The 72,089-nt window shown below is 36.5% G+C and overlaps 2 protein-coding genes across 2 annotated transcripts; both read left to right on the top strand.

The window, feature by feature from the left end:
* The first annotated feature begins 41,637 nt into the window (after positions 1–41,637).
* LOC149243904 (putative pectinesterase 53) lies at positions 41,638–44,720 on the top strand. Its single transcript, XM_089371338.1, has 5 exons — positions 41,638–41,963; positions 42,948–43,119; positions 43,199–43,402; positions 44,070–44,308; positions 44,573–44,720. Exons 1-5 carry the CDS (start codon positions 41,638–41,640, stop codon positions 44,718–44,720), a joined length of 1,089 nt encoding a protein of 362 aa, XP_089227464.1.
* Positions 44,721–46,507: 1,787 nt separating this feature from the next.
* On the top strand, positions 46,508–51,447 carry LOC149243903 (putative pectinesterase 11). The gene is made up of 5 exons (XM_089371337.1): positions 46,508–46,833; positions 47,725–47,896; positions 47,963–48,166; positions 50,427–50,665; positions 51,303–51,447. Exons 1-5 carry the CDS (start codon positions 46,508–46,510, stop codon positions 51,445–51,447), a joined length of 1,086 nt encoding a protein of 361 aa, XP_089227463.1.
* The last annotated feature ends 20,642 nt before the right edge of the window (positions 51,448–72,089 follow it).

The following is a 72,089-nucleotide window of genomic DNA, read 5'->3' as shown; positions in this document are numbered from 1 at the left end:
TCATGCTTAAAGAAGGTTATAGCTGACAAGCTCCCAGTTCAAACAATATTGTTGAAACTTGATGAGGAAGGAAAAATCATATTGGAACTTGAAGCAGTCATGGAAAAAAAACCCGACAACTATGAAATCGATCAATTTCAAGGTATCTCATCAAGTGGAAGAACTTACCCGCTGAAGATTCCACATGGGAGGATGAAAATTTTATACAGAAACATCTAGAACTGCTAAAGCATTGAGGACAACACTTTTTGAAGGAGAGGGGTATGTTAGGTCCCTATACTACTAGTGTAACCCCTTATTGTTATTAGCGCAACCCCTTATTGTATTATTGTGCCATAGAAACCCCATTTTGTTATTATTATGCCCCATAGAAGCCCACTATTGTTAATGTTGTGCCCCTACAATATTATTGTTATGTAGGCTTTGATTGTATTGGGACCCCTTAGACTCCTATATATAGAAAGGAGGTATTGTCATTTGTATCATCCAAGAATTGTTCATTTGTGTAATGTAAAGGAGGTTTCCCCCTCGAAGAGGTTGATTTTGAAGTTGTTGATCTATCTTTTCCATCTTTTTGTGAGACGGTTTCATAACATAGGAATAATATGCACATGTTTAGTCTGAAGCTAATAAAGTCACTAGGTTTATTGAGTGCATTCAACACATCCATCAGTAGGTACATGATATCTTGGATAAGTCTAATGCCAAGTACAAACAATGACATGATCAACATCAGGTGCCACATAAGTTTCAAGTGGTCAACAAAATTTGGATACATCTACAGAAAGAAAGCATTGTCGGCACCCATTGGAAGCTTCAACCACTCCAATACGGGCCTTACACCATCACCAAGGTTGTGGGAGACAATGATTTCGATCTTAGTATCCCCCCATTCCTTGGCTTGCACCCTGTATTCAATGTTGACCTTCTTCGGCCTTACTTTCCATCATTGCTAGACACATGAGACATTGTTGAGAAGTTGACACCAATAGAGGTCAATCGAGACTACATTAAATAGGACACAACTGATCAGATCATGGTCACACAAATAACACTCACAAATAGAGGATCCAATTGTATCAAGTTGTCAAATTGGCTAGCTCTTGAACTATGGGAACTAACTCACTGCAGACGAAGTTCAACAAAAGTTTCCCCATCTCATGGAGGCACTCAACGCAATGGGACCATTAATTCCTAAGGGAGAAGTACTGATCCAGGTAGATATTGGTGGCCACCCACCTATACCACTTGGACCCCCAACCCTATTTCCTTTTAGTTCCCTTAATTCTAGCACAACTTTCCATTTTTGGCATTTGTTTGGGTCCTAAAATTTTAGAGTCGTTTTAAGGTCCTAAATGACATTTTTTGGGAAAATGGAGGGACGGAAAAGTGCCAAAAGTTATATCACATATGTTTTTTACCTCCTCATGGATATCTTTTAAACGATGTTTTATGATAGGCAAACAAAGATCCTATGGCAAGGTTATGACCCCGAGAAGTTGGCGGTCCAACTTACCCCAATGGGGCCCAAAACCATTGGTGCTTCATCTCCTAGGTTTAAGGTTTCACACTTCTTATTTATGATAAAAAGGCCTTCGAGCCTCATTGTAACACAATTAAGAAGGAATGTAGCTACCTGATCTCTTCTCAAAGATAACTACCAGTTCCTAAGCTAGTTTATTTCCATTTTGCATGTAAATAGTTTTCAGTGTTTTGTTATTAATGAATTAAAGTTTTGTTTCAACGTAGCTCTGTGCTTCTATTTAAATTTTTATTTCATTTCGTTCCTGCATAAATTTTGATCACACATCCAAAGAGGGAAATGAAATTTGGGATGTAATTAAGCACAAATGTCTCGTAGGAAGTCTTAACTACCTCATTACCACCATACCAAGCCTTTCATTTATTCCTGGAATCCTTTCAAGGTTTATGAAAAAATATTGTGAGGGTCATTGGTCTACTGCAAAAAGAGTTCTAAGGTTCTTGAAGGGAACTTAAGACTTTAGGCTCAAGTATATACAAATGGATGACTTCAGCTTGATTGGATACTCATATTCAAACTTTGATGGAGATAAAGAAAATGAAGTAATTATTTTAGGTTATGTTTTGAGCTTTGGATCAGGAGCTTTCTATTAGAGGTCATGCAAATAACCAGTTCCAATAGATTCCAAAACAGAGGAAGAATATGTGGAAGTTGCAGAAGAAACTAAGGAGATTATGTCTCTTAGGAAAATTCTTGAAGGTTTGTAGGAGAAAAAATCACATTCTACTTTTCTATTGATTGACAATACTTCTTCAATAAAATTGGCTAAGAATCCAAAGTTCCATTATCGAACCAAGCATATCAATACAAAGTATCATTTGATTTGACATCATGTTGAGGCCAAGACTATTAACCTACACCATTGTTCCACAAATGAGAAGATTACATACATATTCACCCAAGCACTTGGAAGAGAAAATTTTGAAAGATTCAGAATGATGCTAAAACTCACCAACATCCCTTCAAAAAAAGGGAGGGGGGGGATATGTTTGACACCTAAATTACCTTAGGGGTTTGGAAAATATTGTAAATATTGTAAATATGAAAATAAGAAGGTGAAGATACATTGGAATATGAATTCCAAGGGTCTCCCTCTCCTTGTCTATAATAATGACTCTTCTTAATGGAAAAGTATCAATTTGTGGAGTTACCAATACATGTCTTGACAATTCAACAGTTAAGTTATATCTTGTTTGTTTCATGAGAAAGTAGAAAATTGATAATTTTATATTTCATTTCATCTCATCATCGCTATAATTACAACTCTGTTGCAATATATATGATTACTTTATTACTTTAGCAAGTCTCCTTCTAGTTTATGTGTGATTTATTTTTTTCAAAGAGTGAATATACTTTTTCACAATTTAGATTAGAAGTGTGACTTTTACATTTGTTCAAAGCGTGGGTTGGATTTTGATTAGTGTGAAATTAGTTGTTGACTTGATGATGCATGATAAATATTGAACTGTGACAAATATATAGATTACTAAAACTGAATTTACACAAATAGAATTGTACGAAGCATATATGGTGCATGACAATTCATAAGTTATGTAAAAATTTTGGATTGACAATCGAGTCCACAACTAAAAGGTCACCCCACCAGCCATTTTCCATAGGTGTATGTGAGATATAAGAAGTATCCAAAATCATGTTTAATTTCCAGAAAACTCATTTTCACCATTGGACCATGCCCTAGAATCTAGACCCTAATTGAATATAGAGATAGTGAAATTTTAATGCTTTAAATGTTAACGATACAATTCAGTAGTGTCGCATGGACTCACCTTTAGTACTATAACTTTGACCATTTTTCCTCGTGGTGTCGATCCCACGATTCTTAAGTGTTCTTCAATCCTTTCAAAAAATTATCTTCGAGTTGTCATGTGAGTGCCTCCTCCCTTGCCTTTGATCTTCCTTCTCCCTTGTCTTTCTTTCTCCTCTTTTTTTCCTCCTCCTTCTTTCTCCCTCCGTTTTCTTTTCTACTACTCAAATTCTCATCTTGGTTAGTTAGGGACTGACCTCTCTAGACCAACCAAAGATGTCCCCTTATCCCTCTTGGGCCTATCACAGTTGCTAATAAATTTCATAAGCAAATCGATTATTTTCCATTTGGCCCCCCCTTCCCTCCTTGGATTCTATCTTCCATCATTACATGGTTTGTTCTAGAATCAACAAGGCGTGCAGAAAAATCCTTCTCCATCATGTGCTAAAATTTCTTCAAATATATGTGAGTTCTCCATCCTCAATTCTCTTTTGATTGTTTGTGTGTAGTCCTTGGAAACATAATCATAAGATAACACATCGATCTGATTGTAATGTAATCCATGTAATAAAATGTAATGTTAATGAAATCCACCGCTTGAATGATTAGGAAATTGTCAACAAAAGTCTATACTTTCTATAAGGCCTTCACTAGCATCCACCCCTAACCATATGAAAGGAACTACCTTATATTTTCTAGTTTTAAAAGGTGGGTCTATATCTATGTTTAATCCGATTTCACAAGGCTATCCACAAGCCATGTAAACAAACTTTAAAACACATCATTATTTTTTATTCACATATCTTTAGCCACATATCCATAATGAGAATGATACTTATATATATGTAAAATGACTAGGGTCTTTACATCAAGCACAAAAGAACTAGAATTCCAAAGAGTCGCAAGGTATATGAAAAACCTAAAATACTTAATTGAAGATGAAATGAGTACGAATTATTTTTGTACTGTTGGTGAAACCCATCGCATTTCCCTGAAGGTAGTCAAAAAGTTGAATATGAAAATGCAATAGAAATGCATAGGAAGAGCTTTTAGAGGTATAAGGAAGGCATGTACTACTAGAGGCAGTGAGAAAGAATAAGAATCCACTAGTGGTCAAGGTGTTAGAGATGGAAACAATGCTAGAATATGTATAGGAAGTCTCAAAAGAGGAAAGGGAAAGTACATAATTGCTTGCTATCATTGTGGAGTTGCAGGACACAAGAAATTTGAGTGCCTAAAAGGACAAAATTCAAGGAGAAGAGGTGAATCAAGAACACAAGTTATACAAGTCGATGAAGCATTTGTTGCTAGAGAAAATGTGATTGTGCTTCAGTAAGAAAAAGGACAAAACATGGTGTTTCATAGAGTGTTTCTCAATCCTAAGAAAAGGATATTGGAAGAAATGGAACAAAGAAGGAAGTTTTTCAAAACTAATTGTAAGTTCTGATGAAAGTTTTGTAACTTGGTCATTGATGGTGGAAGAGTAGAAATTCCCACCTGTAGATCACCTGATAATGAAATATACTAAAGAAAAATACTTGATCTACTTCTACAATTAATTCAGTAGAAGCTTAATCAATTTAAGCAACATCAATAAGAACACATATAACTAATATGGAGAAATAAATCACACATAACACATAAGAAATATCCAGGGGAAAGCACAACCTAAACCCCCAACTCTGTATTATCGTACAAGTGGAAATAAGTTCAGTATTACAAAAAGAATCAACTCTCAAGCTATCCTTCTCTCTCTGCAATACATCTGCTACTCATAGACAGTCAAAGGCCTTATCAAACCTTATCCTCTGCCCTCCAAGCCTCCTATTTCTTTACACAATTTTGATTAGGGTCCAGTGCAGCCACTTGTGTGAATTGGCCTCTTCACACAATCACTAACCTCTGATCCAACTGCGCAATCCTGAAGGAGATAAATCCTTCTCATGGACAAGCTTCCTTTATAGGAAAAATATTCATCCAACTAATAGTACATTGTCCCTTCTCTGATCTCAACTGGGTCTCTATCTGAAATGACATGCATGAGTTATTCATGAGAGAATCTTCAGTTATCTGAAGTACAACAATTATATGCTATCATGCATTAACTAACTGAACTTACTTAATTTAGAAAAACAGTTTAAATCAAATATAACTGTACTTGACTCAATTAACTGAGCCAACTAATTACTACTCAAATTACAACTCATCCTTATCTCTTTAACTGATGGATAAATTCCTCAATCAATGGAGAAATTGTTGCATGTCCTCACATAGACTTCATGTTTGATTTTTCACAACTAATTAACTCATGGAGAATTAATTAATTTATTTTCAAACTGTTGCCATTATGACGTATGTGTTGTGCTTGATGGCAACCCACTTATAGAAAAACAGCTCACTTGGATATGGTAACTTGATGAATCTACAGAAGATATATCAGATATGATAGAATGCATGACAATAGTGTTTACAGATGTGATGAAATGCAGGGCAAATTCAAGGAATCAGATCAGAAGGCGACTCACTCAGATGAAAGATCATAGTATAGCAACAAAGAATGATAGATTAGTCTTCACAGAATGAAGAAAGAGAGGTATATGTAGGTTCACCATTGACCAAGTTGCGTATACACGCAGGTTCACTGTATACAAGTCGTGTATACGTACACATGAACTTTCACAAAAGGAAAAGTGCGTATACCTTGAAAACTAAGTGTTTGGTCCATGGTATTGGTCCAAGGTATCGAGTCTGAGGTATTGACCCCAGGTATTTGATCCAAGGTATTGGTCTTAAGTGGTTTTGGTCCATGGTATTGAGAAAGGCCTAAAACTATAAAAGGAGGAGAAGATCATTAGGCCAGGTGTGCAAGTATCGAATATCTAATAAAGTGTGAGATCTAATACGCAGGCTATGGGCTTATGCCACTGTGCTTGATCTGAACCAAGGATGAAACTTAGCGCTTCATGAAGGATAAGATCTAATGATGTATCATGATCTTAAGGCTTGAAGTGAATTATCTTTATGTGGTTTGATCATTTATTTGAATAACTGGCACATGTTGTAGTCTGTAAATGTGATGATTTGGGTATGACTGAAGTCTAGAATTGTTGTAATATTTAAATCATCATTTACAGATCTGTACGCAAGTTCACTTTAGAAAAGGCACGTATACACGCTGGATGTGCATATCAAAACAACGTATACATCATTTGCAGATCTGTACGCAGGTTCACCTTGAGGAAAGCGCGTATCCATACAAGTTCGACACATGGAAGTAGCGTATACCTTATAAAATATGTTTTAGTTGCTTCTGTTTGTTGTTCTAGTGTTCTGGGTTATTGCTTGGGTTTTGGTTACTGTATTCTGGTGACAGCATTCTGAATGATCATATTGATGGAATGATCGATTGATTCGGTTGTAGTTGGTTCAAAAGGAGATTGGTTTATGCAGATATATTTGATGGTTGAATGATGTTGTTAATGGATCCAGTCTGAAAATTTATGAAATGTGGTCCCTGGAAGAAAATAGAAGGTTGTAGCCTTCTATAGGCAGGCACCTACGTACTAGTAAACATATCAACTAGTACAAGAGCTAGGGGGTTGTAGCTCCCTTCCAGTAGAAGCTGGAGAACAAGAGAAGGTTGTAGCCTTTTGCAAGTAGAAGCCTGCGTACTAGTATAAGACTGCACCAGTACAAAAATTGTAAACATAATTTTCTTATTAAAAGAAGACAGAGATGATTACAACAAGTGGTTTTCACCCACATTGAGTTTCCACCTTATATCTTGGTGTTCATGTGTGTTGCTTATGTGTGATGCTTTAATCTGTTTTTACTGCATTGTATAATGAGTTCCTGATATACTGTTTAAAGGTCAATACATGATAATTTGGGTAAATCAAAATATCTATGCATATATGATGGTTGCATTAAGTACAGTCGCGTATAGACACTAGTTCACTGAGCTGAAGTAGCGTATACAAATCAGTTTTGAAAATTAAATTATTGATCCGATAATATTGATTCACCCCCCCTCTCAGTATTATTTCCAACACAAACAGTTGTTAAGCTCAAATTCGAATTTTACTTCCTATTTTTAGTCCCGGGACTGACTAAAATAGGAATCCCTCTTGAACTGCTAAAAATAGAATGCTATTTTTAGCACTTCCATTTCTCATTCCCTGTTGCTCAATCCAGCACTGGTACCCAAACTGCTATTTTTAGCATTTCTATTTTTAGCACTTCTATTTTTAGCATTTCTTGTTGCATTTTTTCAACACTCCCTCTCAACAAGAAAGGCTTCAACTCGAACCTGATCTTGCACCTCTAGAGTGCTATACATGCAACACTTCTACCAAGTGTGGTTTCTCCAGCAACTCTAGAAACAAAAAAAATTCCCAACTAACCTCTCTATTGGGCTAGAAACATACTTTGATGCTGAAGCTCTACCTGCTGTTGACAAGTGCTCCCTCTCTGACCTCTGAGCTACTGTAACACTCCATGCATCTCGCACCGTTGCACACCTCTCTGTGCCATCCTACACTGGTGCAACACTCCTGTGCCTCTTGCATTGCTGCAACCTGCTAGCTCTACACAGTCCTGGGACTCTGGCACTCTAGCTCTCTCTACCACTCCATCTGCATCTATCTCTACCCAGTCAGCCAGTCCCACTACTCCTCATCGGGGCTCCTGTAGCAAAGTTGAATCAAGTAGGTTAGGTACCTCAAGGATCCCGCCCCCATATCAGCCTCTGTGGGACTATCACTCCACATCGCCCCACCTCCTACCTGGAGGTATGGCTGCATGTGATCCCTCTGCCCACCTGGCTTGAAGTTTCCCCCTATTAGAGGTCTCTACATGATTAGATGTCTCTACTTGATCTCCTCTTGGCTTCCCTTGTTGTGGCTACTCCACAACTTCCTGAAGCTGCTGCACCAATTGTGACTCCTCCACAATCATCTGAGACATCTTTTGGCACTGCATGTTGAGAGGTAATGTACTCTCCCTCTCAACCACCAAGTCTCCATCAGTTGCATTGCTGCTCAAGGCTTTGCATGCATCTTGAACCTCAAGAGCATATAGGTTCTCGACCCATGAACCGATCTGCTTCACTTATCTAGTGATGATGTGTCTAAGGAAAACCTTTCCCTTACTAAAGACTACATCATAGCCTCTATCTTCCAGCATTGTGATCGACACCAAGTTTCTCTTCAATCCTGGCACATACTTGACATCAGTCAAGGTAATTCGAGCTCCATGCTCCCTCTGAAAAATAATCGTGCCCACACTTGAGACACTATACTTTTCATCATTAACTATCGGTATGAGTATCTGGATATCTTTCTCCTCCAAAGTATTGAACAAACTCTTGTCGCTGGTCATGTGGAAAGAAGCTCCACTGTCAAGAAACAAACCAATTCCCACCATGGATGAAACCATGCATGCGAACAGTGTGAAATCCAACTTGAATTGTGAGGCCAATGCCTCACCTTCATATCCTTCCACAAATCCCTTCTTGGATTTTCTCAGTGGACAATTTGTAGCAAAATGGCCCACCTCATGACAACGAAAGCATCGCACTTTCAATTTGTCAAACTTCTTCCCACCATGGGAAGAACTTGAACTGGAAAGAGAATGCTTCTCCTTCCGCTTCTTTGCCTTACACGCTAAGGCACAATTTTCTTCATCCTCCATGGATGAAGAACCATCTCTAGTGTTTCTTCTTATCTCCTCTTGCATCAAATCCGACCAAAGTCGTTCCCAATCTGGTAGTTTCTCTCTTCCATTAACCGAGTCCTGGTAGCTATGCCAGCTCTTAGGAAGACCAAGGAGTGCAAGACTCGCCATGTCATCATCAGCTGTCATGATCCCTACACTTCCGAGCTCATCCCTGCATGAGGTGAGCTTGTTCAGATACATAGACATCGTGTCGCCCGTTTCACACTTGATCTTCCGAAGCTTGTCCTTCAGTGCCAACTTCCTCTAATCAATGCTATTCTGATATAGATCTTTCAATGCTTTCCACATTGAAAATGGTGTCTCCTTCCCATGGATACTCGAGACGATGTGATCTTGAACTCCCTCCAAAAGGATTCTCCTTGCTCTACCCACACATTTCTTCCATTCAACCAATTCAGCAGCACCAATCGACTTGGGCACTTCTTGATCAATGAATTCCTTTAGACCGTTATCCTCTAGTACTGCTTCCATGCGATCCTTCCAGGCTATATAATTTAAACTGCCATCAAGGGCATATTCGAGTCTCAAACCATTGAATGCCATAGGTGAAATAGAGATGTGATAAGAACTCAATTTCTATATTTAGGAATCACAAACTTCAACTTCTCCCTTCATGTATACTGTTCTTCCTTGATCACATGTGCTCTGCTACCATGTAGAAATTCCCACATGTAGATCACCTGATAATGCAATATACTAAAGCAAAATACTTGATCTACTTCTACAATCAATTCAGCGGAAGCTTAGTCAATTTGAGCAACATCAATAAGAACAAATATAACTAATATGGAGAAATCAATCACACATAACATAGAAGAAATATCTAGGGGAAAGCACCAGCCGAAAACCCCAACTATGTATTATCATACAAGTGGAAATAAGTTTAGTATTACAAAAAGAATCAACTCTCAAGCTATCCTGCTCTCTCTACAATACATCTACTACTCATAAATAGTCAAAGGCCTCTATCAAACCTTATCCTCTGCCCTCCAAGCCTCCTATTTCTTTGCACAATTTTGATTGGGGTCCAGTGTATCCACCTATGTGAATTGGCCTCTTCACACACTTACTAACCTCTAATCCAACTGCGCAGTCTTGAAGGAGATAAATCCTTCTCATGGATGAGCTTCCTTTATAGGAAAAATATTCATCCAACTGATAGTACATTGTCCCTTCTCTGATCTCAACTGGGTCTCTGTCTGAACTGACATGCATGAGTTATTCATGAGAGAATCTTCAGTTATCTGAAGTACAACAGTTATATGCTAGCATGCATTAACTAACTAAACTTACTTAGTTTAAACAAACTGTTTAAATAAAATATAACTGGAATTGACTCAGTTAACTGACCAACTAATTACTACTCAAATTAGAACTCATCCTTATCTCTTTAACTGATGGATAAATTCCTCAATCAATGGAGAAACTGTTGCATGTCCTCACATAGACTTCATGTTTGATTTTTCACAACTAATTAACTCATGGAGAATTAATTAATTTATTTTCAAATAATTGTTAAGTTCAAATTCGAATTTTATTTCCTATTTTTAGTCTAGGAACCGACTAAAATAGGAATCCATCCTGAATTGCTAAAAATAGAATGCTATTTTTAGCACTTCCATTTTTCATTCCCTGTTGCTCAATCCAACACTAGTACCCAAACTTCTATTTTTAGCAGTGATATTTTTAGCATTTATTGTTGCCATTTTTCAACAGGAAGTACAAATAATTTAGTGTAAATTGAAGTCATGGACAATCTTAAACTCAAAAGTTTAGTCCATCCAAATTCTTATAAAGTCTCATGGTTACAAAAATGGAAACATGTGGTTGTCACAGAGCAATTCTTATTAACTTTTTAAATTGACAACCTTCAGGAGAAATTATTGTGTGACTTGGTTGAAATGGACGCATGTCGCATACTTCTTCGAAGGCCATGGTTGTTTGACAAGTAATTTCACCATGGTGGTTGAGAAAATACATACAAGTTCAAGAAGGATAAACAACGATACAAACTCACCCCAATCCTGGAAAATTTAGTAGTAACAATAGAAATATGTGTAAGTACCATCACGAGTAACAAGAATATTATGTTTTGTTCATCCAAGGAGTTTGTAGATGAAGAAAGAAGGGAAAAAATCTACTTAGCATTCATTCCAAAGGTTGTGTGAGAGGAAGTGAAATTATAAATCATACTGATAAAAAATAAATCCTTATTAGATGAATTCGAGGAGATTATTGTTGATGAATTTACAAAAGGACTACCTCTCGTGAGAATTATTTCTTATCATATTAACTTGATTCTTGGATTGAGCTTACCAAACAAGGCACCTTATAGGATAACTCCAACAAATAACGAGGAAGTAAATAAGCAGGTATATCAATTTCTTGATAGAGGATTGATAAAGAAAGTTTTGAGCCCATATGTTGTACCAACAATATTGACTCCAAAGAAGACAGGTGAATGGAGAATGTGCATGAATTCTAGAGCCATTAATAGGATAACCATCAAGTACCAATTTCACTTACCAAGGATGGAATATATTATGGACTATTTAAGGTTTGTTACATATTTCACTAAGATAGACTTGAAGAGTGGTTATCATCAAATCCAGATCATGGAAGATTATGAGTGGAAGACCTTTTCTAAGACAAAGGATGGATTGTTTGAACGGTTGGTTATTCCATTTGGGCTAACCAATGCCCATAGAAAATACACAAGGCTCATGAATGAGGCCTTGAAAACATTATTGGGGAAATTTGTTGTAGTATACTTAGATGACATATTTATTTTCAGTAAAAACAAGGAAGAGTAGTTAGAACATGCGAGGCAAGTGTTGCAATAGTTGAAGGAAGAGAAGTTGTTGATCAACTCGAAGAAATTTACATTTATGCAAGATGAGTTAATGTACTTAGGGTTTGTGATTTCCATGGAAGGTTTGAAGATAGATTATAAAAATGTGAAGGTTATCTTCGACAAGCCAACACCTCATTATACTTTTGAGGTCAAGTGTTTCCATGGATTAGCAAACTTCTACCAAAAATTAATTAGGAATTTTAGCTAGATTTGTAAACCTCTTATTAAGTGCATGAAAAGGTGGAATTTTATGTGGATGGTATCAACAAGGAAGGCATTTGCAGGTTTAAAAGGGGAGTTGACAAAGAAATCTGTTTTGACACTCCCAAGCTTTCATAAAGTAATTTAAGTTGATTGTGATGCAAGTGGAACAATATTTGGGGCAATTTTGAGTCAAGAAGGAAGACCAATAACATTCCTCAATGAGAAGTTGAACAATGTTAAGAATTAGTATTATGTATATGATCAATAATTTATGCTATTGTACAAGCTTTGAAGAAGTGGAGACACTACTTGTTACCCAAGGAATTTGTCTTGTTTACTGATCACAAGGCATTACAATATATTAACAGTCGATGTAATTTTAATCAATGGGAATTCTAAATGGGTTGAATTCTTACAAAGTTATACATTTGTCCTTAAGCATAGATTTGGAAATTCAAAAAAGGTTGCAGATGCGTTGAGTAGGAGAGTGTTGCTACTCAACACTTTTTCAGTAGAAATAGTGAGTTTGGAAAGTATGAAGGAGTTTTATGTAGAAGATGTTGAATTTACAGAAGCTTAGAAAACTTGTAAAGCACCTTAGAGTGTAGATAGAACCATTTTCTTGGATTACCATATCCAAGAAGCCTTTTTATTTAAAAATCAACAATTATGCATTCCTCAAGGTTCAATGAGGTTGAATCTTATTGAGTTACACGATGGATGCTTAGGTGGACATTTTGGCATGGATAAGACATAAAATTGGTAAAGGATAGGTATTTTTGGCTTAGCATCAACAAGGAGGTCATAAATTTTGTTGAGTGTTGTAGAATTTTCCAACTAGCAAAGGGTAGAAGTCAAAATACGGGGTTGTATACTTCGTTGTCGGTGCTAAAGAGGCCTTGGGAAGGTGTGAGCATGGAATTTTTATTGGGGCTCCCATGGGAAAAAATGAAGCATGATTCAATGATGGTTTTTGTAGATCATTTTTCGAAGATGACACATTTCATAGAATGAAAAAGGACAAGTGATGCTACAAAAGTGACTATTTTTTTCTTGAAGGAAGTAGTGAGACTTCATCATTTTCCAAGATCCATTACTTCAGATAGAGATACAATAATTTATGGGTCACTTTCGGAGGATGTTATGGAAGAAAATGGTATCTAAAATGTTATACTATTCAACTTATCATCCATAGAAACATGGGCATAATGAAGTAGTGAAAAAGAGTCTTGGAAATTTCCTGAGAAGCTTGAGTGACGAAAATTCCAACTAGTGGGATATGGTTTTGGCATAGGCAGAGTTTGCATATAATGATTTGGTGAACAGATCAATTGTTAAAACTATATTTCAAATTGTTTACGGGAAGTCATCGAACGCTGTTTTGGACTTGATATAGTTACCAGATTTGGAGGAAAGAAAGAGTGTTGAAGTGAGTGCTTTTGTAGACAACATGCAACTGATACATGAACAAGTGAAGAAAACATTGCAGCAAAGTAATGATAGTATAAGAAGAAGGTGGATTTGAAAATAAGAGAAATTTTTTTTGTAGAGGGAAAATTGGTAATGGCACATCTGTGGAAAGAAATATTTCCTAGGACTACCTACAACAAGTTGAAATATAAGAAAATAGGCCCATGCAAAATTATTTGGAAAATTTCTGAAAATGCCTATAAGTTAGAGTTGCCGAAGGGCTTGGATATCTCTTTGATATTCAATGTGGCTTATCTATATGAGTTCCATGAAGGTAAAAGTAGTGAAGATCTAGGTACACCCACTAAATGGAAGGAATAGTTACTAGTCAAACCTGTTGAAGAAGCAAATCAAGAAATTATGGCAATAAGATTTGGAAATAAAACTTATTGAAAGTAATATCTGGAGTATTTGGTCAAATGGAAAAACAATATATTTGAAGATGCATCATGAATGACTGAACAAGAGCTAACATGCCTACTAGGGGCTTCAATATTTGAAGGAAATACCACATGAGATGGTAGCTCATATTTCCTTACCAAGGGTGTCTGATGGAGGAGCATCCTTGGCCTCGAGCAATCCTCATCAACCGAAAACAAGTTTTTATTTGAGTTCGTAATAAGTGATGTTACTCCCATGTATTTTGAGTTGTTGATACTCATATTATGTTAGTTGTTGATACACCCAACTAATATTTGTTTCTACTCCTATAGATATGTTTTATCGAAGTGATGGCAACATTTGAGTTGCTGACACTCCCAGGATCGTGTGCGAAATTTTTTCTTGCATGGAATTGTTGACACACTCAAACTGAAAATTATTTAATAGAACTACTACAATATAATTGCTACTAGACACGCTATGAAAATGGGACGTCAGTTAGAAATTTCAGTTTACCCGCATATTGAAAGGAATTGGCATCAAAATCCCACACATATTACTTCAATTGATGAAGTATTTATACAATTTCCTCACAAAATATCTTGATAAAAATATCAAGAGCTATTACAAATATCTGAAAATTGTATTACAAAAATAGAAGACAAATAAAGGTAACTAAAACTATTTGAAGAGTTCTGGTACTATCCTTGAGGAATTTTGTTGATAAAGAAGAGCAATTCGAATTTGATTGCAACTCATATTTGATGAGGTGGCCTCCAAGTCACTAACTCTCTTTGAGTTTTTTTCCTCCCGAAATTCTGAAAAATAGGGTCCCGTAATACCTTTGTTTCTCCCAAACCATAATATCAGTTAGAAAAATGAGAGCTTTTTTTTGAAATGATGATGTTGGCAACAAAAACCTCTTTTATTTTTTGAAAATTCATTTCCACCTGCTCGAAAACTACATTTTAAGACACTGGCTAAAAATGGGAAAATTCGATAAAACATGTCTACAAAGATTCATTCAAATATCCCAAACCATAACCTTTGTTACAAAATGGAGAGAGGTTTTTGTAGACTGGAATCTGAGGAACAAAAACCTCCTCCATTTTAACACAATTCATTTCTTATTATCCACCATATGCTCTTCAAAAAGGTGACTGAAACATGAAATTTCTGAAAAATATGCCTTTAAAGAATCATTAGTATCTCCAAAATCTTAACAGTTGTTACAAAACTGAGAGAGATTTTGTACAAGACGATGTTAGCAACAAAACCCTTTTTCGGTTTCTGAAAATACTTTCTCATTTGTTTTGTAAGTAATGTTTGAAATTACTATGTTGTATAGGGAGAAAACATAGTTTTAACTAACCATGAGACATGCATATGACGTGGAGGTAGGAGATGATGTGGAGGCACTTGCTTGTCATGAATAGTTGACATGTGGACATGGAAGGAAGGCATGGGATGGAGGACCGTTGGTGGAGGAAAACCATAAATGGATGGCAGGGCGGGGGGGGTAGGGAACGGTTTGTGGTTTTGAGCGGGGCGGGGGGTGCAGAGTAATGGGTTGGTGACACGTAGGGTTGGGGTTTCTACCATTGAAACCAATTTGCAGGCTCCCCCCCTCTCTTGTGTTAACATCTTTCGGTGGAGGGGGGTGTTAGATGTCCTCCCCATCGTTGATTTGGGCAGGGAAGATCTTAACCATGCAAAAGCGCCTGAACTTTTGTGAAAGCGACAAGATGTCTTGTCAATCCTCGATTGTAGGTAAAAAAATCCAATTTAGACTTTATTACATCATTTAATCATGTTTAAATTCATGATTAACTAAATCAAAACTTAAATTTACATTTTTGAGGGTTCATTTACTTTTGCAGACCCATTTATTATTTTTAAACTACTAAAATGTATTATATCAGCTAATTTTGATGAAATTTTACTGATGATTTAATTTATTCCCTAATCTAAATACATAAATTTTAAAATTGTTTGATCATAGAGTTTGATCAAAACTAATCATGTTACAACACTCTCTTCTATTCTCTCTCTCTCTCTCTCTCTCTCTCTCTCTCTCTCTCTCTCTCTCTCTCTCTCTCTCATACTCTTGGACACTTCAATATTTCTTAGAGCACTTGGCATTGGGTCAATAAAGAAAAAGAAGGCAAGAGGAAGGAAGGAAAAAGAAAGGATGAGCGTGATCAAGTAGCTATGGTAGGATTATTTGCATGTATCGATTTGAATATATGTTTTTCTTGCTATATTTTGCATGCATGGTATTGCAAGTGGTTCTTTTACTATTATGGCATAGGTTTTTCCAGGTGTAATAGTGTTATTAGCCTAGCCTTGCCATTTCTGGATAGCCATGGTGTGATGGGGTTCTCATGTTTTGATAGAATTGGATTTTCGGATGGATTCGAATATGAGTGAGTTGGATCTCCAAATGATAGAAGACATGGCCCAATAATCATTGAATAAGACCATGGGTTGTAGTAAAGCTGAATTTTGTGTTTCCTCAATGGGCCTAGGATTCCTTGAGCAATGAATGGAAGGATATACGGTAAAGACTAGTGGTGGGTGCTCTCCGTCGATCCTAGTAATCCCGAGTTGGGATATGCGGTGAATCCTAGAGAGTGGATCCTGGTTTAGGGTCTATTGATCCAATGTGGATCTTAAGCCTAAGATACTAGGAGACAGGAAAACTCCTCACAGTGTAGGTGGAGAAAATTGGCGGAATACATGCTCATTTGGCCTAGTGATCTAGTGAAGATCGTGGTAAATATGGTCATTACATGTTTATTGTTTTGTCTAGTGATCCGAGATGGATAATGGTAAAGTCTGGTTTCTATCGATGAGGGTGAGGTGGTTTAGCCTCGAGATGCCCTGGTTGGTTCTTTTGGTTTGAGTCCCACATTCATGCTTGGAATATGGCACGGGGGTGATTGGCTGAAGAGATAATTGACTCAGCCATTCTATGGTCAGGTGGAACGTTGTAGTCCCATACTGGGTTGGATTGTGCATTCATTAATAATAGGTTCTTTCCTTGGTATCTTATGTGAAAATGTATTGGTTTATATGTGGATTATATGGCTTATGTATCCTTGGTATTTTTGTTTTTATTATGTTGGTTATAAGCATGTATTATGATAGTGATGATGTATGGATCTTCTCATGTTTTGATTTGTAAATGAATGAACAATGTATCTATGACCGAATAAATGTTAATTAAACTAATGATATAAGGGAACAATGATTCTTTGTGATTCTCAGATAAGTATGATACCCCTGTGCTCAGATATGTTGTTTAAACCTATAGATTACATATTTGTGACATGTTTGACAAAATGTGTGTCATGGCTAGTAGGGGTCCAGTTAATCCCTTGTTCAAGTAATTGCATTTGTACCCTTGTTATATTTATATTCTTAAGGTGTCATTTATATCTAAGTCGTGACCTGGGCTTTGGGCCTGAAAAAGTGGCTCAAATCCTCGAGACGCTAACACAACACAGAAAAATAGTCCCTAGACATTGGCATACCATGTTGTGGGAGAATTCAGAGCCTTCTGGATGTTGGCATGCCCATATCATGGGAGCGTGCAGGGGATAATTTCTATAAAAATTCAGTGGGACCTAGGGCTAGTGACCTGAGTGGTTGGGATGGTTCTTAATCATCCTGTAGCTGATGTGGAAGGTTTGTATGTTATGATTCTATTGCTTCCACTTCCTTAAGTTCACATAGGAGGCTGAATCCCATCATAGTAGCTTCTCATCACATATTTACTCTGTTTGGCCGGTTAATTGGGTAGATATGGGAGGAGGGTGTTACAGAGTGGTATCAGAGTAGGTTTTTCTCTCTTTGGGTCATATATGGTACTATAGAGTGGTATCAAAGCATGGTTCACCCCTCAGAATGGATGGGCGATGTTTTGATCATGCATTCATGTAGGTTGCATATGTGTTCCTTATGCTTGTGTTCCTCGTGCTTGTAGCATTTTCATGGTGTTGGTCATTGTTGTAATGATGTCGTGATGTGAAGTTTGATGGTGTTGTTGTGGCATGTGTCATCTTGAGTGCATGGTTATATATGCATTTTTTATGCATGTCGATGTCTATATGTTGTTATGCATTCATTGTCATCGTTACGGTTATGTATGTATGGTAGGTCACACATGCATTGTGAGGTCATTGTATGCAATTAGGTCATCATGATGATATTTTTATGTTATGATGCTAATGTGTTGGCTAATATAGAGAAGGATATGCATACCATCAAAGCAAAGTTGCAGCATTGGACGTCGAGGCAATATCATGTCGTCATACAGGTTTGTATGTTGGGAATGCAAGTATGTAGGTTAAGTATTGTTATGTGCATTATGCTTATGTGTATTCCTTTCATTCTATTGATGTTATGGTTACATACATGATAGATGCTAGTTGATTAGTATAATCATATGCACATGTGTCGGATAGTCATGAACGATAGTAACATGTGGTTGCATGCATTGTTATTGTTGTTTTAGGTTACATAACTTGATGATTATGCTATGTGTTATTTATGAGTATGTTATAGGTTAACTTGTTGTTGTTATATGATAGCTAGCTTGATGATTAGGTTATATGTTGTTGATGAGCATGATATATTACTTGTTGTTGTTATATGCTAGTAACTTGATGATTAGGGTTATTACATTAAGATCTTGATGTTATATGTATCATGCTAATTTGGATTGGTCTATGAAAATGGTTAGGTTTATGCATTCAGGTATGAGTTAATATGTTGTGATATTATGTCATACTGATCTAGACTGACTATGCATATGTTTTTTTTGCTAATGCAAGAGTCGAACCTTCCAATTCATTAATCATCAAATAAAGTACATAGAATACATCAATACTCGCATGGTCGTTGACTATGGAGATACCCCATAAAAACTATTCCCTACTCCCGACCTCCAAACTTTACATTTCTCAAAAGAGAAATACATGAGTTTGGACTCAGACCCGAAAAGAACACATAGTTATCTACATATAAAGGCAACATGTCCGCCCGATTTCTTAAACTTTGATTCAGTTGCCTGTGCGAAGATCCTATTGACCCCCAGGATACACCTTTCCTGCCAAACCTATCCTTCCTCTTTAATCTCGACCGATGAACCTATCTGTTCGATCCAACAGCTATAGACCATATCGCAATGAAAAGCTACTCACTGTTTATCACAAGGGTTAGCAATCCTACACGAGTGATCTGATCCATTGATTTGTATTGTGAGATCCAACAGTGGAGATTGATATTGCACCTACCTACATTCATGGATGTTAGCGTGCGATGAGGGCGGTATTCCTCCCGTCCCCACCACCACGTGGAGCACAATGAGTGGGATCGCTCCCGAAATGGAAATATCGCTTCCCGCTTGTGAGGGCCGTGATCACCTGAAAACCACTTAAGCCTTAGTAAAAAGAGAAAAATTGAAAGATCTTTGGTTTTGCAGCCTCCGGATGTCCTCTGCTCCTGACTATTCGCCTCGTCAGCCCTCCTTGACCCGATGCGTAAAGCATTCGCCGCCACCCTTCCTGTAATCCCTGAGACCCTTTTGTCCTCATTAATACAACTGGAGACTTCAGTGAACCAATTACTCTGGGGTTCACCGGTTGACTTCTCCAAACCGCTTTCAAAAGACCCCATTATGAGCAAACCACTGAACAAACAACTGCTAGTTAACTGTACCCACCTCCATGGCTCTCTTAAGGAACTTTGTCTTGTCTTCATTAGCTTGGTTTTGAAACTCCGTTTTTAATATGTTTTGAGGGCACTCTCGCTATTTCATCACCACCCTATTATCTATGCAGATCACTCCTTGATTGGCTAGCAAATCTGCTATTTTATTGGCCTTTCTTCGGACATGTGAAAAACTGACTATTCTCAAGCTCTATATATGACTGTGAATTCATTGGAAGACTTGAATTAACCTCTAGTTTTTAGAGGCTCTTTCTAGTTTTGTTCCCCAACTTATTCTCTTGACTGAGTTAATGACCAACTCATATTCAGCTTCAATGATCATATTTTGGCGATTCTCCTGAACCAGGAACTCAAGACATTGTTCCATGGCCATTAACTCCACCATGTTGTTGGTGGCCTTTCCTAAGTGGCCATGGAAGATAAATAGAATACCTCCCCTATCATCCCTTAACACCCCTCCATGACCTGCCGTTCTCGGATTACCTTTAGAAGTCCCATCAATGTTGAATTTTAGAAAGTCCTTAGGGGGAGGATGCCAGAAGTCTAGCTTAGGATCCACAATTGAAACTTTCCTAACTAAGACCTGAGGAACGAGTCCCTCCAACTCTAGCTTACCGAGAATCCTCCAATCTGTAGCAGAAGGGGGATTCGAGGGGAGATTTCGAATTGTAGTACTAACCATTTCCTTAATCTATCTTAGGATCAGATCATAGATACACTGGGAAGATTTCTTAACATTCTTGAAGATTCTATTGTTCCTTTCTTTCAAAACATTCCATATAATGAAGCGTAGTGTAAGTGCCCACATTGTACCCAGAACTTCATTATCTGAAAAGTTCCTTCTCCATTTGGTGAGGGTACTGAAAAGACTTCCAATATCTCTGTCAAATTGTTGGAAGATAGCAGCAAAATAATCCCATAATCTGGAAGTGAAAATCCAGTTGTTGAGAAGGTGTTCCATGTTCTCCTCTTGAGCCTCATAGAGATGGCATCTAGAGGGCCCTAGGACACCCATCTTCCAAATATTTTCCTAGGTCAGGATTTTCCTTTACAGAACCAGCCACAGAAAAAGTTTAATTTTCATCTAACCCTCATGCTTCCATAGGTTTTGCCAAATCATATCAAGAGCATGGGAATCAAGTTCAAGGAGTATGAGTTTAGCTTCTTTGAGATTAAAGTTCCCCTCATTATTGTTGCCCCATCTCAGCTGGTCATGCCCCTTTGAAACTAGAATTTTCCTTTGTTCTAACATTTTCATCAGTATTTCAGCCTTAGTTATTAGAGGACTATCATTTTTGAGATCAAATTTCCTCCAGTTTCTCCATTTCCCTGAACTAATGGTTTGATCCCAAAAGTCCTTAACCTTGGTGAGCTCCTTAGTGTCTGTCTCTGCTTTGAGGTCCTCCAAATCCTCCTGTAACAGAATAGGTTCTTGTTGCCATCTATCCTCCCAGAACAAGGCTAAGTCTCCCTCTCTGATTTCCCAGAAGCTGTTATCTTGAATGAAGCCTCTGTTATCCCAGGCTTTGTTCAAAATATGAGATCCTCTTATATTACCATCCATCCTTATGTGGCAATTATCTAGCCAAGAGCTTGTGTATTTTTCTTTCCAAGTGCTGGCCCATTGTGCTTCTGGTTCCTTTATCCATCGCCACAATAATTTTTCCCCTAGAACCTTACAAAGAATCTCAGGATCGTCCAATCCAAGACCCCCGTGGTTTTTGGGTTTGCAAATTTTTTCCCAGGCAACTAAGGCCCATTTCTTCTTTTCTTCCCCCTTGCCCCAAAGAAAGTCTCTTTGTATGTTTCTCATTTGATGCAGGACTCCTTTAGGAGCAGGGATAGCTGAAAGCATAAAGATTGGGATTGATTGAAGAACAGTCTTTGTGAGGACCAACCTACCAGCCAAGTTTAATGATCTCATAGTCCATTTCCTGGTCTTGTCTTGTAGCTTACTAATCATCGGCTCCCAGATACTCTTGTGTAACGGTTTTGCCGTTAGTGGGACCCCGAGGTATTTTGAGGGTAGATAGTCTCTTTGAAAGCCTAGAATTCTAGATATGTTCCTCTGAATAGCAATGTTAGTATTGAAGAAAAAAAATTAGACTTGGAAAGATTAACTTCCATACCTGAGGCCATGGAAAAGTCACTGAGGATTTGTTTATAAGCAAGAGCTTCTTTGACTGTGAGTATTCCCTGCAACATGGTGTCATCCACAAATTGTTGATGAGTCAGGGCCTGTCCATTGTCAGAGAGTTGTATACCCTTGATGTTGCCAAATTATTTTGCATGCTTGATAGCCCTACCCAGTCCTTCCATCACGAGGATGAAGAGAAAGGGTGAGAGAGGGTCACCCTGCCTAAGGCCTCTGGAAGGAATGAAAGTCTCCGAAGGAGAACCATTGACTAGAATTGAAAAACTGGAAGAAGTAATCAAAGCCAGGATCCATCTTACCCAATTGTGGTCAAACCCGAAAGCAATAAGAACTTTCCTGATATAGATCCAATTCAGCTTATCATAAGCTTTGGCTATGTCCAATTGCATGATCATTCCAGCCTTTTTCTTTCTAGTAAGAGAGTGCACCACTTCATGTGCTTGGATGATGTTATTAAGAATTTTCCTTCCTTCCACATATCCAGATTGTTCCCTCGAAACTAGTGAAGGCAAGAGGGGTTTGAGTCTGTTTGCAACCACTTTTGATATTATCTTGTAAACCACATTGCACAAAGCTATAGGTCTGAATCTATCAGGGGTTTGAGCCAGCTCCTGTTTAGGGATCAGGGCTATAAAAGAGGAATTCAGAGCCTTCAAAATGGTTTTGTGCCTTCTGGAATCTTCCACTACCTGCAGAATGTCCTGTTTGACAATATTCCAGCAAGCTTTGAAGAAGTCAACATTGAAACCATCCAGGCCTGGTGCCTTGCCATTCTGCATTTCTTTGAAAACCCCACTAACCTCCTCTTCGGTCACCGGCCTGTAGAGGTTAATATTATCCTCTCTGGATACCATCTTGGGAATATGCTTAGTGAAGTCTTGGATGTAGTGATCTCTTTTGTAACAGGTTTCCTATGTTATGTTTCGAAAGTGCTGAACTAGAACTACTTCTATTTCTTCATGAGAATTGAGATTATTTCCTCTTTTATCCTTAATCAAAGAAATTCTATTATGTGGTCTGTTTGCCATGGTGGATTTGTGAAAAAATCTAGTATTATGTTCACCTTCTTTTAGCCATTGGACTCTAGATTTTTGTCTCCAAAATATTTCCTCTTGTTTGCATATATTCTCCCATTTTTGCTAATATTTGGTGGCTTAATCACTTTTGACTTTGTCATGGCCCTCTTTGATAAGGATTTGGTTAAGTTCCTGCATTCTGCCTTCAATACTTTTTTTCTCTTCAAATATATTGCCAAATTCATTCTTGTTCCAATCTTTAAGGCAGAGCTTGATGTGTTTTAATCTTTTCTGTAGGAGGAACATTCTGGTTCCCTGAATGTTTAAATATTCTGCCCACCACTTGGTTACGTTGCTAATGAAATCTTGGTGGGAAAGCCAGATATTTTCAAATCTAAAAGGCCTGTTCCTAGGGTTACCAATGCCCCGAACCTCCATTTGTACCAGACAATGATCTAAGCCTCCAAAGGGGAGCACTCTTGCTACCATTTCCTTGTCATTGAGCATAAGATCCTCTGATATTATGAATCTATCTAATTTGGAAGCTACCTGAGACTCTCCTCCTCTTTTATTGTTCCAGGTGAAGATACCGTTACTCATTTTGATATCCACCAACTTCATCTTGTCAATAAATGTTTGAAAATCCAAAGAGTCTTTGCCTAGAACTCTAGTTCCCCCTTTTTTTCCGCAAGAGATTTAATCACGTTGAAATCACCCCCTAAGATCCAGGGTATTCCTACATATTTGTCTCTGAGAATCTCCAGAGAGTTTAGAAGCCTGAGTTTTCCATCCATTCTTTGAGGGCTATAAACATTTGTTACCAGGTAGGTTTCCTTGTCTCCTACTAGTTGAATTACTACAGATAAATAATCCCTAGATGCCTCCGCATCTATTAAGTCAATTTTCTTGTGGATTCCAAAGAGTGAGAATACCTCCTGCTATATTCTCTGCTTTGACTTCCAGAAAATCAAATATAGTGAGCCATTTACTATGGATATCTCTTATTTTCTGAATGGAACACTTAGTTTCCTGAATGAAAATTACATCTGAAGATGCTTGTTTCATTCTATTACTCAGTAACCTTTGTTTCCTTTTACTACTTAGACCCCTGATATTCCAAGAAGTGAACTTCATAATTAAAGATTAGTAAAGGAGTAACTGGATAGGTCTTTCATCTTACCTGAATCTATCATAGCTTTCCACATTCCATCAATAACTCATTTTGCTTTTTTCTGCCCCTCTTCTTCCCTGGGATTCTAGGGGCTAGTCCTGCTGTATTTTTCATCGTTTTCACTCCTTCGTTGCTTTGTCTATCTTTGTTTTTTAGTCTGTCCACCCCTTTAGTCTGGGTTTTCCATAAAAACAGTTGTTGAACCCTATCGAACTCCTCTGTAGGTAACGAGTCTAACCCTTCTTTGGTTCCTTGATTCAAGAAATCTTCTAAATCTACGTTCTCTTTCTCAAGAATTTCCTAGAGTTCATGGTCCTCCATTTCCATCTCACTTTGGGTCATATCATGATCCATCTCCTGTTCTGCATTACTTATCATAAATTATTTTTGTTTGTTATTTTCTTGTATTTGTTCACTGTCTTCTGCTCCACTGGGCTTCCTTCCTTTGTCTGATCTGTTTCTATTGAACCTTCGTCTGTTTCGAGGACTTGGAACATGTTCTGGCTAGCTTGTTGCCCTGCAACTTTACGTGTTCTTGGTCCTCTTTTTCCTCCTTTTCCTTTCTGTTCCACCTTGAAGAAGCTTTCTGAATCCTTCATTGTATCAGCTTTATTTTTGCTCTCTATCTTACTGAGAGGGCAATCTCTGAACAGATGTCCATGCTCGTAACATTTGTGACATCTGAATGGAATATGTTCATAATCTACCATTTGTATCCATTCTTCATCAAAAACTTCCAGAATAACCTTGTCCGGCAAAGCTCCAGAGAGGTCTGTCTCCACACATATTCTAGCAAAGGAAGTATACTTTCCCCTTCTAGTGGCCTCAGAAATTGTGACAAAATGCCCTAACTTATTTCCTTTGGCAGATAGAGATTCTGTTTGCCAGTAATCAAGAGGTAGAGAATAGAGTCTTACCCAAATTGGGACTGAAGTAAAAGTTTCACATTCCAGAACAAAATTCATGATCCAAGGTCGCATATAGAGGCCTGCTGCAGCATAAAAGTAGGGCCCTCCTTCAAACACTCTGTCCTTATCTTCAATATTTGCAAATACTACAATGAAAAATCCCTTGGACCCAAGATGTAGGTCAATGCTGCCTTTTTGTTTCCAGTGGTATTTAATCCATGTTTGTAAAGCTTTTTCAGTGGGCCATAACCCCATGAATTTACAAATGATTGCATATGTTTGCATGTGATTCCTCTGCGCCTGCAACACCGGATCATTTAAAATGACTCTGGGAGTTACCGCCGCTTTGGGTTTGCATGGTCCCATGTGTGCTTTGTCTTTAGTGCCTTGCTCCTTGATTTCTTCCTCATTTTCCTTTGCATCATTATGCTTCCTTGACTTAGTTCCCTCCTACTCTTCTTCACTACTTCTATCCCTTCTTTTTGAAGGCTCTTTGTCATTTTCCATTGGTTTTTTTCCCCTGCTAGACACAGCTTGCTTGTGGGAGGGAGTGGAGCTCCCTCCTTTGCGTCCTTCCATGGAGGACTACCTCTGTAACAGTTCAAAACCCTGGTTTGTCTTCCTGCTCCGTTCCTGCCCCCCACTTCCAAAACTATCCAAATCTTGAAATTTTGATTATGTTTTTCACTGTGCATATGTTATTATTATGTATGAATGATAATTGTTTATGAGTTTATGATGTGAACATGTTAGTTTGTGACTATTATGGATATCATGATCTTATTTTTCTTTGAGCTTATGTGTTGTGAAGTTATATTGTGCTAACTAGATTAATTGTGCAGACAAGATAGCCCCCCATGAGATACATTAAGGTATGATCTTGATTTTTTGTCTACTTTGTGCTTGAATGTTTGATTATGTCATCTATTTGTTGTTTGAGTGTCGGTGTCTATTATTTCATCTATCTACTGTTGAATGTTTGATTAATCACATGATATGAGTATGTACCAATAAGATTGCATCAAGAAATGATCTTGTTTTAAGATGGTTTTACTCATAGATATGTGTTGAGATAACTTATATGTACTTGAGTTTAAGCATGGGCGATTCACTCAGTGAACCTCTGACATATCACATGCATTCGTGGCATATTAAACAATACCCTTAATTTGACTACACATTGGAAAATTCCTCTAAAAATCACATTATTTAACCCCCTACCAATATGAACCCAATACAATTTCCCAATTTAAAAATCCCTAATTCCACTAGATATTGTAGGTATCCATTTTTTCATTAACATTTTCTATACCCCTTTATATTTTTTCATAAATTTTAAGCTCCATTTTTTTATATTTTCCAATATAAAAACCCTTCACCCCATATATATCCCCTAAAATATTATGTCATTTTTTCCTCAACATATATCCCCCAATATGAACCCACATGGTATGATATTTCTCCCACAATGAAGCCTCTGTGAGTGTTAGTAGGTGATAGTTGTAGCATTATGAATTATGACTGATGTATGCGAGTTGATTGTTGAAGTATGACATGGTTGTTAGACTTGGTAAAGTTTGATTTCAAATTAATATACATGATGTCTTGATCTTTGGAACGTGAGACTGACATGTGTGAGCAATTGCAAGGAAACATGCTTAGTATTAGAATGACAAGGTAATAGTTGATTTGTTTATATAACCATCCATTGGGTGATGTAACAATGCATAGTAAGACTCAGTTGCAACAAGGTAAAGGGAAAAGAAAGGAATTGGGTGGGAATCCCTTTGGCTATGTTTGGAAACAGTAATTCCAAACGAATGAGTGCTTTGCATACTTGGAGTCTTCTTAACCCTAATTTGTTTGAAATTATGTGGATATTTGTTATATTCATGGATATACATTTGACAGGTATAATAGTTGGTTCTAGTTATGGCTAGATTCATCAGAGGATTGGAGTCCCTTGAGAGATGTTGTGGATGTGTTCAGTTGCAAGCAACGTGCTTGGCACAATAAGGTAAGGTAACTAGTGTATTGTTATGTTTATTCATGCTCTGATGGTTATGTGTTTATGGAAATATGATGCAGTGGATTGCATGGCAAAGAGACTGCCATGAAATTCTGAAGAAGGCTCAAGTTGAGCTTTTCTTTGGAAGCACTAGGAACCATGGGGATTGATTCATGGTGTTTGTTGAAAGTCTTGTGATTTCGATTCTTTGTGCTTTATTTGTACTTGATTTGAAACTTTGTTTATGTCTAGTGTATAGACATACCACTTTGTTTGTGGTGTTGTATTGTTATTGGTTTTCATGGTTTTCTTCTTCTTTATGTTTTATTTCCTTTTATGTTTTGAGATTCTTGGGAAATTGGTTTGGAAAAGAGGAAAGTTGATGGAAATTTGTGAGAGTTGTGTGGAACCCAACATGTAATGTAAGACTTGGATGAATCTGGTGCATGTATAAGGGTAGTTGAAGGCAAGAGTATGACAGACAGTTGAGTTGGTTGGGTCCATTGGTGTAGGACGATGGCAGGAAATTCCTGGGAAATGTTATCAAAAAAGATAAGGTGAATGGATTTGAGGCGTCATATGCATTGGATATGTTGGGAGCTGTTGTTATTAATGTTGCACATGTGTGCATGCGTAAAGGGAGTTCTCTTAACCCAAACCTTATGATATTTGGCAATTATGTTGTGATCATTATTGTTTATGCTAATGTTTATATATAGGCATGTATATATGTATGTATGTATGTCATTTTCTCATAGATATATATATATATTGTTGTTTGACAAGGTCATCAGGAATCATTCCTATGGAGGAATGATTATTTATACTGGTGAATGGCATGAAGAGATTCCCGGTTCATGAGAAATCACGTGGGAAGAGTAGCTTGACAGATCTCTGAGGTCAATATCATGTGGATATGAATTGACATTATGTGATTATATTATGTCTATGTTTATGTTATGGACATACTAATGTTGGGAGATACATCAACAGAATGAAAACAATGCAATTCACGGCATGCTAGGATAAGCATGGATAAGATATTGGAGGCAAGGTTGCTTGGTAGAGACAATGTGGTTTTGGATATGTGGTACTATAGTTGTGCATATGTTGTATATGTTGTACATGTTGCATCTGTGATGTTGTGCACATGTGTTGTTGTGTATATAGAGTGTGTGTACATGTTGTTTATGCAATGCTATGTATAGGGTGGTACAGATAGTATTGTGCGAATATTGCATATGCAGTGCTTGGTATAGATAGTTCTATGTACATGTTGGATATGCAGTGTTGTGTACATAGGGTGTTATGCACATGTTGTATATGCAGTGTTATCTACATTTGGTGTTGTGTGCATGTTGTACATGTGGTGCTATGTACATATGGTGTTGTGTGTATGATTATACAAGTGGTGTTGTGAGCATGTGGTGTCGCGTACATGTTGTACAAGTGGTGTTGTGTGCAGGTTGTGTTGTGTATATCTAGTGTCGTGTACATGTGCATGCAACATTGTGTACTTTAGGCATTGTGTACACGTTGATCCAAGTGGATATTGGTGGCCGCTTGCCTATTCCACTAAGACCTCCAATCGGTTTCATCTATTTCCTTGTTTATTTCAAAATTTTCTACTTTTAGTAGTTTTTCAGGTCCTGAACTTCCGGAGCAGTTTTGACCCCCTAAACGACGTTTTTTTTTAGGTCTATTGCAGGCCTATAATCATAGGAGAGGACTTGCTTCAAATTATATAGTTCTTGAAGATACCTTTCCAACAAGGTACCATACGCACCAAATGGAGATAATATGACCAAGTTATGACCCCAGGAAATTGGTTGCCCAACTAACCCCAACAGGGCCCACAAACTCTTGGTGTTACATATCCTGGGGTTAGGGTTTTGGTCGTTTACGGTTTTATCTTGTTGCTCAATAATAAATAGGCCCTTGAGCCTCATTGTAATACAGTTCATAGGCATGTAGCCACCGCATCTATTCTCAGAGATAAGCTATCATCACATGAGCTAGCTTATTTCCATTATGTTTGTAAGCATAGTTCAATGTTTTTCTATTAATGAAATGAAGTGTTTTTCTACTGCATCTCTGTATTTATTATTATATCTGTAATTTGTTACATTGTTGTTTAAGTTCGGATCAATGGTATCAGAACAGTTTGCTCTTTCTTTGTTTTTCTTTGGATTTCCCCAACAAGGTAAGGATATAAGGAGTTAGGGCATGATCTGGTTGAACCATTGCAAGATCAGCCTCGCAAACCCTAATGACCTCCCATGGCAGAAGAAAATAAATACAAGGGGGTAGGAAATCCTTTCAAAATATTTCTTGAGGAAGCCCTCGAGCAACAAAGGAATGTGATGATGGATAATTTTTCCTAGATCCTTCAACGACTACCCACAGGCGGCACATCTTCATCCAACAACCATTCTAGAGGTGCCACTCCATTTAAGGTACAAGTTAACTTTGATATTCCCATATTTGAGGGCCAGATAGATGTAGACACCATATATAAATGATTAAATCTTTTGGAAGGACATTTTTCAGTTCATAACTTTTCCAATCGAGAAAACATTACTTTTACACTTCTTAAGGATGCCCCACATGTCAAGGACTGGTGGGAAACCTACATTGAACAAAAGGACGAGAGTGAACCCTCATTGTTTTCAGTAACACCCACTTGGGATTCTTTTCGATACGCCATCAAGGAACAATATTACCCTATCGAAAGCTATGCAGATAAATACATAAAGTGGACTGTGCTATGATAGGGAAGGGACCAATATGTGTCAGAGTTCACAGATGTTTTACATACCCTTCACACGAAATTGGGCATCAAGGATTCTTAGTGGAATTTGGTACTCAAGTATTGCAGTTGTTTACACAAGTACATTCAGGACAAGAGGGAGTTCCTTGACATTTCCTCGCTCGGTACGATGTACAAATACACTGTTAAGATTGAGCCAAAGTTTATAAAGAAGAAGCAGGACTTCAGATCTATAAATCCAAAGTAAGGAAAAGGCACCCCCAAACCACAAAGAAAAGGATAGAGCCAATGTGGGGCTACCCAGAGCAACCCGCCGAAGCTGCAAGAAAAGAACAACACCACGAAGACAAGAAGGACACGGGAAAATGGTGTGAGTTCCACAAGAGCTCCACTCACAACACAAGTGAGTGTCGGGCCAAGTAGTCAGTGGTGGCTGAGTTGAAGGCCTCCGAATTAAATGCATGTTCCGACTCTAAGTCAGAACCTAATAAGGAGAATGAAAAATGGAAGAATATCATTTATGAGGATCCCAATGCCATCGTGATCACCCTCAAGATCCAAAATATTGAGGCTGAAGATCTAGAGGAGGGGTAACGCCTCTTCCACTCATAGATGTGGGTGAAGGGTTCTCTGTTGTAGTTGATTATCGATAGTGGGAGCCAAAAGAACTTCATTTCGGTAGAGGTCATGAAGCAGTTGGGCCTAAAGACTAGAACACATCTACAACCATACATCATCGAGTGGCTTCATCAAGGTCGAGATCTTTGCATCATCCAGCAATTCCATCTTCCCTACAACATCAAGCCCTTCACGGATGACATACTGTGTGATGTTTCTCCTCTTGAAGTTTGTGATGTAGTATTAGAAAAACCATACTTGTGGAAGTGACATTTTGTATACGAATCTAGACCTCACTCTGTGAAAATTAATTTGGCCAGTAAGTTGTACAGGATACTGGAGGTAGCCCCATCTACTGCCATCTCTTTGATCACTGCAAACTAATGTAGTAAGATCATTTCCGAGAGCAGGAAATGTGTTTACCTTATGATTCGTCCTCAGGGAAAGAATAAGGTTGTGGCGATGACTTCCAGGAAGGGCTCCTCCACACAATAGCAGCAGATGGACAGGGTCATGGAGGAGTACAGGGAAATTTTCACCTCACCTACAAGGGTACCTCTACACAAGCACTCCATTGATTTTACCCTGGGTGTGTCGCTTCCCAATGGACCGATCTATCGATACTATGTTCTGGAGAACGATGATATCAAGAGGCAGATTCAAGAACTATTGCAGAGAGGGCACATCAAGCCAAGATCATCACCCTGCGGGAGCTCGATTGCATTGGTACAGAAGAAGGATGGGACTTGGAGACTCTATATTGACTATTGGGTGCTGAAAAATATCACTATCAGGAATAGGTACCCAATCCGCAGATTGATGACCTTCTGGACCAACTCAAGGGGGGCAAATATTTTAGCAGGCTTGACTTGAAGTCAAGTTATCTCCAGGTGCCTATCGAACCCTTCGATGTGTGGAAGAATACCTTCAAATCCAAGGAGGGCCTTTTTGAATGGTTGGTCATGTCGTTTAGATTGATGAATTCCCCTACAACCTTGATGATATTAATGAACGACATCTTGGGCCCTTCACTAATGAATTCATGGTGGTTTATTTAGATGGCATCTTGATCTTCAGTAAGAGTTGGGAAGAGTACCTCCACCATATTCGATAGGTCCTTCAAACCCTATGACAACATAATTTGTGTGCTAACTTGGAGAAATGCACTTTTGGCCTGACCTAAGTTCAATATATGGGGTAAATCATTGATGAGTAGGGTGTGCATGTGGACCCAACCAAGATACAAGGCATTCAGGATTGACCAGCCCTAACCACTTTAACAGAGCTCCACAACTTTTTGGGTATTTCCAATTCCTACCGCAAGTTCATGTTGGGGTTCTCTCATATCACTTGGCCTTTAAGTCAAGTCACCAAGGGTAGAGCAAAAGAAAAGTTTTTTTGTTATGAAACCCAACAATAGGCATTTTTTGAGTTGAAGCATCGCCTCTACTCTGCACCAGTACTCACATTACTAGACCTGCAACAACCATTTTATATTGAGACAGACACCTTCGACTATGATATTGGCATGGTTCTTACTCAGCATGGGCATCCAGTGACTTACCACAGTGAGACACTTTCAGACATAGTTCGAAAGTATCCCACTTACAACAAAGAAATGTATTCCATTGTGCAAGCATGTCATCAATGGAAGCATTACATTCTGGGGAAGGAAACAATCATCCACACAGACCACCGACCCCTACAGTTCATACAAACACAAGGGAAGTTGCAGAATGATCACCATCAAAAATGGTCCACCTACCTACAACAGTTCCATTTTAAAATTAAGTATAAGAAGGGCAGAACCAATAATGTCATTGATTGCCTCAACTGACCACCAGTCATGCGTTGATCATTGTGCTCGACTCCTGTGGGCACAAGACTTTGAGGTGGCCGCATCTTTACCAGAGCGATCCATAATTCAACAACACATACCAAACACTCTTGGAAGGGAAACAAGTTCCAAATTTTCATCTTCAAGATGCACTATTATGCCACCTAGGACACATATGTTTTCCTTCAAGTGAGTGTGCCAAGATTATTTTGGAGGCACACTATAGTCAGGTCGCTAGACATTTTGGAGTAGAGAAAATAATGGTGGTATTGCAAAAGTATTTTTTTTGGCCGAAACGTCGTTAGGATGTTGGGAAGTACATTAGATCCTGCACAGCCTGCACCATTTCCAACCCAACCATTAAGAATAAAGGCATATATACTCCTCTACCTACTCCTAGTCGGTCTTTGGAATCTATCTCCATGGATTACATGTTGGGACTTCCTTCTACTAAGCACAACAATGATTTCATTTTCATGGTCATCGACATATTCTCTAAGATGACCATCATGGTGACCTATAAGAAGAGTATCACAATAGACACCACTACTAAGCTCTTCTTTGAGCGACTGTGGGTACAATTTGGGATCCCATAGTCCATTGTCTCAAATCTGGACAACAAATTCCTATGTGCATTTTGGTCAAGTCTTTGGTCGATGCTAGACACAAAACTGACTAAGTTCATGACTTTCCATCCCCAAACTAATGGCTAAACAAAGGTTGTCAGCAGGATGATCGTACACATTCTGCGCATGCACAATTCAAAGCATCCAATGCACGTGGGATGAAAGTCTCCCCTATGTCCAAGAGAGCTACAAAAAAGCTCTCCATAGCTCAACGAGCCACATCCCCTTTTGGGTAGGGTTGGGATTTCAGCCATTATGTCCCATTCATGTGGCCATACCATTTGTAGCCACTCAGACAGATTCGTCTCATGTCTAATCTGAAGCTGACAGTGCTAACAGCTTCATTGAGCATTCAACACAGCCGCCAGTAGGTCCATGATATATTGGACAGAGCCAATGCTAAGTACAAACAACGCCATGATCAACATCAAGTGTCTCACAAGTTCCAAGTGGGAGACAAATTCTGGCTACATTTGCAGAAGGAGCGCCTCGTTGGAGCACATCACGAGCTTCGCCCACTCCAATATGGGTCATACACCATCACGAAGGTTGTTGGTGACAATTACTTTGAGCTCAGTATCCCACTATTCCTTGGTCTGCACCCAGTGTTCAATGTAGAACACCTTCAGCCATACTTTCGACCATTGTTGGACACATCCGACGTTGCAGAACAAGTCACACAAACAAATCTCAACCTAGACTGCATGGAACAGGCCACAACTAATCAGATCACAGGCACACAAATCAAGAACAATCACCAACAAACGATCCAACTATATCGAGTTGTCAAAGAAGGCCAACTTCTTCACCAGGGCAAGTGGTTCACTAGGGACCAGGGTCAACATAAATTTCCTCACCTCATGGAGGCTCTACATGCAATGGGGACCATTGCTTCCTAAGGGGGAGGAATGATCCAGGGGGATATTGGTGGCCACCATCCTATTCCACCTAGACCTCTAGCCAGTTTCATTTGTTTCTTTGTTTATTTTAGCATTTACTATTTTTAGCAGTTTTTCGAATCCTGAACTTCTAGAGCAGTTTTAACCCCCTAAATGGATTTTTTTTTAGTTTTACTACAAACTCGTCGCCATAGGTAGGGTCCTACCACAAATCTTGTAGGAATCAAAGAGACCTTTCCAACAAGGTATCTTATGCGCCAAACGGAGATAAAATGACCAAGTTACAACCTCGGGAAGTTGGTTACCCAACTAACACCAACGGGGCCAACAAACTCTTGGCGTTACATCTCCTAGGGTTAGGATTTTTGATGTTTAGGGTTTTATCTTGTTGCTCAATAATAAATAGGCCCTTGAGCATCATTGTAACAGAGTTCAGAGGCATGTAGCCGCCACATCTCTTCTCATAGATAAGCTACCAACGCCTTAGCTAGTTTATTTTCATTCTGTTTCTAAGCATAGCTCAATATTTTTCTATTAATGAAATGAAGTGTTTTTCTCCTACATCTCTGTATTTATGATTATATTGTAATTTTTTGCATTCCTTTTTAAATTCATATCACACGTTGTACAAGTGGTATGATGTACATGTGGCATTGCGTACACGTTGTGCAAGTGGTGCCATGTACATGTGATGTTGTGCACACATTGTGTGGTGTTGTGTACAGGTGGTATTGGTATACATGTTGTACATATGGTACTGGTATATATGTGGTATTGTGCACATTTCATACATGTTGTGTTACAGGCATGTGGTGCTATGTGTGTGCATTGGGTATCGTGACATATGTATTTATTGTATTGTACTCTATGTAGGTATTTGTGTTTTGTTGTACACTAGGTGTAGGTGTATGTGTGGTATGCCACATGTAGGTGCATTTATTTCATGGTGTTTTATGTTGTGTATGGCTGCATGTGAGTGATACACTGATCCAAAATCTTTTTCTTATAGATATGTCAAAAAATTACATGCATAAATTGTAGCTTAACATAGAAAAATTAATGTGCACATGAGAGAAGAGGAGAAACACATAATGCATGAAAGAAGTCAACAAGACTTGATAACGGAGTTCATACGACTTGGACTACCTCTCCAGGCCCTGCTCGATCAATGGGGAGGCTTTCATTCATTAAGTGGCATGAGAAAGAATAGTACAAGCATCAGTTACAAAAAAGGAGTTTTATACCTCCATACTGAAAATGGCCAAAAAATACAGAACTATGATGGAGAAACAAACAACACCATAAAGTTTGTGGCATCGAGAAGTGCTGAAACCATATAAAATTTGTCAAATTCTGACAAAGTGAAAATTCGGCCCTCCTGCAAAATTCTGCCTCGAATTGCGTGCGATACCTCCTCCCCTTGGGCACACTGACAAACTGCGTTTAAATAAAAAATGGGTGGCAAATTCTTCATGGAAACTGTTATAACGTATTGGTGGAAATTCTGGTTAATATGGAGGAGGTCGGGTGGTCAAACCCTGCCTCCTCCTTTTTGCATAACAAAACCTTTTTTTTTAAACATTATAAACGATATTTTTGTTTTAATCAAATTTTTGGTTGGGTCGGGCCTGCCTTGGGTGGCCTGCCCACCATACTTTCCTGCCCCAGCGTTTTTAATAAGTTGCATGTTGGGCATGTTTGGGTCCATGCCCCAAGGGCTAGGCCACCACCCACAATATTCAATGTCGTGGGTTGTTGAGCCCCATTCCGTGGGATCCATTGAGAGTTCCGTGGTGTGGGGTGGCGGGGTCATGGCCGCCCACCCCAGTTTTTTTACACAGTTCCGTGGGAGGGGTTGGGGGTCGTGGCCCGCCCCTCAACCAATTTTTATGTGGTGTGGATAAGGGGTGGCGAGGTTGGTGGCCTGCCACCCTTTTTTTATTTTTTTGTTATATAAAAACAAACTATGCATTTTTGGAAATTCGGTTTTGGACCGAAGGAGTCTTTTTAACGAGGCCATAATTTTTCCCAGAATCTGGCCGGAGTTGGCTAGATTCCGTCTGCCAGAAAAGTTAAAATTATGCCTTCATTAATCCTACCCAATCATCAAAATTCAACCCAACTTTGGCTGCCTCTATCTCCTTCATCTGGACTCAGATTAGAGTGTCGTTCACACCGTTGGAATCAAGGCGACGAGCACTTCGGTTTGATGTCAAGTTAATCGCCTTTCCACCACTTTGAATTTTGAGCCTTTTTCATGCCATTGGTGTCTGTAGATCCTCCTGGATCATACACACTATGTGTATGTGCACATGGTTGAGGAGAAGGCATTGGTTGTTTTTCGGGTGTGGCAACCGATCCAATGTGCATACGAAATAAGGACGAAAGTAGAAGCTAATGATTGATTAAAGCATAAGTATCAGTATTTTATTTCAGTTTTATTATGCATGTGATTTATGATTTTGATATATGATGGTTGTGTTTTGAACTAAATTGATGTGATTTGTTTATACATGATGATTTGGTCAAAGATGCTAGTTTGAATTGTTGTGACGGGAAGTAAACAGGATTGCAAATGTACCTTATTGACGAGTCACTAATGAGGTGTGATTTGAAGTTATTTCAATTTATTTTAAATCTAAGGGAAGTTATGTGTTTGTTACAGGAAGCTTGGAAATGCCTGATTGGGTGGTCAAAATTGACGACAAGAATTAGCAGTAATAATAAAAGGAATTGGAATAGGTAGCAGTATGTGAGTAAAGCACTTCCGGAGCAGGGCTTTTGTGGGACACTGGTACCCAGTAGTGTCCATTGATTGCCATGAGAATGCTATGACCCGTATTATGGTTTTGATGCACATATATGCCTTGGTTGTTTGACCTTCTGATGTGAGGAAGCCTTGCCAAGGGATGGATCGCCTGGGATAGCGGATGTCGGGGAACTTGGAAGGTGAGTGACTACACGAAAGGAGTGACAGGATTTCTTGAGGGACTGTGTAGCAGAGAAGGAAAGGTTGGGGATGTATTTGTTTTGGTCATTATCATTTCCATGTGGAATCAAATGCACACTAGGAGTGTGCCTTGGAAAAATGAGTCGACAATTGTTCACTAAGAGGACATGTAGCGCAGGATTGTAGCATTGGACATTGTTGCAGACTTTGGCTCTAGCAGTGTATTCTAGACTTCATGGGAAGGAGGTAAATCCTGGTATTACCTTGAGGGTGGAGGTGTGAGCCTATGGATTCCCATGTTGTGGATGTGGGCATAATATCCTTTTATTTGTTGGTTGAGCAAATGTGGATGTGTATGTGTGTATTATTGTAAATACTATATCGAGCTGGATTTATAAAGCTCCATAGGCAGTATGATTATTTTTTGGGTGAATCAAATGTTTATTTGTGTATATGTGGTTATTAGTGTAAATATTGTACTGAGTTGTGTTATAAAGCTCCATTAAATGGTATATTTGTCATTTTCAGTAGTGGTCATTGTAAATATTGCAACGAGCTATGTTATAAAGCTCCATCGGCACTATGTTTTGTTTTCAACTGTCTTGTTAGTTATAGATGTCATTGGACACTGAGGATGGTGTTCCCCCAAGGGGGAGGGTTCTGTAACAACCCTGGTAAAAATTCATGTAAAAATATATATAAGACCATGGTCATGGGATATGTATTCCAAGAAGAATGGTGGGAAAAACATCCTGGTTGGTGTTCATTTGGTTTATTATGGCTAAGGAAATTGGCAAAGGCAATGGCAAAGGATTTGGAAAGGCATGAGACATTTATTGGCATTTTATTTATGAAAATAAAGGAAATTAGGAGAAAAGGGAGGTGAAAGGTCATAGGTTGCATGTGATTACGAAATTGAAGGAAAATAACAAGAATTGAAGAAAATAGAGGCCTCGTTGATAAAAAGGCTTTTGAGGATCAGTTGGTAAGATTTTAACAGGTTTTTGGTGGAGCTCTCTTTTATTCTCTCTCTCTCTCATACCCTTAGACACTTATATTTTTCTTGTAGCACTTCGCATTAGGTCAGGAAAGGAAAAGAAGGGAAGAGGAAGAAAGGAGCAAGCAAGAAAGAGTAGGATCCAGTAACTACAACATAATTCTTTGGAGGTATCGATTTGCATGTGTGTTTTTGTTGTTAGATTTGGCATGCATGGTATTGCATGTGGTTATTTAATTGTTATGGAATGGGTTTTTCCAGGTGTGACAGTGTTTTTAGCTTAGCCTTTCCATTTCTAGATAGACATGGTATGATGGGGTTCTCATGTTTTGGTTGAGTTGGATTGTCGGATGGATTCGAAGTTGAGTGAGTTGTATCTTTGAATGATAGAACACATAGCCTAACAACCCTTGAACTAGATTGTGGGTTGTGGTAAAGCTAGATTTTGATTTGCCTCGGTGGGCCTAGGAATCCTCAACTGGTGAATGGCGGGATATACAGTAAAGCCTAGAGGTGGGTGCTCTCTTTCAGGCCTTGTAATCCCGGGTTGCGATATGCGGTAAATCCTAGAGAGTGGGTCTCGGTTTAGGGCCTAGTGATCCGTTGTGGATTTCGGTAAATCCTGAGAGACTAAGAGACAGGAAAATTCCTCATAGTGTAGGTGGAGAAATCCAGTGGAATCCATGTTTATTTGGCCTAGTGATCTGGCGGAGATCATGGTAAAGTCGGTCATTACATGCTTATTGTTTGGCCTAGTGATCGATGAGGATGAAGTGGTTTAGCCTCAGGATGCTCTCGTTCGTTCTTTTGGTTTGAGTCCCACATTCTTGCTTGAAATATGGCACGACAGTGATTGATTGAAGAGACAATTAGCTAAACCATTATATGGTCGGGTGGAATGTGGTAGTCCCATACCAGGTTGGATTGTGTATTCATTATTAAGAGTTTCTTTCCTTGATATCTTGTGGGTAAATGTATTGGTTTATATGTGCATTCTAAGGCTGATGCATCCTTTGTATTTCTGTTGTTATTATGCTGGTTATAAGCATGTATTATGATAGTGATGATGTATGGCTCTCCTCATGTTTTTATTTGTAAATGAATGAACAATGTATCAATGACCTAATAGATGATAATGCAACTAATGATATAAGGGAACAATGCTTCTTAATGATTCTTAGGTAAGTATGAGACCCCTATGCTCAGATATGTTGTTTAAGCTTGTAGATTACATATTTGTGACATGTTTGACAAAATGCTTGTCGTGGCTAGTAGGGGTTTAGGCAATCCCTTATTCAAGTAATTGTATTTGTATCATCATTACCTTGTTATCTTTCTATTCTAAAGGTGTCATTTATTTCTAGGCTGTGACCTGGGCTGTGGGCCTAAAAAAGTGGCTCAAATCCCAAGGACGCTGGCATAGTACTGAGAAAAATAATCCCTAGACATTGGCATACCATGCTGTGGGAGCGTCCAGATCCTTCTGGACAATGGCAAGCCCATATCATGGAAGTGTCTGGGGGTTAAGTGGTCTAAAAAATCAGTGGGACCTAGGGGCTAGTTACTTGAGTGGTTGGGATGGTTCATGGGAGTCCTGTAGCTGATGTGGAAGGTATATATGTTGTGTTTCTATTGATTCCACTTCCTTAAGGTCACATAGGAGATTGGATCCCATCATATTAGCCTCTCATCACATATTTACCTCGTTGGTTGGTTACTTGTGTAGATATGGGAGGAAGGTGTTACAAGTTGATGTACAAGTTAGAGAGGGTATTTTGGTTGTTGTGTGGTATTTGTGTGTAACAACATAGGAATTTAAAGCAATCTAAGGACTCCACTCTTAGATTTGAATTATTGTATGTAAAAAAACATTCTAAATGAATAAAAACATTTGAAATCCATTATGAGTTCTTGTGGATAGGTCTAGAATTATTCTTTGTTTATGGTATGTGATTTAGTTTTTGAATTAGTTTAAGACATTGGCCAAAATTAAATGGTTGGGGTTGTGGACTTTGTAACAACTATTTTGGTTCTCTAGTTTGTTGTGAAAGCTACAAAAGCTTGGATTGCTTCATTAATGGTTCCTATGTTGCTTAAGAGTTAGTGAATCCCTCAAGCAACAAGTAATGCCTATCAATATTCACTAGCTTCTAAGTTACTCATTGTTCATGATTTTTATGCCATTTAAGAGATCACAATTCCCTAAGCAACAATTAATAGTTATTAGCATTCATTAGCTATTACTTAACAAGTATATTACTATAAATTTAACTTATATATATAATTATTATATGCAATACTAATGTTTATAAAATAATACAATTATAAAAATGCTAATCATGCATTAATGTATACACAACATGTCAGAACATAAAAATATATGGACTTAATTTTTTTAGGTATTAAATTTTTTTAACTTGATCTTTAAAGTATTGATAAAGTTCTGTAATTTTTTCATTAATAAGGATGTGTATTTCAATTTAAATACCAAATTATTTGTAAACTTAGTTTTTAATTATTAAAAAAAAAATTATTATATTTTGCATAATATAACAAATAATTGAAATTCTACTTTGTTATATAATTATAATAATTATATATACTTTTATATTTAATTTATAATAAATATAATTACTAATTACTTTTATATTTAATTTAGATTTATATATTATTTTGAAGCAATAATTGTTTTTATATTTAATTTAAATTTATAATATAATTATTTTAATTAAAATTTTAAATTTTATTTATTAATTTTTAATACTATAAAAAAATTTATATTAATAAATAATAAATAAATAAATATATTTTTTTAATATGATAATTAGTTTTTTATTTAAAAAACATTTGCCTTTATTAATAGAACCTATGATATCTCACTTTCAAAAACACAATATAAAATCTCAGAGTCTGAAAATTTATTATAAAACTGAATCCTATAATTCTTAAGATTGGCAGCCATGTTGCTCTTAATATGGAAAAGAAAAATTAACAGAATATACATTTATCATTCTTACCACAGTCAAATTTGATGGTCTTTAACATAGAAAACAAATTAACATAGAAAACAAACAGAGTTCACATTTGATGGAGAGTCCACCTTTATAGTGTCAGGTAGTGTTTTGCTGGAAGTTGGGAAATTCCAAGTCAGTAATTTTCTTTTTGAACATGGAGACTTTGTCATTGAATTTCCTCATTTGCAACTTATAACATTTCAACAGTGACAACAATTTGGGGTTAGCTAAGTAGACCAACAACTATAAAAACATAAAATACCAAATAAAATGAAAGATAGATAATAATACCAAACTTGTTTATACTTTTAGATTATCATCTTCCCAAACATTCTCCGCACCCTCTCCATGTGTTGTAGGTTGCAGCTATTGAAGTTTGCATAATAATGATTGACCAGAAATTGCCCATCAAACGAGCTTCAAATTGAGAATTATCACAAAATTAGAATGTGCTGCCAAAATTTAAAATAATTGAAATTTCAAACATAGTTACTATTGGTCGAAATTTTAATAAACATGAATTCCATCGAGAAACAGAAAAATGAAGATCTCTCACAATCGTGTCCTTCATAAAATTAGACAATCCAATACACAGTGATGGATTCCTTTACTATGAGAGACTGGTTTGGGATCTTACTGTTGACAAATGGACAAATCGTAACGAATTGGTTGCTAAATAGCATTTGGTTAAATGGGCATATCATAACGAATTAGTTACTAAATAAATTTTGGTTAAATGGGCATATCATAACCAATTGGTTAAGAATAGCATTTTGTTAAAATTTGGGGAGCACAGTACGGGAATGGCTTCTCTAGCCTAGTGAAGTAGGAGGTATTTATAGCTGTGGAGCTTTGCAAGTATTTGCCTGCAATGCCTTTTACCTAGAATTCATTGCCAGCATTGCTAGGGTCTCCTTGATGCCAGAGTTCTGAGAATCCCCTCATCCCTGAATCTCCCTTTTGCTTGCGAAAGTCATCCATGGCAGCCTGCAGAGGATTACTTGTTATAACATTATGTCTTGCAGCACTGCAAGTGTTTTTTACTGAACCTGCACACTGTATCAGCACCATATCTGAACGCCATGTAGGACGTAGCAGTAATTGGGCAGGGAATTACACGGAATTGAAGATTAGTTCATCTCGGAAACTGAAGGGGATTCTTGCGAACTCTGGCAATGCCCGTGTGATCACAGTATCTAAGAACGAAGGGCTAGGAGATTTCACTACGGTCCAGGCCGCTATCAATGCAGTTCCAGCGAATAATATGCACCCTGTTACCATTAATGTCAAACCTGGTATTTATAAGTAAGTAATCACAGAAACCAAAAGTAGAATAGATGGTTTGGAAGTGAGTTCCTTTAATCAGAGAAATCTGGGTTTAAATGAAAATATTCTTAGAATGGAGTTTATTGAGAAATAAATCAAGTCATATTTGGGTTATTGGATGTAGGGCTCCCGTGAATATAAAGCATCAGGTATTGAGTCAATAATTAGTTTAATATGCATTTCATGAATATAATTTTAGTTTTATCCCATGGACAAGAAGCTAATTATTGGCTTAGTGTGTAGTATTAATATTTTAAGTATTTTATCATTCATGATATAAACTGGAAATTTGTTATTTAGAACAATTATTTGTTTTGGAATGTTTTTTGAAATTAAACTAACAGACAGAATGACTTTATTGCTTATAATGCAGCAATACAATTTGATATAATATTGTGATTTTTGATATTTAAAATACACATTTGAATACATATATAAATTTAGCTTTCTAAAATATCCTCTATTTCCTAGATTTTTGTACACTAAAAAAATTTAAACTTTATAAAAAAATATTTTTCGAAGATCACATGAGACATCATTTGTCCAACCACTGTGGTTCATCGTCAAAACAAGTTGAAGAAACATATCTAGCTTAGCATGTTAAATAGACCAAACAAAGCCGACCTGCTAATAAAAAAATTAAACTTATAATTCTTAAAAGTCTTTATTAAATATTTAACAAAAATAAAAATATATCTATATCTATATATAATTTTTATTTATTCTCTTTATTTTATTATTTTTTTTTGCAAATTTTAGAAATATTTTATTTAATTTAAAAAAGAAAACAAAAAAGCTAAAAGTTAAACCATTAAATTGGCTCTTCTCCATCATCATATTACTCAAATTATAATATATTATGAAATCTACAATTAGATTAAATTCAACTCAATTGAAATAGAATATATAAAAAATTTCATGAACTGAAACTAAATGTTCTCTTTTTTTTCCTATTCCATGCAGGGAGAAGGTGAATATTCCTGAAGACAAGCCATTCATAACTCTGGTGGGCTCAGGTGCAAAAACCACCATTATCACTTGGAATGATACCGCCCACTCAAGCGGTGGAACATATTACTCGGCAACGGTTTCTGTGTATGCTTCAGATTTCGTAGCGAGAGATATCACAATCGAGGTAAAGTATTTTAATTGCCTGGTTATGTCATAGAGTAAGTCATGAGATGAATTGATTTTTAAGAAATGGAGTTTTGCAGAATTCATATGGTCCCAGTGGTATGACTCCGGATGAGCAAGCTGTGGCGTTGAGAATTTCAGCAGATCGTTGTGCGTTTTACAGTTGCAGACTTCTAGCATATCAGGACACCGTGTTAGACGAAAGTGGGAAGCATTATTTTCAAGACTGTTACATTGAAGGTGCTGTCGACTTCATTTGTGGCAATGGAAAATCTCTTTATAAGGTAAATCAAAACACACATTTTATTTTTTTTTAATTAAAGAAATTACGAAGGCCGCAACTCTAGGTGTATATAGTTTTGCTCTAGGATATACGTAGTCTTTTTTTTATATCACATGATGAATCCGTAACTGCTTGACCTAATCTAAGGGAGACCCAGGATCAAATTTTAACGCTGCCACTATAACACCAGGAGCATAACCAACCACCTGAGGAGCATAACCAACCACCTGCAAATCAGTTATACTAAGTTCTTATGATTCCTAGGATATACATCGTTTTATTTTGGATTGAACGAAAAGACTTGTAGAGACCAATCTTCCCCTCCCTTATCTTGTATTAAACGATAAAACTAATAGGCACTATCAATTTGAATTTAAAGATTTTTATGGTATTTTAGATTTTATTTATTTTCAGAAGATTCACAGCTCCATGAATTCTCTTTTTGTTTAGGAGTTCAAAGCTAAATCCATTTTCAAAACAAAACAGTGTTAATATTTTTTTGGGCTAAGATTTTGAGGCAAGAACTTGATGATGATGAAAACTGCTGGGAAATAACACAGTTTACCAGAAATTTCTTCTCCATCATCATTAAGTGTCTAAATATTTTAATTGATTTTCTGTTATAAGCTGATAAATACTAATACATCTTTCTGGTTTCTTGATTGCAGAACTGTGAACTTCATGCCATCCCTGTACAAACTGGTGCATTTACAGCTCAGAAGAGATTATCTCCAGCAGAAGACTCAGGCTTTGTCTTTTTGAATTGCAAGTTAACAGGTAAAGGATTAATGTATCTGGGCAGGCCATGGGGACCTTACTCCACAGTGATTTTTGCAAACACTTACATGGATGACATTATCTTCCCAGAAGGATGGGTTGACTGGCCAGGCCAACAAGGCAGAGAAAGGTAAGCTGCTTTTTATTTATTTTATTCGTGTATTAATTATTAATTTACGTTTATTGTAGATTTTGAAATATTTGGAAATTATATTAGATGGACAATTAAAATACCATATTTGCATTTCATATTATTGGTTTACTGATTTTTCATTCAGTATATTGAGTATCATTTTATTCTTATTCATGAAACCTTTTGTGAAACAAAAAAGAAAATTAATAATTAACTTCCTACCTGGTAGGTAATATTTGATATTTGCACCTCTCTATGCAGAACTGTAACTTATACAGAATTCCAATCTTCTGGACCTGGAGGAGAAGAAAAAGGACGAGTTTCTTGGTCTCATGAAATCACGAGCCCTGACCAGATTGCACCGTATTTGAACATTAATTACATTAATGGTAGTAGTTGGGTTAAGTAGAAATCCTGGTCTATTTGGCACAGAGGTACCGATTTGATTATAGCTATCATCCTGGATAGAATAAGAATTCATGGTGGAAGGCATTCATGCAATATCGTCGCTATTAGCAAATAGAAAGAGTGCGAGTGAGCCATACTTTGTAAACAATTTAAATTTGTCGCTCGTTCATCGTGAATTTAATAATATATTTACTTTGGTATTGCAACATTGTTTTGAGTTTCTTATACAATATATTTGAGTAAACTCAATGAGCTACACCATATTATTTTAGTTATTTAATTTTATGGAAAATGAGATTTATAAGAAAATGAGATTTTTATTAACTATCACATATGTTTTTATTATTTAATTTAATATGAAAAATCAAATTTAATGTTTTTTATATGTATATGTTTTCTAATTTTTTTTACTGTGTTACAATTAATTTTATTAATTGGATAAATTCATTCTATAGCCTAGTATGATGTGTAATATTGTCTTTTCATCACCAAAATAAAAATTATGAAAAATCTAAAAAAAAACCTATACAAAACATTAAAATAATATCCACCCATAAAAAAATTTACACGAGAAGAAGTTGGATCTCTCTCTGCTCATGTTAGATTTGTATTTAACATGGACCTATGTTGGTTGATAAATCAATTAATTTATTAAACATGTTGTAAGTATATGTAATTATTTTATAGATGTATTAATTATGTTAATAGCTTTGTCTAATTTATAATAAATTTTTCATAATTTTAATTCAATATCAACGATTATTAGATGGATGGTAGAGATTTAACCTCTATGAAATATGTTAGAATATTTAGAATAATATTCACAGATTAAGGGTCAACTAGGGGTAGCACAATTGGCAATCAAATCTTGTGAAATCCCCTGGGAGAAAGCTAGCCCTTAGGGGAACAGGTTTACTGACACATCCCCTAGGTCCTCTAGGCTAACAAAAAAACCAAAAACAAAAATATTTACAGATTAAAGGTTAAGATTTATCTCCAAGTTAATTCTATTCTCTTAATTAATTTATCTCCAATTAATTAAATAAATAAAATGTAGTAAGTCATGATATTGTAAAAATAGATATTTATAAATTAAAAATTATTAAAGTAAAGTAAATTTCTATAATTAAATTTAACTAACATATTAACTTTTTTATAATTAATAATAATTATTATTATAAATAATTTTAGATTATCATCTTCTTAAACATTCTCCGCATCCTCTCCATGAGTTCTAGGTTCCAGCTATTGAAGTTTGCATGATAATAATTGACTACAAATTGCCAACCAAACGAGTTTCAAATTGAGAATTATCACTAGACTAGAATCTTCTGCCAAAATTTAAAATAATGGAAATTTCAAACATAGCTACTATTGGTTGAAATTTTGATAAAAATTAATTCCATCGAGAAACAGAAAAATGAACTGGTTTGGGATCTTACTGTTGACATTTGGGATCTTACTGTTGACAAATGGACATATCATAGCGAATTAGTTGCTAAATAGCATCTAGTTAAATGGGCATATCATAACGAATCTGTTACTAAATAAAATTCGGTTAAATGGGCATATCTTAACTAATTGGTTAAAAATAGCATTTTGTTAAAATTTGGGAAGTAGAGTGCAGGAATGACTTCTCTAGCCTAGTGAACTAGGAGGTATTTATAGCTGAGGGGCTGCAATGCCTTTTACCTAGAATTCATTGCCAGCGTTGCTAGGGTCTCTGTGTTGCCAAAGTTCTGAGAATTCCTTCATCCCTGAATGTCCCTTTTGTTTGCGAATGTATCCATGGCGAGCTGCAGAGGATTACTTGTTATCACATTATGTCTTGCAGCACTGCAAGTGTTTTTTACTGAACCTGCCCATTGTATCAGCACCATATCTGAACGCCATGTGGAACGTAGCAGTAATTGGGCAGGGAATTACACGGAATTGAAGATCAGTTCATCTCAGAAACTGAAGGGGATTCTTGCGAACTCTGGGAATCCCAGTGTGATCACAGTATCTAAGAACGAAGGTCAAGAAGTTTTCAATACGGTCCAGGCTGCTGTCAATGCAGTTCCAGCGAATAACATGCACCCTGTTACCATTGATGTCAAACCTGGCATTTATACGTAAGTAATCACAGAAACCAAAAGTGAATAGATTGTTTGGAAGTGAGTTCCTTTAATCAGAGAAATTCAAATGAAAATATTTTTAGAATGGAGTTCATTGGGTTCAAATGGAAATAGAATGGACTTTATTGAGAAATAAATGAATTAATATTTGGGTGATTGGATGTAGGGTTGTTGCGAATATTAAGCATTATGCATTGAGTCAATGATTAATTCAGTATTTTTTTTTTTTTTGTCAACTGAATATAATTTTATTTTTATCCAGTGGACAGTAAGCAATCATTGGCTTAGTGCATAGTATTAATATTTTGGGCATTTTTTATTCATAATTTAAACTGAAAATTTGTTATTTAGAACAATTATTTGTTTTGAAATGTTTTTTGAAATTAAAGAAACTAACAAAATGGTTTTATTGTTTATAATGCAACAATACAATTTGACACAATATTATGATTTTTTTATATTTAAAATACACTTTTGAATACATAAATAAATTTAACTATTTAAAATATTCTCTATTCTACATTTTTTACATTAAAAAAATTAAACTTATAATTCTTAAAACTCTTTATTGAATTTTTAACAAAAATTAAAAAAATATATATCAATATTTCATGAGATGAATTCCATTGTAATTCATTTATTGCCTTTACTTTATTATTTTTATTACCAATTTTGGAAATATTTAATTTAACTTACAAAATAAAACTAAAAGTTAAAAGTTAAACCATTAACATTAACTTGGCTCTTCAACATCCATCATATTACTCAAATTATAAAATATTATGAAATCTACAGTTAAACTAAATTCAACTCAATTGAAATAGAATCTATATAAAATTTCATAAACTGAAACTAAATGTTTTTTTTTTTTATATATATAACATCCAGGGAGAAGGTGAATATCCCTGCAGACAAACCATTCATAACTCTGGTAGGCTCAGGTGCACAAAACACCATTATCACTTGGAATGATAGCGCCAAATCAAGCGCTGGAACATATTACTCGGCAACGGTGTCTGTGTATGCTTCAGATTTCGTAGCGAGAGATATCACAATCGAGGTATAGTATTTTAATTGCTTAGTTATGTCATGAGATGAATTGATTTAAAAAAATGGAGTTTTGCAGAATTCATATGGTCCCGGTGGTATGACTCCGGATGATCAAGCTGTGGCGTTGAGAATTTCAGCAGATCGTTGTGCGTTTTACAGTTGCAGACTTCTAGCATATCAGGACACCGTGTTAGACGAAAGTGGGAAGCATTATTTTCAAGACACTTACATTGAAGGAGCTATCGATTTTATATGTGGCAATGGAAAATCTTTTTATAAGGTAAATTTAGGGAAAATTTTAAGAATCCCCTACATTTATAAATATAATAAATGGGCGAATCTCCATGGTATATAGGAAAAATGGAAGGCGATTTTATCAATAATATAATATGTATATATAATTTTTTAACGAATCTCTGACCAGGCATGGCGAATATTTTAGTCAATTATAAAATCTTGTAAGATCTTGGTGATTCTTTCATTAAATAATAAAACTTTGTAAAGTCCTAGTTAATCTTAGCGAATATTTTACTCAATTATCTTGGCCAGTCTTTCATTAAATAATAAAACTTTGTAAAGTCCTACTATTGGCGAGTCTTTCATTAAATAATAAAACTTTGTAAAGTCCTACTGAATCTTAGCATAGGCTACATGCTGGTTTAATTCCCCCATTTAAATACGCTACATTCCAGGTGAATACCATGGTTCAATACCATGTGCCATTTTGGTGAATACCATGGGTCAATACCATGTGCCATTTTTATTTTTATTAATTCTATATTTTATTTTTAATATCATTCAATACCATGTGCCATTTTTATTTTTATTATTCTAATATTAGGGTTAATAATGGTTTTTTGCATGGTATTAATAACAATCTAGTCCATGGTATTTGTCCCATAGTATTTTGGTCATAGGTTTCACCTAAATATAACTCATTTTTTGAGTGTTCGTAAATATAAGGTGACTTATGGAGTAAATATAAAAAAATGTTTTATTTGTTTACCATACCTCTCATTTATTTATATTTTTATTAATTTACTATACCTCTTTTACAAATATGGTATTTGGGCCATAGGATTCACTTAAATAAAACCTCTTTCTTGAGAGGTTTTATTTATTTACTATACGTCTAGTTTATTTATATTTTTATTTATTGACCATACCTTTTGAGTAAGTATAAAAAGACGTTTTATTTATTTACCATACCTCCACTTTACTTATATTTTTATTTGTTTACACCCTATACTTATGTAAATATAAGGGTATTTGACACTTATGAGAGGTTTTATTTATTTACTATAAGTTTATTTAATTTTTATTTATTTACTATACCTTTTGAGTTATTTTTATTTATTTACCATACCTCCACTTTACTTATATTTTTATTTGTTTACACCCTTACATGTATGTATATAAGGTGACTTATAGAGTAAATATAAAAAATGTTTTATTTATTTACCATACCTCTCATTTATTTATATTTTTATTAATTTACCATACCTATTTTATAAATATGGTATTTGGCCAATATACTTAAACCTATTCTTGAAAATGGCTAAATTATTCTTGAGCTTTTTTAATCCTATCCCTTAAAATAAGGTGGGCTATTTGAGGTGATTTGTAAAAATGTACTATGATACAAAATATTCGCCCACTAAAACTTTAAAACCCCTCAATTTCGGCTAAATTTGCAAAAATAAGGTGGGCTATTTGAGGTGATTTGTAAAAATGTACTATGATACAAAATATTCGCCCACTAAAACTTTAAAACCCCTTAAAATTAAATTATCCTTGAGTAAATCAAAACAGAATCAAAGATTTCAATTTATCTTTTTTTTAATTGAAAAAACCAAGGTTTGAATCTATTTATTTTTTTTAATTGAAAAAACCGTATATAGTTTTGTTTTAGATTAAATCACAAGATATGTGAAGACTAATTTTCTCATGTCTCAAAACTTGTAGGGACCAATTTCTTCACCTAAAGTTTAGACCACAATCACTCACTATATTAATTTGAATTTTAAAATTTCTATGGTATTGTGTTTTAGATTTATGGTATTGGGCTATTGCGTTTTAGGTTTTAGATTTATGGTATTGGGCTGTTTTAGATATATGGTATTGGGTTTTAGGTTTTATGACGGTATTGATTTGAATTTTAAGATTTCTATGGTATTGGGTTATTGCTTTTTAGATTTATGGTATTGGGTTTTAGGTTTTATGACAGTATTGATTTGAATTTTAAGATTTCTATGGTATTGGTTTTTAGGTTTTATTTATTTTCAGAAAATTCACAGTTTTATGAATTTCTGTTTTTGTTTCAGAGTTTAAACTTAAATTTATTTTCAAAACAAAATAGTGTTAATATATTTTTGGGCCAAGATTTTCACTTGATGATAATGAAAATTGCTGAGAAACTATAATAACACACATTTACCAGAAATTTTCTTCTTCTTCATCAAGTGTGTCTATATATTTTAACTGCTTTTCTGTTATAAGCTGATAAATAATAATACATCTTTCTGGTTTCTTGATTGCAGAACTGTGAACTTCATGCCATCCCTCTAGAAAATGGTGCATTTACAGCTCAGAAGAGATCCTCTCCATCAGAAGACTCAGGCTTTGTCTTTTCGAATTGCAAGTTAACAGGCAAAGGATTAATGTTTCTGGGCAGGCCATGGGGACCTTACTCCACAGTGATTTTTGCTAACACTTATATGGATGACATTATCTTCACAGAAGGATGGGTTGACTGGCCAGGCCAACAAGGCAGTGAAAGGTAAGCTGCTTTTTATTTATTTTATTTGTGTACTAATTATCATTTTTAGGTTTATTGCGGATTTTGAAATAATACTATATATATAGTTAAAATACCATATTTGCATTTTATATTATTAATTTATTTAATTTTTATCGGGTATATTGAATATCATTTTATTTTTATTCATCAAATCAGATAAAAAAACAAAAAATTAATAAAATCAATAATTAACTTATTACATAGTTTAAGAGAAAAAGTTTCAATAATTAACTTACTACATAGTTTAAATCATTAATAGAGGAAGGGAAAGAAATTATTAGGAAGAGAACCGAGATCTAGCACTTTAGTTTCACCATGAACCATATTTGTTGGTTGGAAAAGCCTCAACAAATATATCAATATTACCTACACGGAGTGAGCCGCATACAAGTATAATCAATTTCATTCCTGAAATGGCGACAAACCCAGGAACACCTTGCAGAATCTCAGATCTTTATATACAACCATCAGATCCTTGATTCAATACCCATAAGACTGCATAAATATAAGTATGATGATTTACGTCAATTTTTCTTTTAAATTTAATATGGATCACAAAAACCTCAATTCAACAATTACTATATAATTCTTAATAATTTGGGCCCTCTCTATGCAGGACTGTGACTTATGCAGAATTCCAATCTTTTGGACCTGGAGGAGAAGAAAAAGGACGAGTTTCTTGGTGTCATGAATTCACCAGCCCTAACCAGATCGCACCGTATTTGAACATTAATTACATTGATGGTAGTGGGTGGCTTTAGAAATCCTGGTCTGTTTGGCATAGAGGTACGGATTTAGTTATAGCTATCATCCTGGATAGAATAAGAATGCATGGTGGAAGGCATTCATGGAATATCGTCGCTATTAGCAATTAGAAATTTATGGAAAGCCCTACAGAATAAACAATTTAAATTTGTAGCTCGTTCATCGTTAATTAATAATATATTGACTTTGGTATTCGAACATTATTTTGAGTTTCTTTATAATAGATCTCTCACTGAAGTCAATTAACTACATATTGTTTTAATTATTTAATTTTATGGAAGGATGAGATTTCAATTATTCAATTTTTTATTTTATAAGAAAAGAAGATTTTTTTTTTTAACTACAAAGTATTGGTTTTGTTGTTTAATTTGATAGGAAAAACGAACGTTAATGTTTCTTTATAACATTTATATTTTTTCAAAATTTTGATAATGTAACAATTTTTTCCGTCCGGGAAAATTGTAATTTTTATTGATATAAGAAAATTAAATATTGTAGATGCAATTTGTATATGTTATATATTAAAAAAGAATGTATCAAAAATGATCTTTTATTTTCCACTCAGGGTGTTTTCTGTGTTTTCAAAGAGGTCCAAAATTTTTTAGTAGGGAGTACAGTTGTATGCTAGTAAAACGAAATATACATATGTACTGATAATTTAAGAAAAACTATAAACATGAAAATCAGGCCTCTCTGAGTCAATTATGTTGTGTATTCCATATATGGGTGGTGATAGTACTGATAGTATTCACCATCCCTCTACTCCTATATCATCCATGTACCACGAGGCCGGTTCGCATCTTCCTTGGATAGTTGATCGACTGTCTGATTGCATTGCCTGTAGATATGGCGATAAACAAAATGATCAAAATGTGCAATGAATCTGTGTGTCTATTCCAAAATAGGTCTCAGAGAATATGCATGACAATTTGATGTATTTTTTATCCAGTTGCAAACATTTTTGGAGTCCCCAAAGATTTGAATTTTCCTGCATGGTTTCTCCATGGCAAAGTGTAGGAGATGTCTTAGAGTGATCAGCTCAACATAATTATTGGTGCCCCTTCCCAGACCCATTTGAATTTTAAAGTAATGAGATTCAGATAGGTATAGAATAGCACCCCCCCCCCACATCCTGCATCCCGTGCAAAGCCATCGAAATACGCCCAAGGGTAGTCTCAGTTGATGACTTCAGGGACAATGTTCCTAGAGGATGCAGCAGCATCGTCATCTGGGATGGAGTTATAGGTGGCCAATATGCAGGCAGTGATGGAGAGCCAATATGGGATGGTATTTTGGAAGATGTATAGGTTTCGTGCTATCCATATTGCCTAGCAGAGGAGAAGGATAATTGTCTAGTGTGTAGGTTCCTAGCCTTGTTCGGAGCAGCAATTGTCCACCATGATATCCATGCATCCAAAACAGATGTGCCTTGCCATTGACAATGAATATTGATGGCCCAAAGGGTGGCATTCCATAGGTCCACAGTGACCGAGCAGGTAAGGAAGAGGTGATTGATAGTTTCTGTGTTGTTCTTGCATATCCAGCACCAGGATGGACCATGATGGGCTCGCTTGTTCAGGTTGTCCCCCATGGGAACCTTGTTCTTGAGTACTTTCCACATAAACAGTCTCGTTTTGGGAGGTGTCTTAAGTTTCTACAGATGTTTCCACCATTGTTCAATAGTCGGTGGTCGATGGACAACAAAGATACAAAGGTATCCTTCCTTTGGAGAGTATATGTTGTTTTTTGCATGGGCCCATATGATCTCATTTCCCCACTCAGTAATCCTGATATGTGATTTAGTTAGTGCCACGATGTATTCCCCCCAGTGATGATGCCAAATTTGAGGGAGATGTAGCTGACGTGCAGTCTTCCATGCCTATTGAATTATGGAGGTGTGCTCTAGATCCGCAATGTGGTTGATATGAATGATACCTGAATTGTTGAAAAGGAGCTTCAATTCCTCTGGAAGCCTGTGTGAGTTGCCGCTACCAATCCAGGGATCTAATCCAATGCACACCGATGACCCAGACTATATTTGCCAAGTGATCCCATCTCAAATGAGGCACAGGGAGTTTATTACTTATTTCCGTATGATAGATATCCCAGACTTGTTCCAGTTGGATCATCAGATCCAATCCATCGTGTTGTGGGGAGATATATATTTCGAGTATGCCGCCCTTGTCCATAAGCTTCTTGTAGTAACTAGTTACCATCCTAGCTTAGAAGCCAATGCAGTAGAGAAATTGTCTAGTCTTTAAATTCCCCATCCTCCCCATTTCTTTGGTAGTGCTAGTAACTCCCATCTCGCCCAGGCAAAAATTCTTCCGAATTATTTGCCCTTCCAAAGAAATCTGCAGCATAGATTTTGAATTCGAGAGAGTATGCCCCTAGGGATCCAGGCGGGACATCCAATATACATGGGTAGCTTCAAGTGCAGCGTTAATAAGAACCAACCAGCCTGCTTTGGAGAGGTACTTGTGGTGCCAGATATTAAGTCTTTTCTCTAGCTTAGAAATTAACCATGTCCAATCAAAAATCTTATATCCGGGGGGTTTTAACCAGTGCCCGAGGTACCTAATACCATCATCCAATTGTAGTAGAGTGAGTGGGAATCTGTGGAGGGCAAATTGTATTTCATGAGGTGTGTATCCTGAAATTGTTATTGTGAATTTTAGGCTATTGATTTCTATACCAGTAGCAGTTTGAAATATAACCATGATATTTTGTAGATCAGTCATATCCCCTGTACCTCCATTAAGGAAGATCGACACGTCATCTACAAAGAGTAGATGGGACAGTATGAATCTGTCTGTAATCCTAATGCCCTGAAGTCTTCCCATCCTGTGTTCTTCCAAGATGATTCTGTTGAGGCCCTCCATAATGAGCAAAAATAATAGAGGGGAGATATGGCATCCCTACCGGACGCCTCTTTCTGAGTGAAAGAAAGGGGATGTCGATCCATTGATAAGGACACTAAAAGTTATATTTGTTATGCAACACATGATCCATTGTATAAACTCTATGGGGAAACCAAGATGAGTTAAGAGCATTCTGATATATAACCAACTAGCATGATCGAAAGCTTTTGAGAGGTCTACCTTGAGAATCATACCTTTCAATTTCTTCGTCTGTACAGAATGCAACACCTCTTGTGCAGTTCCTACAGCTTCATGGATCTGATGGTCCTAAAGGAAAGCGAATTGTTTAGAGGAGATATGTGAGGATAAAATGGGACGAAGGCGATTAGAAATGATCTTGGCAATGATCTTATAGATACAATTATAGAGGGAGATGAGACAGAAGTCATCAAAAGAGCCAGGGTTATCAGATTTAGGGATGAGTGCAATGAAAGTGGTGTTGTAAGCCTCATACATTCTCCTAGAGATTTAGCAATCTTTAATGACCTTGAGAATTTCTTCTCCAAGAAGTTCGAAAAAAGCAATGTAGAACTCGACCGGCCAGCCATCTGGTCCTGGAATCTTGTCTCGCTTGAACCATTTTAGTGTGGCTTCGAGCTCCTCCATAGTGACAACCTTGTTGAGGTCCAAAGCATCCTCCTAGTCCACGAACCGGGAAAACAATTGTGCCACTTTGATGATCTGAGCAAATGATGCATTGGGGGGGAGCTTTGTAGAGCTGCTTGAAGTGAGATGTGGCAAGGGAAGCTAAGTGCTGGAAGGAATTCACTCTTATGCCCTGTTCATTATTAAAGTGCCAAATGGTGTTAATTGCTTTTTGTCCATTAGAAAACTTGTGATAGAATTTTGTGTTATCATAACCTTAAAGAAGCGAAATGGCTCTGCTTCACAACCTCCATGCTTCCTCTCTGTCTTTTAGGATTTTGCCTCTCTGTGCTACTAAGGTTGTGAGCCTCTCCTTTTGTTCAGGTGTTGTGTATCCCCTTCCATGCTCATCCTCCAACTCATCAATCTCAGCTTCAGTGCCTCTGAGGGTTTGGTCATCCATCAATCTCTTGTTGTGTGCCCATCTTTTTGATAGTCTCTTTAGCTCACATAGATTGTGGGCAAAACCTTTTGTTATATTCCCACCCATAGCAAGAGGGTGGGAATTCCAATAATCAGTTACAAGTTTAATGTAGTCTGCATCTTTTAACCATGTTGAGTTGAACTTGTATGGTGCTTTGGGTTTGTTCATACCACCTTTGACTTCAAGGTATATCGGCAAGTGGTTTGATAGTTGCCTCGATCCAACCCACTTCCTTTAGTTATACCCCATACCCAGTAGTCTCTCTTTAATGAGGAAGCGATCTAGTCTTCTACCCAGCCTATCCTCCTTAGTCCTTATGTTCCTCTAGGTGGGTTGTAATTTAGCAAATTGGATATCCATTAGGCTATGGTCCTCTAGAACATTTTCAAAGAAATCAAATAGTGGATCAATCTGAGCATGATGACCCCATGTTTCTGAATATCCAATAGAGAAATTAAGATCTCCTCCTAGAATAAGGTTATCCACTTGTAGTAGATTGGAGCTAAACAGATGCTCCCAGTAGGATCCTTGGTTTTGGCATGAACCATATACGTTGATGAGTCTGATGTCAACGCCTAATTCAGATGAGTAGATGTTTGCCCCAATATGTCCGCTCCAATATGATAGTCCTGGTATTGTACCCCATCACAACTCCTCCTGAATGCTCGTTTACATTAAGGACATGAAGCAACCATCCGGGAAGCATGGACTCAAGTACATGAGTGATGGATTCTGCTAACCCCAGGGTTTCTTGAAGGAATATGACATCTACCAGCTCAGTACTAAGAAGTCTTCGAGAAGCTAGTTTTTTCTCAATATTTTCTAACCCATGACAGTTGTAAGAGAGAAGCTTCATGAGGGAGATGGCACCAGGGTAATATGTGCTCTAAGAACCTAGTCTATGGCTAGCTGGTGACCTGAGATGACTTCCACCCCAGCCTGTTGTTTGGAATTAAAGAGGGAGGAGGGTCCACCCTAGGGGGTTTTAGAGGGATGGGAGGGGATACCATACCAATGCCAATCAAATCAAGAGGTTGTGATCGAGATAGAGATATGAGCGGGTAGTTGTGAGAGTGAGACCCCTTCTCATAGTCAGAGGATAAGGCAGGGGAGTTCACCTTCGGGAAGGATGGGGGGGTGCATGAGAAAGTTGGGAGGGGGGGAGGATGTAGAGATCAGACCAAGGAACGAGGAGTCGGGTAGGAAGATGCAGTACCATGATGATCAATAGTGGATGATGCAAGAAAACTAGAAGAAGTAGTGAAATGCAAATAGCAGGGAGTAGAGAGAGGCATACCTGAAGATAGAGCATCCACAGCAGCCGCCCTGGCCTTGGTCAAAGGAGGAGAGGGAGGCCGTATGGGAGCATTGTCGCGCTTCTTCAGATTCTCCTTGACTGTCTTTGTCGCTACTTCTTCAGTGCTGGTGCGATGCTCAGGTACCTTGGTAGCTTTGTATGGGATCGTCTTCCCATGGTCCGTTGTTTTAGCTGTCCCGTTCAAAGGGAAATCCTTAAATAAATGTCCCACCTTGTGGCACCTCCTACACCTGAAGGGGACCCCCTCATAATTGAGGATCTGTACTCGAGAGTAACGTTTCCAGAGTAGGGTAATATGCTCTTGCAGTCCTTCCCTAGTATGAAGATGAACCAGAATCCTTGCATACACCATGATGCTCGTGGACAGGTATGATGTATCATGCTTCAAATAGGTTCCCAGAGCATTCCCAATGCACCTAAAAATGTCCTCCGACCAGAAGTGTAGAGGTAGACGTGGTAATCTAACCGACAATGGTCCTGCACCCAACTGCTCTCTCTCGGGGTCGAAAAGAGGGTTCCACCTTTTGAGGAGCACATAGGTTTACTCAATGTGCCAGAAACTAGATAATACCCAGGTGTTATGTTCGGCTCTAACAAAACGTAGTGCAAACCATCCCCGCATGAAGGTTTGTACAAAAGGTAGTTCATCCATGTGGTGTCCCCAAATCTCTATAGTCCATTACCTGAGCCTAGCTGTGGTGTAGTTCCTCCCTCGAACCCTACCCACCAAAACCCTATCCGTAGTGTCCATTGCTTCACCCCACTGGATATCCTTCCCCAAACGTAGTGTAATATCTTGGGTCCTAGCCTTAACACACTTCGCCTTTTTCCTTGGCCTGTGACCCTTGTCGAAATCTTCTGCCTGAGGAGCGCGCTGGTGAGAGTTTTGTAAATCCGGTCCAAGCCCTGTAGGGTTCGCTTCTAAATCCAGAGGAAAGCCTGCAAAACAACCAATGGTGGGAGCCGTCAAATGAGGAGCAAGAGGGGTTTCTTGAGGTAGTACCGAGGGTCCTCCTGTAGGAGCAGATGAAGAGTAATAAGTAGCAGCAGACAGAGGGTGAGGTGGATGACCCAAGGAGTCAATGGAGTGGTCAGGTCCTATGCACCTAGCCATGAACTGTAGGGATGTCAGAAATGAGGGGGTAGTAGCGGAATCCAACCATGTGAGGGGATCTTTAGGCAGGGAAACAACCAAGCAAGAGGGACCCGAAATTGATGGCAAGGGCGTAAGGACATCCGACAGGTCACTGCTATGAGGGAACAACCCTTCCAAGATGGGGGGGGGGACGTCCAGATGGAAACATCGGCAAAAGGGTCATCAGAGTAGTCAACCTGGTCGAGCTCCATACCTAACTATCTGAAAATGATGTGCTAGTTGCCACTAGCAACTACAAGCTGCTGTCTTCGTAACTGCACTGCTTGTGGAGGGTAAACGAGACCAGGCAGTATTGACGGGTGCAAAGAGTAAACGAAAACGGGGAGTGGATGTGTTGGTTCCGTTGTGGATGGTCAGGGGCAGGCAGTAGTGCAGGTTCTGCAGGGATTCTGAACCCTAGCTTGTATTAGGCGTCGACCAAGGAGTTTTCCGTAACTCGATCTCCTCAGGAGATTAAAAATTTCATAGAGGGAAAAAATCACTTTGTTTTTCTTCACCACTCTTAATCTAGTCTCTTATTTCCTTAAGGATGTGACAATTAATTTCACTGATAAATCAATTAATTTATTAAACCTATCTGATGAAGTATATGTAATTATTTTGTAGTTGTATTAATTATGTTTATATGTCTATCTACTTTCTAATAGATTTTTCACAATTTTAATTTATTTATTAATAATTATTAAATGGATGGTAGAAATTCGACCTCTATGAAATATGCTTGAATATTTATAGTAATATTTATAGATTAAGGGTTAAGATTTATCTCCAAGTTACTTCTACTCTTAGTTAAGCTATCTCAAATTAATTAAGTGAAAAAAATATCATACCAACACATATAATATTAGGTATGTGGTATTGATAAGCCAGGATATTGTAAAAAGGGATTTTACAAGTTAACAATTTTCATAGTAAAATAGGATGAATCTTCATAGTAAGAATATTGCTACATATTTTTTAAAATGTATATTTAATTAATATATTAATTCTTTGAATAATTATTAATGATAATTTTAAATAATGTTATAATTTGGTTAATTTTGTGATTTTTTATTTTTAATTTGTTCAATGTGAACATGTATAATAAAATAAGTACTTTAATATTTATTATGGATTGATGCTCATATTTACTAACCATTTAATATTTTACTGCAATAATCAGATTTTTTTTTTTTAATAAAAAAAAAATAACACTTTATTTTTAATAAATATAAAGCACTTAAGAAACTAAAATTCTCGTAAACTTTATTTTAATATTAAAATAATATAATGTTAAATTTTATAACTATTTATAATTAAATATTATATAATGAATATAAAATTTGGTTTCAAAACACTGTATTTTTATACTTGCTTTTTTAGTTAAACGGGTTTTCCAAATTCACTTAATATTTTTTAAATACACGAAAACAGCACTTTACTTCTAATGAATAAAAACAACCTAAAGATTAAGTAAAATTTATTTTAATATTAAAATAATATAATACTAAATTTTATAATTGAATATAAATTTTTGTTGGAAAACAAAGTATTTTTATATTTTTTCCTTAGTTAAACGGTTTTTTTCCAAAATTACATTTGCATTCCAATTAAATTAAGTTTATGGTGAAAGTTAACATAAAATATTTGTAGGTGTGAATTTTTAAGTTATTAAGTTATTATTTTTATAAATAGAACTATGGAAGGCTATTGGTTCCAATAAAATTAAGTTTATGGTGAAAATTAACTTTAAAATATTTTTAGGTGTGAATTTATAAGTTATTAAGTTATTATTTTCGTATCTAAAATTATGGAAGCTTTTCTTTTAAATGTTATGATTAATTTTTAAGAATTAAATTTTTTTATTAAATTTATATAATAAAAATGATTTTAATGAAAATATTATAAATAGAATAATAGTCAATTTTTTTAGATTACAAATAATCTTCCTTAATTTTTATATTACAATTGATTTCTATCATTTTTCACTATTTTTAACATCGAAAATATATTTTTCATACAATCTTATCACAACATCTTTAAATCCAAAATGAATTTTTCAATCTTTCCATATTTTCCTTTTCAAAAACCATATCAATAAATTTCGTAATATAAATAAACTAACACTAATATTCAGCCATTCTCCACCAACCTTTTTTCAATTATTACAAATAATTTCTATCAATTCTCACTGATATTAACCAGGCAATTTTTTTTTCCTTGCAACCTTGTCACATCATCTTTTAACCATGAATGAATTTGCAAATCTTTCTATCTCTTCCTTATGTTATATTTTTTTTTTTTTGTAAGCTAACATAGGACCTTTCATGTTCTATTAATTCAGGTTAAAACACTGTACATGCATACAGTGGCCTCAACCCGCCCCAAAGGGAAATCGGGTCTGTTGGCCACCTTAGGTTTTTATATGCCATCCAAAAACAAAAAATACTAAGCGTGCTTGTCCATGCTAAGTATACTAAACAACCAAAGATACTAATCTTGTTTCCTATTTGCATAATGAACTATAACAAAATGAGAGCATGCTCTCAGCAACCTAACTAAGAGAACCTTATACATAACCGGAGGTATCAGTCTGCCATAGTACCCTGTTGATTGTCTTCTTCCTTTGTTCCAGGAGCTATCTTCTTTAACTGTTGCTGAATCTCATCGAGCTTTCCATCCTGCATGAGAAGAGTTATCTGAAGGTTCTTCATCTCTTTTTTCAGATTTGGAATACCCTGGGCCATTTTTGCCATCTCCATAGCTACCTGTTCCATTGCTTTTGCCAGCAACCTCTTCATTACCCAGTAAACATGAAGGGCCTGCTTATATAGGGACATGCGGCCTCTGGTGTTTCCTGGGTCCGGCAACAGATATTCCCAATCTTCCATTTCATATTCCGACTCCTCTTGCGTGGCCGCTACCTCCAACTCCTGAATTATCCTCCGAATGTCAGCATTAGTTTCCTCACTATACGCTCTCTCCGCATTCTGGACCTGATGCTTCAACGTCTTTCTGCCACGTCGCTTTCCAGTCGGTGATGAGGAGCTCCGCTCCTGGCTACCAGCTTGGCACCCTCTCACCCTGCCTCTGCGTCCCCTTCTCCGACCTGAGCGACCAACTTTATTGTCTTCCTTTGGTTTGCTTCGCTGACCAGCTATGACAGAGGGGCCACCCAGGCATCCTTCATCTCCATGCCCCTTGGCTTTCTTCTCCAGGTTCTTTGCCTCTTCTGGTAGCCTATCCTTAGGAGCCCTCCCCTTCCCCATACTGCTTTTCCGCGTCTGCACATGATACCCTTGTTCTGGATTATTCAGCTCCGCCCCTCCTATCTTCCTCTCCATGCCCGACTGATTCTGTTCCATAGCTTTGCGAGGGTCAGCTATGATTTTTTCCTTCCCCGTCCAGCTTCCTACCCTACTCGTATCAATTGCTATCTTTCTCATTCTTCTCTCTGTTGCCTTCCGTTTGGTTTTTCCAAGGATGGGTAGTCGGTCCTTCTGCTTTCGCCTGCCTGCTTTTTTCCTTGCACTTCCGTCCGAATCCTTACTCCTATCCAAGCTATCGCCGAGGTCATTAATAGATTTCCTTCCCACACGCCTCTTCCCGTATCCACTTACCTTATCTTGCCGCCCGCCTCTGTTCTTCTGCACCTCCTCCCTCTGTCGCATGCATTCTCCATGATCACCCACTCCTCCTCTGCTTAATTCTGCACCAGCTAACCTGTGTCCCATCGTTGGAGCACCGCCTCTTTCCCTACCTCTGCCTTTCATTGCTCAGTCTCCACAGCTCCTTGGAATTATGCCCTGCTTGCAGACTGTCCTATCAACTTGAGTCATTATCCTTGTGCAAGGTGGCTTATCCTACCCCCTCCCTGTCATTACAATAATCTCCCTCGTCGCCACCATTTTCACCCCGATTGGGAGCCTCTTCTTTATGTTATTTCAACAAACATATCAATTTCCCAATTCTTCTTTAGGTTATTTCAACAACCATATCAATAAGTTTCGAAATGTCAATGAAGAAACGTTAATATTTGGACACTTCTTCACTAACTTCTTTTAAAAAAAAGGAAGCAGGATAAGTTGAGAAATATTAGAGCAGGAAAGAATGAAGGGCCTATGGTCTGTCTCAAACCTTTTGGGTATGATTTCCTTTGCGTCATCCATGATGCTCTTAAAGCTAATTTCAAACTGATTTTTAGCCTTCAACCACATCAGCAAAGATCCACATATTCAAGTTCATACTTACAGAGACTCCTAGTCATCAAATCCTCATATCACACATCTATTAGCATTCTAAACCCTATTAGTTGAAATGAATTCAAATTTTGGTAGTTTGATAGCTCAAAGGTTGGAGAAGTTATCGTGGTTCAAATTCCAAAATCTTTGTATAAATTGTAAATCTTGGAATGAATAAGAAATTTTGGCTTGATAGTTGTAGAAGGGAATGAAGAGACAATGATTTCCAATTTATCACCTTGTGTGTGTAAACCTAATGTGTTTGGCTTCAACCCTGTTGAATAATAAATACCATTTTGTTCCAAATCATTAATTGTTGTGTGTTTTCTTTATGGATTTAAACTGCTTATATGTTTGTTATTTTTGTTATTGTACACTTTGATAGTCGTAGCCCTCCTGCTTGCATCATGGAATCATAGAAGGAAGCATAGGGGAAGGGGAAACCTTGTCCATGGTTTGGTTAAAGTTGAATCATAAAAGCCGACTAGCCATTCAGCTATACCTTTACTAAAACCTTTGAAAGAAAATATTGATTGTGAAAATAAATCTCAATCTGAAACCTATCTATGCAAGTATATTGAAAAATGAATTCTACTAATATACCATAGAAAAAATAGAGAAGCATGCCATCACATAAAATGCAACACAAATTTCTCCATTCCCTGTTAATTTGCTTGGACATTCACAACTTTGCAGCTACCTTGTTGAACTTTGCACTATTAGGGTCCTTTTAAACATCTTTGATTAGTCCTACAACAACTGTATGATTAGTTGGATGAGGGAAAGGATTTGGTTTGGAAAATTCTCCCCTAAAATTGTTTGCAGGTTATTGGGTGTGGAGCCTGATTATCTTCTTTATTTAGAGGTATCGCCGCATTGGACCCCAGTTCGTAATGTGGCGGCAATGCCACCCATAAATGTGCGCCTCTAGGGCGGTCAACGATGATTATTTGGGGCCTCCCCTAGCGGGGGATTGGGGGAAGCACCCCCGAAGCTAAAAATAGATGTAAAATTGCCTTGTAAAATGTTGTAATTTCGTAGTCAATCTGGGGCATTCATTAGGTGGAAATTTGACGATAGAAGTTATGTTTAATTTAGGGGTTCTTCCATAGAAGGAAACCCCTCGCTATATATGAGGGAACTGTATTGCGTCTAAGTAAATCTTTATTCTGAGCAAGAAAGAGAGAGGAGATTGTGTTAGAAATAAGAGGGAATTACAACGGTATTGCATCTATGTATATTTGTATTTTGAGCGAGAAAGAGAGAGGAAATTGTGTGAGAGAGAAGAGGGAATTACAATGGATTTTTTGTAGGTTGTATCTCTTTATTTTGTTGGATGATATAAAAGGAAGGACTGGTTGTTTCTCCGTGGGCGTAGCACAAATTGGGTGAACCACATAGATCTGTGTCTCTCTTGTTTTATGTGTTTTTTGTGTTTATATTTCTGCAATATTTTATGTGTTCCATTGCTCTGTAATGTATAATTTTCTAACATAGCCTGTGGAGGACGTGCTCCATTTTGTTTCCCCCAAAACTGTGGGAAAGAGATCGAGAGATTTTTTATTTAATGGTTGTACTATTTTTGGAATTGGAAATATTTTTTTAAACAATTTATATTAAAAATTGGCGTAAGTGTATATCTTGATGCCCATTTCATAGTTGCATTCATCAAACTATTTTGTCCACGCTTCAATATCACAAAATAATAGATCAATTTTATAACATTGATTTACCTACTATAACAATGCATTGTACCATGGCATAAAATCTGTAATACCAAAATACAATTTCAGAAACTAAACTAACGTGTAAAATTTCAACGACGCAAAGGTGAAATTTAGGAATTCAATATACTTACACAGAGTCGAGACACAACCTTAATGAAAGAGAAGATTTTAAGTAGAGAGTAAAAGTCAACGAAACAAGAAATTGAAGATTTGGGGAAGGATGCATAAGTCAAATTTAGCTATCATGACATAAAAATGCAAGAAATTCGGACCACTAAAGGACAGAATGGCAATCTTATGGCATAAACAAATATAGAACAAAAGAAATAGTACCTCTACAAGATGATGAGCGAAAAAAGAAATATTAGACAGACTGAGCATTATAATCGCATTGCTGGAGCATTCTTTCGAGCACCATGAAACAGAGAGGGTCATCATCCATCACTAGAACCTTCACGCCTCTCAGAGAAATTCTCAATTTGTTTCATGCATCTCGACTCCTCTGTGAACCTAACGCGGGGCTTCATCGTTGTCTCCACCTTTGGCAGTATGCTTCTTCCTTTTAATTTCCCTTCATCATTACTGCCCTCAGCCAAAATCAAACATCTATCTCTATATGGATAAGGGATAAAATGGAGGTCAGTGCCATTAACACTGACAAAGGAGGGAAGACAAGCAAGCAGGAAACCAAGTCCTCGTTATTATTATTTACTACCATGAATCTTCTGATCGTTAGATAGAGAGAAGGTGTGGAAACAAATAGTTGCTTGACTTTGTAACATATTTTACAATACTATTAATTTTAAAGCACACATAACTCACTTCACCATTCTTAGAGCACCCAGGTATCTTGATTATCCTAAGCCTTGAAACAAATGATGATAAGCCATGTCCTTGAGAAGAACCACCACATCTCCTAGATGCTTGTCTGAAAGGAATATGATGTGATCCCCAAGGCATATTCGGTAGTCGATGTAGCATTGAAGAAGTAATATCCCCAGGTCCATTTGGATTTCAGTTCATTGGAACCCAATTTCCATATTCCTAATTAGTTGCTCTATTCTACAAACCTGCATCGAACTAGGTATTATTAGCAATAACCATCATCACGTTTCTTGAATAGCTTTGAGAACTAATTTAAATAAACACTTGCATTATTTTTTAAGCAGTTACCACCCTAGCAATGCCCATCATCATGTTTCTTGAACCAGCTTCGAGGACTAAATTAAATAGACACTTTCATTCTTTTAAAGTATTTACCACCTGGACAATGCCCATCATCATGTTTCTTGAACCAATGTCGAGAAATAAATTAAATAGATGCTTGCATTTTTTTAAAGTATTTACCACCCCGACATGAATCCTGCAACATGTGGGCCCCCTCTTGCATGTAAGACACATGTTCTTCACTACCTGGATTCCCTTACAGTAGGGCACTCATGCACATTCCATCTATCCTCATCTTGTCATATGCCTTCGAATTGGCCCAGGACAAGAAGATGAATGACTTCTTCTACTGCATGTATTCTCTACTTACCTTCTCACATGAAGGTCTACTTACCTTCTCACACGAAGGTCCACATGAAGAATGATAAGCTCTAAAATGGTCGTGAAAATCATGGCTACTGGACTAAAAATTGCAACTAATACAGGCCCTATGCTTGCAAAAACATCCCTAAGATTGAACATATGATTCTCTCAAACATGTATCAGGTGTAAAGCTTCTTCAAGAGCAATTTCCAGCGATTTCCAAAACCGGGAAGGCTTTCCTGAATCCCTGTCTGCAGTATTGTTTTTTATATTGTGCATTGTGCTCAATGAAAAGTTCCATGGCATGTTGATGATCTATCTTTCAAACTATGCTCAAACTATATCAACAATTTTATTTTATGTTCCTCAGTTTCTGCAGCTTTTCAAAAAGTTCCATATACTGACTAATAGTTATCCATTCAAATGCAGGTTTCTTCAAGATAGTAAAAAGTCACAAGTTCGGAACTTCAAGATATGCTACTCACTCAAATGCTTTCTTCGATACTATTCCTTTCTACAACTTTTCAAGAAGTTCAAATGCAAGTGGAAAGCTTCTTCCAGATAATAAAAATTCACAAGTTTGGAACTTCAAGATATGATACTCACTACTACTCACCAGAATGAATGCGTGCTTCGGTACTATTCCATTCCCCCAATTTGTTCCTGCCCTCTTATTTTTATGTTTGTCCCTATCCACCATCCCCTGCTATTTATGGTTATGAAAATGCTACTACTCGAATTCTTGCTTCGTAACTACTCCATTCCCCCAATTTGTTTTGTGCCCTCTTGTTTTTATGTTTGTCTCCATCCACGACTCCTTGTTATTCCACATCTGCATATGGTTATGAAAAATATTGGAGAGAGGGATTTTTTGTGAATGTATTCTTGGATAATTATAGTGACCCATAGGCGAAAGCCCTCATTTCCATCTTATTCTGGTTATGGATCAAATCAAGTTTTTTTTTTTCATATTTGTTTCTATTCATCGGTATCACTCCCGAAAAATTGTATTGGTATCACCATTGTATAAGGTTTAGAGAGATATATGCACCCTAATGAAAATATCCCTTAGACAAGATTTTGAAATTTACAAATGAATTAGGTCTCTTATATAGACAAGACCTTACTTAAACACATGAGGGAAAATCCCACCACTTTTAGATTAAATTCTATGAAAAGGATGTGATTTTGAGGTTTGTAAGCCGACTTAACTTGGAGTTTAAACTTTTGAATATATAATGCATTTTAAACTTTTGAATATATAAAACATATAAGATGTATATAGTTTCAAATTTTATTTTGGATAAAAAAGTTCATTGGTTTTTAAAACTTTGGATAAAACATTTTTGGTAGGGAAAAATTCTAAGCTGGGCAATAAGACCTCAAAACCCAAACTTTGCAAGAAAAAGCTAACTTTGGATAAAAAAGTTCATTGATTTTTTAAAAATTTGGATAAAACGTTTTTGGTAGGGAAAAATTCTAAGCTCGGCAATAAGACCTCAAACCCAAACTTTTCATATAAAATATTTTTAAAAACATGGGTTAAATGAATTGGTCAACGCATTTTAATATTGATTCAACGCCCAAGCGAACTATAGTCCCAAGGAAGGGACTCATAAAAATATTGAATATTTTACTCGAAGGTTTAGGTAGCCTTCCATGCCTTTAGATTTCATAAATATTTCACACAGATTTGAATGTCGATTTCCATAAATATTTAATATCAATCTCAAGTAAAAATATTTTGTATTTTAGGGAAAGTTTCAATATTATCTATAATGTTTCACACTAATTTGAATGTCGATTTCCATAAATATTTAGTATCTGTCTCAATGTCATCTAAAATAAAAAATATTTTGTATTTTATGTAGGATTTAACATTATCCAAGGGATAATGAGATCAAATGGATTTTTCATATAACATTACTCTTATCCATCGCAATCGTATTGTTTTCTTTATATCTCTAAGTTAAGATGGAGGTTAAGATATGCCTCCAAAATTCGTTAGGCGTAAATTTATAAATGTGTATGATTTTTCCCTATTCTTTATTTACATAATTTTATTTGTGCCTTTTAATTAAATTTTGTAAATATTTGTGTTGATATATTTTACCGATGTAATAAAGGGTTCCTTTATTATCAAAACTTTCGACCACTCTCTTTTATAGCTTTTCTAAAAAAACATATGATCATTTTTATAAAACTGATTTTCTTACTCATTTAAAAAATATTAAGAACTTTAAACAAAGTACTCATTCATGCATTTTGAGAGTTTCATTGAAAAGCTAGGATAGAGTTCCTTCATGCTATTATGTCTTATGGGGAGAAATTTTTTTTAATCTTTTAACAATTTTTTCTAACTACAAAACTTACTTTTAAATTCTTTTTATGTGATCAATAGTTAGAGCTAAGATTAAGAGTTTGTTATCTTTTTCTTAGTCTTGGTAATCCAAGATATATAAACTAACAATTTAATTAAATAAGAGAATTTATAATATAACATTGTTAATTACATTTTTGTTAAGTAATCAACTTACCAAGTTATTAGTTTTAACTGTTAGATCAGATTCCCACTAACTACCTATGTGTATTATTATTCTTGTTAGGTGTGTTCACTTTCATCGTACGCTCGATTGGAAGAATCAATTCATTATTTTCTTTTGGCTAATACAAACTAAAGAGAAGTGTTTTATTAGATTAAATGAAATATCTAATGCACTCTAAGGGAATATGGGTATTTTGACACTATTCAAATTTTGATCTGAGTCTAAGATATGTATGCTAAGAGGATTATTAGATATGTTGATAAAAAAGTTTCATGAGAAATCCTTAAGCTTTGAGTTAGCCAAGGATCTCTATACAAAAAATATTCCTTGAAGGGTATTCCTCTAGAGAATATGTTAATCACCCTTACTATAATAAAAATTTAAGTTTTATTTATGATTCAAAGCTTTTGGAAGGCCATTAATCCCTTCATAGCTTGGAAGGAGGTAACTCTTCCAATGCATCTTTCATTCAATTCCCACTATCTTTGTTGGTCTATAATCATATTTGCAAATGGAAATCCGCTAGATAAATTCCCTCGGTTCTCAAGCTATAGATTTTGTCAAAATGGATTTTGATGAATGATTTAGCAGATATTGAAAGTTGATCCCAGACTCTTTTGAAATGCCCCTCTAGCCACTATGTTAAGTAAATACACAAATGTTTTAACTGAAGCTGAATTTTCTTTTAACATGTAGTATAGTTATGGATTGTTGTAGTATACCTAGGGGGGACAATATGGGGTATAGAGGGAGGTACCCAAGGGAATAATATAATAATGTGATGGGTCATTGTTAATAAATAAAGTGGTGAACTTGCATCATGTAAGAGATTACAAGTAGTTAGGAATAATGTGATAAGCTCATTGTATTAGATACATGGAATTGAAAGATCCATGGTAATGACCCAAGGTATTACATGTATGAAGCCTATATAGAGGCTAGAGACTCCCCATGGAGATGTGTCAAGGATTATTGTATTGGAGAGCACATGGCTTGTGGAGTGTTGTCATTCCTTAAGGAGTAGTTGTATGGTGTTGCCCTACCTCAAGGGTTTGATATTAATAAAGATCTGAAGTTTATCTATTTCTCTCTTGTTATTTTTGGGCATATTTCTATTTTTATATATTTGCAGGTCATATCTATTACAAATGGTGTCAGAGCACTTTCTGGGGCAAACCGGTTTTTTTTGCATTTTTTTTTGAGCGGAAAATTTGCAGATCATATCTGAAACTTCTGGGGAAAAATTTGCAAAAACAAATTGTAGATCTGGATTATTTGTGAAAAAATACCCAAATTCAAAAAAAATTTCGCTGAATTGAAGTCCGGATGAGGGAGATATCACTGATTTAAAAATCAGCTGTGTTGCAGAAATTTTTCTGATGAAAATTCGTAGATGTCGGATCTATAGTAAATTTTTGTAGTTTTTGGTGGGTAATTTTGAAAAACTAATTGCAGATCTAAGATCCTCTTAAAAAAATACCCAAATTGAAAAAAAAATCGATCAAATCGAACTCTGGATGAGGGAGATAACACTGATTTAAAATCAGCGTTTTTTTATTTTTATTTTTTGTGATGACTGGACAGTTGCAGTGCAAATATGAAATTCCAGAGTTCCTATATCGAGATTTCTATCATAGGGAAAGATGCATAATAGCTGTTCCATTTATGAAAACAGGTCATAATAAGGATTCTGAGCAATATTGACCAAATTGTGTCCATTTTAAATTTTCACCAAGTGATTTTTTTCAAAACCCCCTTCATGGCTTCTAGCAAAGATTTTTTAACAGGGAAAGATAATAGTCTTACTATTGAAGAATTCATAAAGGATCTTAATAGAATCCCTCTGAAACATTGGAAAGGTTTCGTATAGCTTGGTTTGAAAGATGAGGTTGCCATATGGTGGAGATTAGTTGATAGTAAGAAGTTGTTAAGCCTTACTGATGAAGAACTTGAAAAATTTATTTTAGACAAATCGTCTCATGCTGGAAAACAAGATAATGAGAAACATGTGGTATTATTTTCTACTTGTATCTCCTTATTACAATTTCATGGATGTATTTAGAAGGAGAAGATCATTGTGTATATAAATCCTAGTTGCAAGCATAATTTTATAAGTATTAATTTGCCAAAAAAATTGAAAGTTCCAACAAAACACATTGAAAACACACAGGTTGATAATGAGGATGTTCAAATTTATAAAGATTTGAAGCTTTCTATGGATAAGTATGTGTTTCCTTGTGATTTTTATACTTCATATATGGATAATATGGATATTGTTTCGGCATATCGTTGGATGGAATCAATGGGTACTGTTAATATTAATGTGCAGAAGAAATTCATGAAGCTATGGTATAAAAAAGAAGAAAATTACATTGCAAGATATTTCCATTAAGACCCAAGCAGAGACTATGGAGGCAAAAGAACAAATCTCTAATGACAATGACACATTAGATGATGAGCCTTTAATGGTCGACAACCAAACACAAACATCAAACCAGCTACCAGAAAAAACACTAAACACCACTCAGGCACCAATAGTAGAGGAATTCATGAAAGATATTCCATCGATCAAATCTTCAGCATATCACCACCCACATCACCCAACAAGACAACAACCAACAAGGTGGCAACGAATTAGCAACAAGGACAAAAACCCGAGGATGACTGATAGAGTGGTGCGATTATCGACCCATAACACATCAACACAAAGGAGCCGCACAAAAGATAGAGAGGTGCGCAGGTTCAACCACAACACATCAACACAGAGGAACCACCAAGATCAACTTCCATCTCAAGTGAGTGAGGCACGAGCTAGACCAAGGGTTAATCTTTCTCTTAGATGGCTAGATGCACGTGCATGGTACCAATGAACTACACTTTTGAGTAAATCTTATTATTTGTGTTCTTCTTATGTTTCGGGGATGAAACATGTTTAAGAGAGGTGGAAAGTAGTATACCTAGGGGGATAGTATGGGGTACAGAGGGAGGTACCCAAGGGAATAATGTAATAATGTGATGGGACATAGTTAGTAAATAAAGTGGTTAACCAGCATCATGTAAGGGACCACAAGTAGTTAGGAATAATGTGATAAGCTCATTATATTAGGTACATGGTATTGAAAGACCCATAGTAATGACCTAGGGTATTGTATGTATGAAGCCTATATAGAGGCTAGAGACTCCCCATGGAGATGTGTCAAGGATTATTGTATTGGAAAGCATATGGCTTCTGGAGTGTTCTCCTTCCATAAGGAGTAATTGTATGGTATTACCCTACCTTAAGGGTTTTGATATTAATAAAGAGAAATTTATCTATTTCTATCTTGTTATTCCTAAGTATATTTGTATTTTCATATATTTGTAGCTCAGATCTATTACAACTGTTGGGATTGATCAAAATCTCAAAGACAATATTTAAGGGAAAAACTCGCCCCTCGCCACACACTTTATTGGATATCCTTGTATGGAATCTGTGGGTACTGTCAATATTAATGTGAAAAATAAATTCATGAAGCTCTGGTATAAAAATAAGAAAATTACACTGCAGGATATTTCCATTAAGACCTAAGTAGAGACTATGGAGGTAGAAGCACAAAGCTCTAATGCCATTAACACATCAGATGATGAGCCTTTGATGGTTGACAACCAAATACAAACATTAAACCAGCTACCAGAAAAAGCACGAGACACCACTCAGGCACCAATAGTAGAGGAATTCATGAAAGATATTCCATTGGTTCAAGCTTCAACATATAACCACCCACATCACCCAACGAGACAAAAACCAACAAGGTGGAAACAAATTAGCAACAAGGGCAACAACCCAAGGATGATTGATAGAGTGGTGCGACTATCCACCCACAACACTTCAACACATAGGAGCCGCACGACATATAGAGAGGTGTGCAGATTCAACCACAACACATCAACACAGGGGAACCGCCAAGATCAACTTCCATCTCAAGTGAGCGAGGCACGAGCTAGACTGAGATTTCACCTTTCTCTTGGATGGCTAGATGCACGTGCATGGTACCAGTGGACTACTCTTTTGAGTAGATCTTATTATTTGTGTTCTTCTTATGTTTTGGGGACGAAACATGTTTAAGGAAGGTGGAACGTAGTATACCTAGGGGGATAGTATGGGATACAGA

This window comes from Pinus tabuliformis, chromosome 8 (genome assembly GCF_031772625.1).
Source record: "Pinus tabuliformis cultivar Carrire ecotype Pingquan chromosome 8, CPIR1, whole genome shotgun sequence".
NCBI classification, from domain to species: domain Eukaryota; kingdom Viridiplantae; phylum Streptophyta; class Pinopsida; order Pinales; family Pinaceae; genus Pinus; species Pinus tabuliformis.
Note: the sequence above shows the minus strand (reverse complement) of the source record. Positions and strands in the feature narration are given on the sequence as shown.

What these genes read in the sequence shown, in the direction of transcription:
- LOC149243903 (XM_089371337.1), top strand. Translation starts at nt 46,508, where the DNA reads ATGGCGAGCTGCAGAGGATTACTTGTTATCACATTATGTCTTGCAGCA. An exon ending in GTCAAACCTGGCATTTATAC is followed by an intron (nt 46,834 to 47,724) that starts GTAAGTAATCAC and finishes TATAACATCCAG; the next exon opens with GGAGAAGGTGAATATCCCTG. An exon ending in GGCCAACAAGGCAGTGAAAG is followed by an intron (nt 50,666 to 51,302) that starts GTAAGCTGCTTT and finishes CTCTCTATGCAG; the next exon opens with GACTGTGACTTATGCAGAAT.
- LOC149243904 (XM_089371338.1), top strand. Translation starts at nt 41,638, where the DNA reads ATGGCAGCCTGCAGAGGATTACTTGTTATAACATTATGTCTTGCAGCA. An exon ending in GTCAAACCTGGTATTTATAA is followed by an intron (nt 41,964 to 42,947) that starts GTAAGTAATCAC and finishes TATTCCATGCAG; the next exon opens with GGAGAAGGTGAATATTCCTG. An exon ending in GGCCAACAAGGCAGAGAAAG is followed by an intron (nt 44,309 to 44,572) that starts GTAAGCTGCTTT and finishes CTCTCTATGCAG; the next exon opens with AACTGTAACTTATACAGAAT.